Source organism: Euleptes europaea, chromosome 1, assembly GCF_029931775.1.
Source record: "Euleptes europaea isolate rEulEur1 chromosome 1, rEulEur1.hap1, whole genome shotgun sequence".
NCBI classification, from domain to species: Eukaryota; Metazoa; Chordata; class Lepidosauria; order Squamata; family Sphaerodactylidae; genus Euleptes; species Euleptes europaea.
The window spans coordinates 78022192-78082138 of NC_079312.1; the positions used below are offsets into that span (position 1 = coordinate 78022192).

The 59947-nt window shown below is 41.5% G+C and overlaps 1 protein-coding gene across 2 annotated transcripts; it reads right to left on the reverse strand.

Annotated features, from left to right (window-relative positions):
- Positions 1 to 11967: 11967 nt before the first annotated feature.
- Positions 11968 to 58287, reverse strand: KDM3B (lysine demethylase 3B). Of its 2 annotated transcripts, none has more exons than XM_056853963.1 (24): positions 58117 to 58287; positions 49929 to 50096; positions 49185 to 49298; positions 48153 to 48258; positions 46356 to 46480; positions 42857 to 42925; positions 41989 to 42564; positions 39637 to 40888; positions 35800 to 36001; positions 33637 to 33851; positions 33048 to 33200; positions 31805 to 31912; positions 31142 to 31269; positions 29402 to 29681; positions 26001 to 26257; positions 23299 to 23565; positions 21913 to 22084; positions 20713 to 20803; positions 20475 to 20605; positions 17794 to 17913; positions 16623 to 16762; positions 15719 to 15895; positions 13953 to 14087; positions 11968 to 13216 (listed from the first exon to the last, which is right to left on the reverse strand). In XM_056853963.1, the coding sequence occupies exons 1-24, from the start codon at positions 58285 to 58287 to the stop codon at positions 13136 to 13138; spliced, it is 5238 nt and encodes a 1745-aa protein (XP_056709941.1). In that variant the 3' UTR covers positions 11968 to 13135. The 2 variants fall into 2 exon arrangements, with proteins under 2 accessions (XP_056709941.1, XP_056709172.1); XM_056853194.1 differs by having other exon boundaries at positions 29402 to 29684.
- Between the last annotated feature and the right edge of the window lie 1660 nt (positions 58288 to 59947).

Consider the following 59947-nt stretch of genomic DNA (forward strand, 5'->3'; position numbering starts at 1 on the left):
CCGTGGGGGTGTGTGTGTGTCCTGAAGGAACAGTTGGTTCACGGATCAATTTAGAATCCTCCTCACAGGCCTAATAAAAATCATTAAAACCCTAACCGGACTGTGAAAACAACTCCATCCATGGCTTCCTACTGCATCCCATCCCATTTTCTCCCCAAGAAAGCCCTCTCCCCACTATTCTACTACTATAGGTGCTGTTATGGAAAGCTGAGGAGAATACATGGCTAAATGTGAGAGACATCTCAGACCTTAGAACTAACAAAACAGAATTTCCTTCCAGAACAGATGGCGAGGCAAATTTGAATGCTGGCATCTCTCATACTTTTTAAAAAACAAACACTAACCTTGTCAACACTCTGAGAATACAATCCAAAAGTTGTTTTGCAGCAAGGTTTATAACACATTGTGGTACACGCATGCCAATACTAAACCATAGGCTGGTGCTCCCAACTTAGCCACTTACTTTCACTGCTGAATCTTTCACATACTAGCAGAATATGCAAACAAAGTAGACAGACTGTGAGGCACAGTAACATCTCAGCCATTGTGTATGAAATACATGATGAAGGGCTACTAGAGTTCTGATTATCTGACTGTTTATATCTTTAATATGACCCATTTTGCTTGGATTTTTAAAGAAAAATGTCCTAATAGAAAGGTGGGCTAGGAATTCAGTACATTTACAAACAAGTTAAAACAACAACAGACCATGGGTACAAGGGTGCTTTATAAAAACCCACATCTCAACTAAGTCATTAATCTCTACAGACTGCACACAAAGCATATGACAAGGCAGCACACACCCCTTGGAACAGTCTGTTTTGTCTGCTGTCCTCATTGCTGCAGCCCAAAGGGTTTTTCTGCAGTAGAAACTCTTTGTATCTTTCAAAGATCACAAGTTTTTCCTGGACTGTTAACTTTAAACACTGATACACACACATGCTTTCAAGAATACTGGCATCCTTCCCTTCCCCATCAATCCCACACTAGCCAGCTGTCATGTGTACAGTGATGTCCTGGGATGATTTTGCCTCCCGCAGTATGCATTCTCACATTCCTCACAAAATTTACTCCAGCATAAGATTCTGTAAATCAGAGTTCACTTCATCAGATGCATGAAGTATACATCCTTTAGGAAGATACATTTCTACTAAAGAGCCACAGACAGCAGATAGGCCTGTGTGAGGGCATGTATTTTTAATGTCTGACTTGAGCCTACTAATTCTTTTGCATAGGAATTTTCTTCAAATCCACAGCCAGGGATTGAAGGCTTTACAATAGGGTTCCTGGGATTACAGTACTCATCCGAGTGAGGTAAAGAAACAAATTGACCAAGCCAAAAGGGTACCCAGAAATAGTCTACTAGAAGACAGACCCAGGGCAGACAACAGAACACCATTGCTTATCACCTACAGCTTGTAGATCAAACCAGGGCAACCATCTTAATATATTTCTTTCACAGGGCTTGGGTTAGGCCTTTCCTTTTTTGCAGCTTTAAGTATAAATGTATCTGCCTAATTTCTTTAAATTTATAGTCCACTGTTCTCAGCTAGACTCAAGAAGGACTATATAATGTAAGCCAGTGCAATTAACAGAATGAGGAGACATCAAATAAACAATGTCATAGGACTAGGACTGCAGAAATCTAAAACGAGGAATAAGTATTAATTAAACAATGACATGTCAAACCATACAAGAAATGGTATAACATAATTATGTTATATATAACATTGTTATATATACATACCGCATAACAGAATGCAATGACAGATCAAAATACAGAGCAGAGTATATTAGTAGAATAGTCCACAGTCCCATATGCTCTATTGAAGCATCATCCTGAACCATTCTGTTAATAATGCAGCTAATGGATGTACACTTCATACATTTGATGAGGTGATCTGACTTATGAAAGCTTATGCTGAAATAATGATTTTTAGTCTTTAAGGAGCCTCTAGGCAGCAATTTAATTTTGCTGCAGTATGCAACAGGCTAACACAGCTTACCCTCTGAATTTATCTGCACGAATATAGTATCTGATATCTATTCCTTCTTTTCATGCATTTCATAATCAAGTTGGCTTCTTAGTCTTCTATTGAATTAAATCAACAACACTGTTTAGATCTGAATTCTTTTATGTAGAACTCGTTTCCCAATCACCCTCCCAATGTTAATCTTCCTTGTTGAAATCTGACACTAGAACAACAAATGCCAAAGGTCATTCTTGGATACTATTATCTTCACTATTCCTATGAATCAATATTATGAAGCATAAATAATTCAAACATCATGGTTACCCTACCTTCTAAGCTTCATAATTATACACCATTATATGTAGCAGATAACAAGCACTTAGAATGGCCAGTATGGTAATTATCACTTAAGAGAACACTTTTGTTCATTGTACAAACCAGATAGGAATCAAGACTCTATTCATGCTATTTGATAATCTTGGGGGAAGGGAGGAGCATGAATGGTTCAGTCCTTGGTTTGGGCACTACCAGATTCATATCCCTGTTTAGCCATGAAGCTCACTGAGAAGCAAAGCTAGTAAAATGTGGGCTGGACACTGCTACTGTTAGGTGGATTGGTAATTGGTTGACCAACCGAACCCAAAAGGTGCTCATTAACGGCACAACTTCATCCTGGCGAGGAGTGGCCAGTGGGGTGCCACAGGGGTCTGTCCTGGGACCGGTACTATTTAATATTTTTATAAATGACTTGGATGATGGAATAGAGGACATGATAATCAAATTTGCAATGACACCAAGTTGGGAGGGGTAGTTAATACCCCAGAGGACAGGGTCAGAGTTCAGAATGACCTAGATAGACTGGAGAGCTGGGGCATAAGCAATAAAATGGATTTCAGTAGGGAGAAGTGTAAGGTACTTCACCTAGGCAGAAACAACATAAGGCACAGGTACAGGATGGGACATAGTTGGCTTGACAACAGTACGTGTGAAAGAGATCTGGGAGTCTTAGTGGACCACAAACTGAATATGAGTCAACAGCGTGATATGGCGGCTAAGAAGGCCAATGCAATTCTGGGCTGCATCAATAGGAGTATTGTGCTAGATCAAGGGAAGTAATACTACCACTGTGTTCTGCATTGATCAGACCTCACTTGGAATACTGTAACCAGCTTTGGGCTCCACAATTTAAGAAGGATGTTGACAAGTTGGAGCGTGTTCAGAGGAGAGCGACCAGAATGGTCAGAGGTCTGGAAACTATGTCCTATGAAGAGAAACTTAAGGAGCTGGGTTTGTTTAGACTGGAGAAAATTAAGGGGTGACATGATAGCCATGTTTAAATATTTGAAGGGATGCCATGTTAATGAGGGAACTAGCTTGTTCTCTGTTGCTTAGGACACGGAGTAATGGATTTAAACGAAGAGAAAAGCGATTCCACCTAAACGTTAGGAAGAACTTAAGGTAAGGGCGGTTCGAAGGTGGAATGTGCTGCCTCGGGGAGGGGGGTGGAGTCCCTGTCTTTGGAGGTCTTTAAGCAGAGATTGGATGGCCATCTGTCTGGAGCTTTTTGATTGTGGGATCCTGCATGGCAGGGGGTTGGACTGGATGGCTCTTGTGGTCTCTTCCAACCTTGTGTGATTTTGTGATTTGAGAGGACTAAGGCAAGTCACAGAACTATTTCTTCTGAGGTGAAAAGGGGACAAGAAATATATAGTCAGCGTTTATATAGTACTTTCAGTGTGCAAAGTGTTGCATGTCTATTAACTTATACCAAACATTACAGAAGCCCTCTAAGAAAGGCCAGTATTGTGGAGGGAGGGGCCAGACAGAGATGACTTACCAAAGGCCACCCCTAGTGAATTTGTAACAAAGGGGAGATTTGTGCAAGGAACCTCCCAGATTGCAGTTCACTCTCATAGCCACTATATAATGCCATCCTATTTATACTCTGAAAATTGGTATAGAAGAGATCAAAGAAACACATTATGGCTATTCCAGTATGTTGTGTACTTATTTAATATCTCTTTGCAATTGGGAACATGTTGAAACTGTGCCATTATCTCAAAGTATTTTTAAAGGGAAAGAGCCTGATGGAAGCCGAACAGTGACTATAAAGAGCTGTCCAGTTGACCTGCTATGAGGGCCGCTTCAAATGGGATTGTTTTTTACATGCATGAAGAAAAAAGATATACAGGGTTGCACATGGCTTCCCCCTTACACCTGTGCAAGAAATGTCATGAATGAAGCAGCCCTAACAAAGGAATCATGGAAGTAAAGAGAATCAGTGTAATTAATGCTCATATAGACCATTCCAACACAAATAATTCCAAATCTTATAGAAAGGAGAAAATACTAAACAATTCAACAATCTGATTTCCCTTTCTCCCCCCACCCCATTTGTCAGTGAGGCAATCATAGCACTTACACCCAGAAAACCTTTCGGTGATTTATAAATGAGTTTCTTCATGATATATAGCAAGGTTGCAGAACAGAAGGCTTGGGAACTTTATCAGACCCATTAGAGGGGCCCAGCTTTGCTCCGACATCCCTGTCACACTCCACACAACTTATTGAACCATTTGCAGGGTTAGTATATGTGTTCACTTATTTGCTTTGATGTGGGTTTTTTGTTTTCTGGAAGAAGGAGGCAGACTAGCAAGGCAAATACAGATATGTACAATATATATTGTATTCACGCTATACACTTTAACAAGCATCCCAGAGCCACAAAAAAAATTCTAATTTGTTAACTATTAGTATGTAATCAAGGTAGAATTGGCTGTTAAGTGTCATACTGTGGACTTTTGTTTTTTATGAAAAATTGTATGTGTGATTCCTTGGCATCTTCTGAGTGCAGTCCGTCCAGCTCATTTGAGCATAACACCTCAAATTTATATTTCTGAATTCTTTAAAAAACACAGATGAAACACCACATACAGAATACTGACAATCTACTAGTAGGGATCAGTTATACAAAATACCAGAAAGATTTGATGACAGTTCAGTGTTTTAGGATAATCAAATGTAACTTCATACTCAATTTCCAAGACAACAAGGAAGTTTTGTAAAATTCACAGTAATAATAACTGAAATGTATATTTCTATTAGTTTTTATAATTTTCATTAAATGTTTGATAAGTATTTTATATTTAACAATTCACTGTTCTAACACAAAAAAAGTAAGGGGGTTGTAGTTTATATAATTTCAGGAAACTCTTCTAACACTGCCAATGTAAGATTCAATCAGATATTTCTTTCAAATGTCAGCCAAATGTTTGGTTTTACTGTGAATTAGAAAGTAAAACTCAAACACTTATGCTACCAAATCAGTTCAATTCTGTCCAACTAGGTATTAAAACATGCATCTACAAAAAGACAACAAAGAGAAACAATTCATCTGAACTCTTCAAAGGATTCCAAAAGTCCAGACCTTGAAGCTAACAATTAAGCCACTGAAAAAGAATGGGGATACAAAGGGAGCACAGAAGGCCATGGTATTCTAGTGCGCTCCCTTCACAAAGTGATCAACAGTTACTCATTGCTGGTATGCTTAATGCTCCTGAATGGATTGTTCAGTAAAAACAAAATTAATTGCCTACTGATCAAGCCAAAGAATGACAGAAACTCAATAAATCCAAGAAAAATGAATGAGGGAATGCGTACTTTTAAAAGTACTGGAATAATATTCACGTTATTTGATGACTTCAAAAAAGTATGCAGCACCAAAAACTAGTGCAAGAAATTTTGTCTGTTAAGAAGACAGCCTCTGTCACTAAATTAATTAAAATTACAATTTCTGGAAAAAGGCCAAAAATTCTTTAGAGACAGAAGGGAAGATGGATTTCTAGCTCTGTCTCAGTAAAATAAATCTGTATAGCTATGAAATCTGTTGATCCATTGGAAAAAAATTATTAGTATACCATATTTGCTACAAAAACCAATATCTTCATCAAGATGAAATTTAATTCCAGCATTAAATTCCTAAAAATAATAAGACTAAACAGATAAAAAGCAGGGAGGAAATCAGTTGACAATACTTCCAAACAAGATTTCCTCCTCTCCACCATCTGTTCTTTAGTTACATGGAGAAACACGAGCTTCTTTAAATGTTAGAATGAATGGTTAGAAGGAATAAAGTCTTTCCCCCTCTATTCCCACTCCACTCTCTTATGGGAAAAAATCTACTTCCTAAGTAAACACTAGAGACAAGGAACAAAGTACAACACTGACATTGTAGTTAAAGAGACTGACTTAAGGAGGTATTATGATGATCACAGAGGCTGAGATGCAACTCTGCAATACCTCCTTTCACAGGTCACTGTCGTCAGATTTCACTAAGGAGTGCTACACGGAAACCATGCAAGCTATGAATACTTTTTTTTAGGTGCCCAGGAACAAATCTACATAGAACCTTGGCCAGGGGCTTTTATTTATACCCAAGATGTACAAAGTTAGGAATCCTGGATTCCCCATTATCATGTGCTCTGGCAGTCATTGAAAGGGTATCAAGCTGTGTGGACTCTATCCTCAGGTCCTGCTCTACCAGCACTCATTTATATATTTACCCAACAGACTTCCTAAAGAAATAACAATCCATGAGTGATATTCTGGAAAACACCACAGTGGTCACTATGGACACACAATGATCTCTGTACACCAACACTTCACCCACAAGTGGAAAACCAATCCACCACGAACACAACTGCTCATGATGCACCTGGCTGCAGCTTCATGACAGTCTTCATCCACAACTATTTCAGATTTGAGGACACCCCATATTTTCTAACCAGCAGCTCTGCCATAGGTATCTGGATAGCCTGACATTATGTCAACATAGGTATGATGGATCTAGAAAATACTTCCTTAACTTCTGCTCCAAGCACCTCTCTTTTGAGGTTCACTGATGATATCATCATCAAAACACATGTGAAGGAGGGCCCTCAAGAAACTAGATTTCAACCCACCATCAACCGGCCCAGTCAACTGAGTCTCACCATCAACTGAGTCTGGCCCAATTCATGTTACAGGTTCTGTTTGAGCACTACTATACAAATTAGCAATGAGCATACAATCACTAACCAGAAACCTATTAACCAGTACCTACATGATTACACCTGCTTAGAAAACATTCTTTATAGGAGACCCTCAGAAAAGCAACAGAATGCCACTTGTCACCTCCAGCTCCTATCTAAAACTTCTTGTAACAGTTTAAAGGTCCCTCATACCAGGTTAGACCATTAGCCTATCTAGCTGAGTACTGAACAGTTCTGGGTGGTGGCTTTCTAGAGTCTCAGGCAGAGAAAGGTCTGTCTCAGCCCCTGTGAGAGAGAAGGTATTCTGATACATAAGAGTAGAACATGGAAATACTTGCTTAGCCCACAAAGGTTTACGTTCAGTCCCTGGCATCTCCAGTTAAAATATCTCAACTGGAGATGCCAGGGACTGAACATAAACCTTTGTGGGCTAAGCAAGTATTTCCATGTTCTTTTCCCATGTTTCAGAATACCTTTTCTCTCACAGACCCTGGATGGAAAACCTGTCCTGCTTATTGACAGCTCCCTAATCTGAAGTGGTACTCATAGCAACCACAGATCATCCCAAAAGATACACACCCAGACTGGCCCTGAGATAACTGGCAATGCTATCCTCATATCTACTCAAGCACTGGTCAAAGGGCTAAACACCAACCGTACTGTTAAGGGCTCATTAACCTGTACATCCTCTAACTATAATATGTGGGATCATGTTCCAGCAATGATTCCTGCCATTTACACTGGCCAATTTAGATGCTATGCAAGATAATAAATGGGCACAAACCAAACTTTAAAAACAAATACTCAAACCAGTAGGAAACCACTTCAACCTCCCTGAACACTCAATAACAGACTTTAAACAGACTACTACTGCTGGCTCTCTGGAATGTAAATTGTTTGTCTGAAGATGCAAACTATGGACCCAGGGAATTTCCCCATCTCATTGTCCTTGAGTTACAGTGCAATTTTATGCAGCCTACCAGCCAGCAACATTATGTGCTAAAGAACATTATGGCAGCAGTGAAACCTCTGCTTCCTATTGGCTCAGTTGAGTTGATGTTTTAAGACACTCATGAACATGCTAAACGCTAATGGAACAGATTGCAGAGATTATTGATTTATTTATACCATGACTTGCTCCCTAATGGGGACCCAAAGCAGCTTAAATTATTCTCCTCCTCTCCATTTTATCCTCACAGGTTAGACTGGGTGTGACTGGCACAGGGTCACCCAGAAAGCTTCCATGGGAGAGTAAGGATTTGAACCTGGGTCCCCCAAACCCTAGTCTGATACTCTACATAATTTGTCAAGACAAGAGAGAGCACGGCCAAAGAAATGGCAGCAAAACTGAACTAAGGGCTAAACCCACATTATATGCAAACATGAGTACTTGATCCCCAAATCTATTTCAAAAAGAAAAGTCATCTTTGGGAGAGGGGAACTTAGAGAAAAGCAGTAGAGAGGGTGCACTTAATGCTTTCCCCATCCATTTTTTCTACCCAAAATCATCCCAATTTACCCCCCCCCCCCAGTATTTCCCAATACTGTGCTTGCTGTTTTTGTGAGATGAAGCAGCGGATCCTGGTGAAACTAAAACACCAAAAAATCCACCAGGAAACTTTTGAACGGCTCTCAGCCATTTCAGTGTGGCCTGTAGAGTATAATTTTTGCATAGATTCCACCATAATAACCTGCTGTTTGCAAACAATACATATTAGAAAAGATCAGTGACACAGTGATTTCTGTACTCACAGAGCAGAAATTTCCAGCAAAATGCTGCTCATGAGCACTGAATAGTAAGCTGATTTGTTAAATATTGGATTGTCTAAAAAATAATACACTCTGTGTCTTGCTATAAACCCTCAAGCTGCCTGTGGAGAAATGCAAGTTATCCTAGGTCTGACAAAAGTAACACTAAGTCTCTTTTTATGCCCCAAAGGGGCATTAGCCAATTAGGATTGTATCAAGCAGCAAAATCAGAATACAACTTCAGAAAAGCATTAGTTTGTCCTCTTGTGGGAATCATAACACCTTTTTTCTCTATCTCCTGGAGGTGTTATGAACCTTAGCCCATCACCAAATGTCAACAGCAAAAGATGGAAAACAGGATGCTGTATTATGTACGTTAGCAAATTCATCTGTGCACATTTTGCTCAGAATGAGAATTTTATTCAGTTTAATGCTGAACAGAAATCTTAGCCTCAGATCTCCATGGACTTTACTAGGTACAACTCTATTAAGGCCTATAGGATTTGTTTCATCTTTCTAAACATCTGTTGATGAATGTAGTTTATTGAAATACTCTGAGCATATCCCATCAGTACGAGCACTTAAGAATCAGAGCTATATTACAGTTCAATATTGAAGCAATATTAAATAACTGTTAAATGCTTGCTTCTTAGTGACTAAGCACACAGAATGCTGGGCAGGATCAAGTATGTGCATGCTCTCCCATATGAAAAAACTAGCATATCAGTGAAAGATCTAGGTTGGAATCTTCTTTGATTTGTTTTGTGCACGTAGGAAGCCTTTATGTGGAAGGAGCATTCAACCATCAATCTCCCACCTGCAGTCCAGGGTGGTGCAGTCCAGCAAGATTAATCACATGGAGTTGCTAAGACATGAGCTAAATATAAAGTGATGGGGTAAGCATATTCATTGGCATGTTTTTACTTTCCAAACTATAATATCAGAATATCTTGGCATCAAGAACAATGCTAATTATTGCCTTTCCCAACATCTGAAATTTGAAAAAGTGGATCTTTTAAAAATCTCCAAACTGGCTTTTGTGTGCAGCTTGACTGCCAAGGCCCAATTACTCACTGACAGCTGTTCTCAGGAGATCTTAATTTTATGGAACCCTGAGATAGGCTTTTGGAGTGATACAAGTAGCATTGTAGAAGAAAGGCTGCAGTCTTGTACCCGCTTGGGCATAAGCCTCATTTTCTACAGTGGGGCTTCATTTCAGAGAAACATGCGTAGGATTGAACTATTAGAATATTAGCTACACTACAAACTTTGTAAGTTTGTTTCTCAGACCCAAAGCAATAGCAGAGATTTCCCTTTAAAAACCAGAAGCCACTACACTGTGTCTAGAAATATTTTTAATGCTTTGTCACTGGAACACAGATGAGAAAAGCTGAAATCCAGGACAGATTGAAACGACCATAATAAAATATGGTTTACAATTCAAACTGTTGCCACTATAATTTCCTGTAGCATTTTTCCCCCTGAGGCTTAGATGCCTGACTGCTCTTGCTTAAACCACTTATTAGAAATGGCAGCTCAAGAGCAGCCAGGGGAGGTAGAACAGAATAAGGGGAGGGGAGCTGAAAGGAACTGCCGAAATGCCAAGCAAGAAGAAAAAATCATACCAAGGGAAACCAAAACAGACATGGGCAAGAATGTGAAAATGAATCATGAAACATCACAAAAGGAAAACTGGGGGAGATTCTGTATAAATACATTTCCAGAAAAACACACACACACACACATGTGTCAAACCTAATGTTGAAGTGCATGTAAACTACTCAACCTTGTGGTTCAGAATGTAAATCCAAAGTAAAGGCACTCACTACTGATTAGAAGTATAACATGCTATGCCTTCATGTGCAATAAGGCATTAAATGCAGCTTCGAAATTGTTTATCTTGCAGGAGTAAAACGGTCAGTGGAATCAACAGAAAAGAATATCTTGTAAGATCATCTTCCAAAACTAGTATTTGTAGATTAGTCATATCCATAATGATGAAGCTACATAATTTAAAAAGTCTTGAATAGGGGTTTATTGGAAGAATTTCAGCTGCTGTAGTATCACTGGTATTCAAGAAGTGGTGGATCTGAAGAATACACATGTAGAGAGGACAAGAAGAGAGCAAGTGCGTCCCCTGAGCATGCTCACTCCCCCTCCCAAGCCAGCTACCCATGTATGATTCCCAATGTAAGCAGATCTTGTCTACAGCCAAGTACAAATATACCATAGCAATGGTTCTAGTCTTGCACCAACCCAATTCCACATATATGGCAGCCTCTTTTAGGCTAGTCAGATTCAGAATCCTCAAATGAAGCCCTTATATCAGTATACCAGTTTTGTTTGTATATCACATGTAGTTAAGCAACTTGTGATTCAGCAGTTTGTACTTTTCCTGGCAATTTGCTAAAGGGCAAAAATAAATATTCAAACTAAGTACTTAAATCTTAGATTATCTAGATTCCCTGCAGACCAGGACATGAAACCAACCTTCTCAATGCAAGGAATAAATTTCCTTGAAATTACTTTAAAGCCTTATGAAGTCACAACACTAATTTACCTATTTTTAGAAATCACACACACACACACACACAAAGCAAGAAATATTACAAGACACTGGGACAATACCTGTGCATAGTTTAAATCAGGAGTAGCAGGATACTTTGCCGGTCGCTATAAGCAAAACTGAAGAAGTTTAAAGGGGCTTTGTACTCCATCCAAGTTGCACAAAGCATGCACATATTCAGTTTGTTCGAAGATCAGTGTGCTAATTGATTAAAAAGACAACTGCTGACGTTACTTTCAAATTTCTCGTCTGCCCTTTTTGCTCTATCACAGCTTGCAGTCACAAGATTTATAATGTTGCAGTCTGAGGTAGCATAGTGACAGTAATACCCTGGGGTTCTTCGTGTATTATTTGGACCACAACATATCTACTACCATGGAAATAAAAGCTTGATCATGATGGACTTATTTGCTGTGGCAGACCCTTTGCAGTTCTGACTCTTTCCTGAAAAGGTGCTGAATGGAAATAGTGCACCAAACCTTGTGACAGTCTCCCCAGGCAGTTGGAATGAGTGTAGCTCCCAGATTCATTGGGGGGTGTGTGAGAGAATACAGAAGAAGAAACACAGAGTTGATACATTCATGCCTTTTTCTTTCTGCAATCCCACCCACTATCTTGTTCTACAAGTAGAGTGTGGGTTTAAAAAAGATTCTACAGTAAATGACTTTTATTTTTAAAAAAATGAAATAACCGTGAACATATTAACAGGCCTGCAGGTGGCACTACAGTACAGCTGGATAGAAGGTAGATATAGTCCCAATGTAGAGTCAGACAATGGAATCCATCAGTTCAATGGTGACAATTCAGAATACAACTCTATCAAGCAGGAACATTTTACTGAAAATATTTCTGGACAAAGCTGATATTGAAAATTAGTTCTGGGAAGTAGAAGTCCCAAGCTAGATCTGGCAACTGGTGAACTACTGTCTAGTTTACCAGTTTAGGGAGAGATGTACAACATCTCCCAAACTAAGAATTCATTCCCCCCCTTTTCTTTTACATTTGTGGAAACTGGAGTTGGGAGTTGATTTCTCTTAGCTCTCCTCTGGCCAATTGTGCTATTCTGGATTTATTTCTAAGAATCACTTCTTGAAAGGTTTTATTGAAAGGAAGACTAAATGCAATGTGCCTTTCCTTGTAATCCAGGAACAGTTGTGGTATTTCAAATTCTAAAAATATCTACTTTCATGAAATACTGTTTCACTACAAACCTAGTTTTTCACTAAATACACAATTTTAAATCCTGGAGCCACCTGGGAAAAACAGTGGTTTATCTCTGTGTTTCTGCATTTCTACAGTGAATCGAGAACTGTTAAAGGGGAGCATGAAGACGAGTTTATCTTTTTTCCTTGGCCTGTATCAGACTCAGAAGGACTAATGTGCATGTTTCCTTAGCTGGGCTTCCTGACGGTCACACTCATTCAGAGCTAACTACTTAAGTCTGCAACTGGATGTCCGTCTTCACATCATTCTTCCTAACTTCTTGGAAAGACTAACTAGGCATGAAAAAGGTTCACACTTTCTAATCGTAATATGCAGGAACACCACATGGTTTCCATGCAATTTCAATTTGCAAAAGGCCATAGGAAAGGGACACAGCACCTTTCATTAATCAGTAATTCTATATGTTACAGTGACCTTCTATCAGATTTTCAGTGTTGAGGCAGAGTAGAAGACAGTGGCTGGAGAGTGTAATATGAGCGCCCCGGCATCTCTTTGCGAGAGCCCTCTGGCTCCTACCAAGGGAAGCATGTGCATTCCCCTTCCATACTGAGAGCAAAAAATGACTCCAGAGGGGGGTTTGGAATCACCAATTCCTAAGACCTAGCCAGTTTGGATTCATGAGCCCTCAGTGTGCCAACAGCATCTTTCACCGCATGGTAAATAATGTTCTTCACCTGAAAGCAAAAGAAAATGAACAGACTGAAAATTACAACCCTCAACCGTGCACTTTGCCAACAATGTATTAATGAAGTCAGAGTTCCTTAAATATTAATTCACTTTACTTAGGTAGAATATATACAGAAAAGAAATGTGGGAAGGTGTCAGTCACTAGTACTACTAAAACTGTAGATACCTGATGTTTAACGGTTCCTTTTAAGCGGGAAAAACTAAGTACTAGTATTTAATGGTTTAAACTAAGTCCTAGTATATAATAGTATTTAACTATTATATCACTTATAATTGTCTGTTCTGAAAATCACTTTAATTCCCACATGAACAGTAGCACGTTATATTAAAACCAAAATCTGGAGACTAAAGCCAACTGTATGTTTTAATATCTTGCTCTGCTATGATAATCTTTAACAAAAACCTCACAATAATTATTTTCAAAAGTAGCAGAAGAAGGTGTACTAAATAAAGTCTAACTACAGGTTAAACCTTTAATATGTAAGTAGTATTATGAAAAATCTGGGGGATGGCTAAAATGACAACCAGCTACTTCCCTCTGTCTAAGTATACTCGTACTGGTAACCCACATAGCAAGTAAGCTGTTTCTACAAAAAAAACCACTCAAAGAAGCAGCTTTTAAGTCACTGTCAAGCATACACGTTTTCTGCAAGTAGTATATACTCCCCCCTCACTCCCCCATCTCTGAAACCTTTTGGCTAGAAGACTGCCCATGATACTTACTTGCAGTTTATCCTCATGGTTTGTGTGAGTGTTAGACAGGTGCCTGAACTCCTGGGTCAGACGGAAGCAGTGTTTCACATGTTCTGGAGATACAAAGTCTTCTGCTACTTTGATGCAGCTATACAAATTGTGAACCTGCAAAAATAATCAGAAGAACTATGTTGGATAATCACAAAGCTGAGGATATTTAAAGGTTCTCATCCCTTATATTCCTGATCCACATGTTTGACAGAAAAAAGAGAAGATATTCTTGGAATATCTCATAAGGTTTTCCATTTTACTATGTCACAAACAGCAGCCTCTTTATCAACAGAGGACAAATTGTGTGGAAACATTGCAATTATCTTCTCTAGGACCAGTTTGTGTTTTCACAAGTAAAAAGGCTTCAGATAATTCTTTTCAAGAAGACTCAGTAGAATGACAATAAAACCGTCATCAAGAAAACTTATACAACAAGGTAGCTAGAAAGAAAAGGATTTCACAGAACTCAAAATGGTATGCTGGATAAAATAATTTGGGGGTGGGGTGGAATGGATAAGAACAGGAAGGCCTTAGAGTGCCTAATGAAAGAGAAAATGAAGTGGCAAAATAAGTCAATACTTAAATGGCAAACAAAATTTAGAAATTAAAAATGTGTTACATCAACTATGATACCTTGAAAGACTGAGAGCCTGAAAATCCAATGTCACTGCCCCCAAAACGATGATTCAAGCAAAAGGATCCATGGTTTTGCTTTCTAGCTGCAAAACCATTCCACACCATTTTTGAAAGTCCCCTGGCACTCAGGAGTGGCTTTGGATCAAAGCCAATGTGTATGCAGACAGTTATTTGCCCCATTAAAATATTCCTGTACTTTTAAGATGCCCATGACAATGTAAAAAAAATCTGCCCTGAAACTTCAATCTGAATTTAGAGGTAAGAAGTCCCCCACCCCTCAAAAAGCTACTGAATATGCAGGCAAACGTCAGAGCCTATACCTTGGGACCAGAGAGGCCAAGGCAGCTGACTTAGTCCTAAAGTCAAGTAATGGTCCTCACTAAGTGCTCCAAAAATATCTGAATCCTGGCTAATAGAGTCAAATAGTTATTTCTACCTAATTCCAGGGAGGCAGTGGAAATTCTAACTAGTTAAAGGCTAGATTAGGGTGAACAAACTTGTGCTGTAGATCGGGAGTAAAGCTGATGCAGGAATAGGTGTATCTGTTATCTGTTTTTATATTTTATGTTTTAAGTCATGTACAGCATTTTATATAAGGTTAAACAGATTTACAAATATAAAGAATCCCTGATCTTAAATTCATGCTGAAGCAAATTTTATTACTTTGCATAATTTATTCTGCTTTCAACATGCAAGTAATCAAAATACTTGGATTGTATTTTCCTTAATGGAAGGGAATGAAATGAAGGTTGAGAATCTGAATAGTAGCTGTGGGGGACAACAAACTATCAGGAATTGAAATCAGAACCTTTGATCGGTGGAGTTCTCTCAGACCTTACTTTGGTATCTGAAATTTCACTAAGTACAGGCCAAATATTTTAAGTATTCTGCACTTCCTTTTATGAAACAGATAAAGCTCTGGATATTTAGGGTGGGTTGGAAGATTTCTGGGGAGGGTTATTGCTGTAATATCTTTTACCAGTTAAGACACAAAACAGCTGAATAATTTTTTAATTTAAAAAACCATCTGGATCTTCTTCTGAAAAAGAAGTCAGCAGTTATACCCAATTTTACACACTGATTTTAGGGTACCAGCACTCCACACTCACCTGATGAGGGGCACCTGCAGGAATAAATACGGCATCTCCCAGGAACTGCACTATTGCCCAGCCTTGCACACCATACTCCTCATACAAACGCTTACGTAAGGTCTGATCTAGATACCAGCTTTGGTCATGGATTGGGTCATGATCAGGAGGATTTTCTTGCCCTTGTTCTTCTCCAACCTAATGTAAAGATATCACAGTTGAATCAGTTAAGTTTATTTCTTCCTTCAGGTATGTTTATTTTTTCCTTCAGGTATGTATCTGTATTCGACAGACAACCATCATTTCACCAAGGTTTTTAGTTTTGCTTAAGTGGAATTTGTTGTTATCACAGGTACAACACAAAGAATCCAAATCTAAATACTAGTCTTTGGATCAACTGTTCAAGCTCATCCACACAGATAAAAATGACAAATGAGATCAGCAGCAACTGTAGACTTAAAGAGCATTCCAGGGCGGGGGGGGGGGGTACGGGGCATAGGAGCCGGCATTACCCCACACCAGTGCACGTGCCTGTCTAACCCGGGATAACAGGTGCTTACGTTGTCCTGGGTGGCAAACACGCCAGTGCCTGGGTGCCCTGGTGCGTTGCAGGCCTCCACCGCAGCGCCAGGACCTAAATCCCAGAAATGGCAGGCCGCGCCGGCAGCGGGGGGCGTTCCAAGGGGTGAAGCGGATGTTAATGGGGCTGCACCACCTTTTTTGGTGGCACAGCTTCACTGTTCACTATAGGGCATTTCCCCCTTTTTCATTTTTTACTTTTAAAAAAGGCTTATTTCTTTGCAGCGGCTGGGAAAACTCTGCTGCGCTGCTCCCAGCCGCCACGGATCTACCTTCCTCCAGAAATGGGCTGCCCGTAACCATCCTAGCTGCTCCCACAGTTAAAAGATCCCACCCATCATTATACCTTCCGAAGGAGTTCCCTGATCTTTTCAGCATCCTTAGCAGCATAGATGTGCCACAGTGCCCCAGGCTTCTCTTTTGCTTCATGAATTCGCTGTTTTGTAACATCATCTGCATCTCCCTCATCAATGGTTTTCAGCACTTCTGAAAAGGCAATTCATGTAAATAAGTCGCACTGGTCTTTAACGCAGTGTAAAGTACATTTACTTGTAATCGTTCAACCAGCACAAGGTTAGTATCAAGCCAATCGCATGAAATTTAATGACAGTTAACCAACTGTTCTAATCACAGACTTCAACTGGGAATTTAAGTGCAAACTGCAATGTACCTGTGTGATACAAATGGTACAGCATTGGAGTTTTGTCCTAAGACATTATGTTTTGAACAGCAATCTTCATGAGGCCTGGACAGACATCGTAAAGGACATTACAAAATAAGCTGACAAACCTACTCAGTCACACGAGGAGGCATTCTAGATGTAGCTAGTTCATGCTGAAAACATTTGCCCCTCACTGACCCCACAATGTGTTTTCTGCAAGTGTACTTGCAGTCTTGGCCCATCTACACTGGCCCCCAATTTGTTTCCAGGTACAATTCAAAAGTGTTGGTGCTGAACTTTAAAGCCCTATATAGTTTGGGGTCCACACATCTGAAGGCCCACCCACCTATGAACCGACCCACGCCCATCCTTGGGAGATCCTGCTTTGGGTGCCCTCGCCATCTGAGATTAGGCAGGTGGTAACCCAAAAGAGGGTCTTCTCAGTAGTGGTGCCAAGATTCTGGAACTCTCTCCCCAGGGACAGAGTCTGTCACTTTCTGTTGCCATTTTCTGCCAGCAGGTGAAGACTTTTTGATTTCTGTACATTCCCTCAGTGATTCCTCACCAATATTTTAATTGCTGTTTTTATGTTTTGTATGTAATTTAAGCTCTGGTTTTAATAGCTTTAATTATTCTCTTTTTTGTGGTTTTAAATGGTTTTACAATGTGATTTTACTATGTGTTTTAATTTATTAGTCATCATGGTGTCCCTTGTGAGGGCAGAAAGGCTGTATACAGATTCTGTAAAATAAAAATAAATTGAATGCAATATAATAAGCTTATGCTAAATGTTATTTGAAATACTTAGGCAATGCTTGGATCACCTCTTATTCCATCAAAAACTTAGATAGATTACCATCGTCATGTGCACCTTCTCCAATAGGGATTCCAACATATACCATGACATTAACTGCATCTGATACATCCAGATGAAGATTGGTTGTACCAACTCTCCGGTCTTCTGCAGTTATCAGCCCTATGTGAAAACAAATAAAAGAGACCATTCGCATCAAGCATGAACAAGTCATTTCTGTATGCTTCAATGGTGTATAGAGCAGATTGTGAATTATTCAACACGTTTGTCATCACATCTGGCACTCTTATCCTTTTTCATAATAATGTCAAGAGCAGCAAAAAAAAAAAAGATATTTCTGCTCATTATACTTACCTAAAAAACCAAGAGCAAGAAAAGGTTGTAGAAGCACGATTCAGCAGAAAATCAAATATGTTAGAAGGAAAAAAAATGCGAACTTTTGGGAAGTCAGAACTTACACTGAAAAAACAATGCTTATTTTATAGTTTAGCAACAGCACTAGTTAGCTTACTCTGCCCAAATAGGTTGCCATCCTAACAAACAGAAAACTAACATGTCTCCTAAACATATGTCCCACCATGGAGATGGCACAACTCTGTACCCTAACAGCTACTTCATAGTAAAGGTGACATAGAACAGCACATTCCTATGCAAATCTAGTGGCTCCAAAGGAAATGTACTGAAAAATATGCTTCTGTAGATACACAAGCCTCAGACTATAATGGGCTTTAAAATGAAAACACAAGTAGTTTAAATTGTATACAAAGTATACAGGCACTAAGGATGAAAACAGGTATCACATGTTCCCTGTAGCCTGACCCTGTCAAGAAGAAAGTCACATCTCTGGAAAGGGACAAATGTTCCAGAATAAAGGGATTAAATCATTTAAATGTTAGAACTGGTGGAGTTGGAGAAATTAGGGAAAATGGGAGGCTTGGATGAATCATTGTGACAATGTATAAGATCTGGGAAAAATGGAAGGTTACCTTTTACTCTGATCCAGAATGTAAAATTTTATAAAACATGAAACTTTAGAATGAGATTAATATTAGAATATTAGAATATGTTAACGAAGGATAGCAACACTTTATTAAGAGGTAGATGGAGGTGATGGGGAAGTCGTTTTATTTTTATGTTTATTGGAAATCAAGACAACAATTGATGTAATTGTGATTTTGACATTATTTTTACATTGTTGTTAAAATTATGAAGAATTTATAGTTTTAAAAAATCAATAAAATTTATTAAAAAAAAAGAAGCAAGTCACATCTTTCTGTGTTAACTACCTCTAACAAATCTTCTCCAAATGCAGCCCCACACAGAGCACTGTAACACCCCTTGCCACAGTCGTCATCTGGGAATCCCAGAAAACAGTGAGATTATGCATTTTATCCTTCAGGAGGCATGTAACTGCATTCAGCACAAGTAAAACCGCCAACCCTCCAGAATAAGGAAGGTCCACCCTGTCATAACCATTGCTTTATCTGGATTAAACTTTAACTTGCTAACCCTTATTTAGCCTTTGACCTTATTTAAGTATGAATTCAGGGATTGTCCTACTGCTCCTAGATTTGATGAAATCTAAAAACAGAGCTGGAGATCAGAAGCATATAGAAGACATTGCACTTTAAACTGGTGAATACTCTCTCCCAGAAGCTGCATTTAGATATCGAAAAAATCTGGGTTCAACACAGAACCATGCAGTACAAATCTGAGGGGTATAGTGGTAATCCCCAAGTATTACACTCTGCCACTAACCCATTAGGTAGAAGCAAAACACATTAATCCTATTTATCTCAAACGCTCCAGAAGGATGGTCAATTATATCAAGAGCTGATGAAAAAAAGAATGAACAGACTTAAAATGTCCTTCTCCAGATAGTGTTAACCAGGGTAACCGATGTGGTCTCTACTCCAAATACTGACTTTAAAAACAAACAAACAAAAACACCTTGTCTCACCCAATTCCTGGAGTTGCCCTAGAACTGTCTGGTTGATCACATGGCCCCCCCAAAATAAATCTGAAATTGGTCAATTATTGTTCAGACCAACAACTTATCTTTTTTCAAAGCATTTTTAACCCAAGATGGGCAAGTGAGCAAATGGTGGGGCTTAAATCTGTAAAAATCATGTCAACTTTAAAATGAAACTTATACATGAACACTGGACAAATAGATGTTTTGATGCTCCACCCAGATCTGCACCAACAGTCCAAATCACTGGAGATGAGAAAGATTTTATTCACAAATCTCAAACTGGTCACTACAGGTCTCAGAAGGAGCTTCCCCCTCTGGAATGGGGAGATTGAACAGCCACTTTAATGCCTGGAGCTCTCTGCTGAATAACACTGTATAAACTCATCTGCTCCTTTCTATTCAACCTATACGGCAATGAACACACTTATATATATATCAAACATTTTTCAGTCTTGGAAGGTTTTCTTTCAAGTCTGACAAGACTGTTCTATTTATACGTTGGCTACCAAATATCTTCCTCCTATAGTAAAGTGGTATTTATCCTTAAAAGCTTCTGTGGAAGACCTGACACATTTGGATAATATTACACCAACTGAAGAACAGGATATTTAGCAAAAGGAAGTGAAACTACAGGCACAAAGATTAAAAATAACATAGCTGCTTATTCCACCCAACAAGCATTTTACTTTCACGTTACAGGAACTATGAAAAAAAACATCCCAAAATCATAATCTTCCATCCTACATACCATAGGCATTATACATTTTGGGACCCAAATCAGGTCGTACAAAGTAGCTTGGCAACCTAGATGCCAAATTGAGTCTTCCATCCCTCTTTGTGTATTCTGGGAGAGGGAGATTCTCCATCAAGTCATCAAATCTGAAAACAGAAAGTACCATGTTAGACACAGGAATGGGAGATAACATAATAGCACAACACCAACAATTCTCGCTAAGTCACAGAACAACTGCAACAAGCAAGTTTACCTTGTAGGCATCATGTCTCTGAAATCTTCCCCTGGAGGCCAGTCCTTTAATTTCAGTACCATAGGCTGTCCATCATCTGCTCTCAGGCGTTCTGCAAAAAAGTAGTTTCACTTGGTTCGGATGATGTTCTCCCACTAAGTTTGCCTTTCCTCCTAAATCTACAAACTAAGGGGACAACTTAATTCTATAATGGATAGCCAGAATTATGTAGCCAGCCAGGGAGAGTTCAAATCCCAAGTTAGCCATGACGTTCACAGGGAAGCTGCTGGCAAATTAATATTTTAAGCTGACTTATATCACAGGACTATTGTGAGAAAAGATTAAACCTTAATATACACAGAGGGCAAAAACAGGGTGGATGTGAAAAAACAACCAATTCACACTGTCCTGGAATAGGCTCTAATAATGATATTTGTATTAACAAAAAATAAAGCCTGGTATTAGAACCTATGGGGGATAGTAAAAGCAGATGTTATGGTTCCAGGAAAAATAACAGAAAGCAAAAGAAATGCTTAAGCACAAATGTGTTCAACTTAGAATTTCTTGCCTCCGCAACTATAAAAATTGTTAGGAGTGAAATACCAGAAGGTGTTACACACTAAGACAGAAAGGCAGAAGAGTTGATCTTACTGCCTTTAACAAGGCAATTAAAATACTAAGTATGTGTGTATCAGAGCCAGGGCCTTTTCAATAGTAGTGACTATACTCTGGCTCTCCCTTAATGAGGCTTACCTGGGGTTCAATTCCATTTCTTTAGGTGCTAGACAAGATGTTTTTACTACCCCACTGTTTTTACTACACCATTGTTTTATTTATTTATTTAATGTATTTATAGTCCACCTTTCTTACTGGCTTTAGGATGTATTTTTAAAGGGTGTTGGTGTTTTATTAGGATATTTATTATCCTATCCTTTATAATGTATGTTCTACTGCTACTGTTTTAGCATTGTGCTTTTTCTGACTTTTTAAGAAACACAGTTTTATAGTTCAGTGTAAACTGCCCTTAGTAGTCACTGGGATGCGGAACAAATATCTACAACAAAAAATCCCTAATATTAAAAATAAACCCTGGCCTAGTTTGGGAGAGTATCAATGCTTCAACTGCAGTTAAGAGTTTAAGAAAACATTTTCACACTGAGTATTAACTGAGAAGGAAAAAAAGATTAATACCTTTACATTCAAGCATTTGAGATCACTTACTAGAAATGACTTCAAAACCATCCCAGAAGTCACGTACTTTCACATCTGAGATTATAGCACAATTCCTACAATTAACCAGATCTACATCTTGATCTCCAAATTCCTGGCTAAATGCCTCTGGTTTCCAGAGTTCAGGCTTCAGCTTCTTATGGACACCAGAAACTAGAACAGGCTGTGGAAAGATATACAAGATTATTCCAGTACAACAATCAAAAGCCATCTAACTACCTTTTCTAGAAAAACCCTGGCCTTGTGTACTGCATAACTAAGCAAACTACATGAAATGGAAATGACAAAGGACAAATGAAACCACAAAGTGACTGCAAGGGCAAGAATAAATATAGGTATATTAAGCATGCTTGCTTTTACTCTTACACCACACAGCACTACTTTTAAAAAATTATGTGCCAACAAAAGCTGGTTGTATCAGTATATGCAAATTAAATGTGCATATATTTACTTATATATAATTCTATTTGTGTTAGTCATGGAGGTAAGCAATTATATCGGGGACAGAATCCACACCTCCTGAATGTTAGTAATCCTGCTGAGTCAATCCTGATTATGGAGTGCTTCAAGCATTGTGGAGCACACCAAGCAACGCAAGCATTTTCTACAGAAGTTGCTGCAGCCATACTTGACCAAAATCAAAACCCTAAAACAAATTACAATCCACATAATAGGGGCCAGTTAAAATGACACCAAACAGTTTACAAGCTTGAGAGAGTTCCCCAGAACTCTTCCTTAGAAAAAGATTCCAGGCCATGATTTTAAAGGCCTCTTCTCACTGGCATCTCTGTGCTGAATGCCAAGGCACACTGGTACCTTTGATGCAAGGTTGCACTACAGTTCCTCTGGGCAACAGAGCAAACAAATGGTGTTCCTCCATGGGAGTTACAAAGGCTGTCTGTCTTCCTTTTTCTAGCTTAACATCTTAACCTTGAATGTTAGAAATGTAACAGAGATTCTAAGTGCCACAAGTGGTGTTGTGCTAGTGAAATACAACTTTTTCTCCTTGCCTTGTGCTCCCCAAACTACAGCTCCTGGGTGGTAAGTGGACCCTTGAGGACATTTTTTTTGGGGGGGGGGACAGAGGCCTTCAGTGGAGGAGGGAAATCAACAGAAATCTTGCACATGTGGATGCACCCTTCTGCATATGTAAGGAAAATTTGGGATCCAATTTCTACTGAGTTTTCAGTATACTAAGTTCTACTTCCAATACCATTTCCTAAACTTGCATCACATGTATGAACACACAATTTTTCTTGTACTTCATAGAACTTAAACCTGCATATTATTAGGTAATTTGTACAAAGAAGCTAGCTGACTTGAAAACCTCATTGTCACAAAAATCCAGAATACTATCAAGTTAACACTTTGATTTACCTGGCCCTGTTTCCAGCATTCCCTGAAGATCTTCCAGTTGTTTTTGTTGCTGGGGTCATGAAGACACAGAAGCCTTCCATCGCAGAGCCAAGAATGGGAAGTGTGTGGGTCCAGTACATTTAATCCCATTACCATTTCTTTCACTTCCTTCTGAGTGTCAGGCAAATTGCTTGTTCTTTTAGTGGCATCAGACACCTTTTTGTTTTCCACCACTGAAGCAATGATATGATCAAGGAAGTTGGGCAAACTGGCTTTGCTCTTGGTGCCCTACAAATAAAAATCGACAGAGCAACTAAAGCTTAGACGCCAAGACCCGCAAACATAGAGAGCAGATTTTTGCCAGCTTTCCCTTTCCACTGCATGACCCTGGCGAGCAGAGGACTTTTGTGAACAAAATGGGATAAAATGTGGGTAGCTTCAGTGGGAACAAATAGAAATCTGCTCCTTTATGCAAATGCAACAAGAGGGGGCTCTCTTGAACCTACTGAAGTCTCCCATATGCCATGCCCAAGGTCCTACAACCATCAGGAAGGGCTTCAGGGCGTGGCACGGGGGGATTACCAGAGATTAATTCTGCAAAATCAACTCCATTCATGGTACTTCATATTTAAGACATGGTCTTGAGAAAAATTATTTAGTTGCTTTATTTTAAGTCCCCCCTTGTTCTTTTTTCCTGTTGTTTGTTTTTGAAAGAAAAAAAAAAGAACACAAGTACGGGACCTGTGAAGATTCACTAGGCCAGAGGGGAATCTCATTTTCTGCCAAAGGTTCTACTTTCATGTACTGTCTCCTCTTCTTCCTGTTTCCCATTTCCCATTTGCTCTCATTATGGCTTCCCACGTGGCTGGCCCATTTCCATTTCTCTACTTCAGACACCCCCCAGCCTGTCCACCACTTTTGCCTTCTGCTCTCTCTTAACCCCCCACCCCAAACCCCTGTGCCATCTTCCTGCTTTCTTCTCACCTAAGCAGGCTGTCCAGCTACTGCTAGCCAGATATGGAAGGCTTAAAAAGATTAAAGTACAAGTTGCCCCAAGCTTCCCCCAATCAGTTGGCCAAAAGGGCTAGGGGAGGGGGGAACACCCACCCACTGCCAGTCATCTAGTGGGGGCAGGGGGCCTCAGAGGGGCTGTGCACCTTCACAGCTCTGTAGCTGCGGTCACATTGCTGCCTCCAAACTTCCTGTGGTAGGAGCTTTTTGTTGGGGACTGGGATACTCCCTGTGACCTACCACATGAGCTGGTCAGCCACCATTCTGGGTTGCTACAGCAACTAAATATTCTACCTAAATCTTCTGTGTGGATTTTAAATCCACATGCTGGGGCCAAGTTGGAAAACAGAAATATAATAAGGAGGTTAAACAAGTATAGCATGGTTAACAAGTAATGGGAGAACAAAATCAAGGACAAAGCTCAACATACATTCTGCTACTACAGAGAACAGCTTTCGTACACAGATGTTATTGTTCTATGCAAGAAAGGTTTGAAATACCCAGTACCTACTACTTTACAATGCAATACGTTCATACTGCTGTTTGTCAAACTCAAATATCCACAATTTTATATCTTTAAAAAGATGAAAATATCATCCCCATTATTTCATGGCAATTATACTACTTTGATTTAGTTACTCTTTCCCCCACTTCTTCAGCATTTCATGGTTTCTTTTGTGTACTATGACACCTAATTCCCAGAGTGGGTTAAAGTTTCTTCTTTTTTACACTGATGAAGGAATCCATCTTTACCACATTTGAGAATACAGAATGTGAAATATGAGAAAATGAAACTTAAGGGGAAAAAACATATTTCTCAGTTCCATCTTAAGCCAAGCTGCTCACAGCAAGATTAAATGACAATGGACATTCATGCCACCAGCAGTTGTGATTCGGGGTTTATACGCCTCTCTGTGGAACAGGATAGCTCAGCAATCTAATTTTTTTAAAAAGCTTCCTAGGGCTGATGAAAAGGAAGACTCTAGAATTCTTACTCTGATACAGGAACCCATCTTTACCATTACTTGACATGTGTGAAGCACTTCAGTAACTCTCACTGCCTCAGGAAGAGTTCTCCAGTTCCAAAGATTCTTGACATGTGATTAAGAAGGAAATCTTTGTTATTCCATCTATTTAAACTGGAGAGCCTCATTTATTAATTACTGCTTGCAGTTTCACTAGAAAAAATGGGAAACAACTTCTTGTCAATTTTGCTAATTTAAAAACATTGGTTCTCGGTTTATTTCAGAGTTCAATTCAAGGTGCTGGTTATAACCTTTAGAGGCCTTCACAGCCTGGGGCCCATATATCTGAACAACCATCTCATCCTATATGTCCCCGTGCACCAATTACGGTCTTCAGGCTGCCACTTGCTGGCTCTTCCCTCACTTGGGATGGCCCTCTTGGTATTGACCACAGCCTGAGCCGTTTCCATTGCAGTCCCAAGTGAGGGAAGATCACTGCAGAAAATCAGACCTCATTCTGAGAGATGGGCTGTGTTTATGGGAAATGGGGGTGGGATTATACCAATGACAACTGAGTGCATTTTAACAACAATGTTATACTAGGCTGTACGTCAGTGCCATATTTTACATTTTTAACAAATGTATCATACGTCCAGAGAAAATGCACTGGCAAGGCCAATAATCTGTCTAACTGAACAAAAAGGAGGATACTGTTACTGAACATATATGAGAAAAAATATAACTTACTGTGGAAGCACCAGAAAATACAGGAGGAAAGGGGATCCCTGTATCAAGTGGTGCCTGAGGCAGCTTTCCAGGTCCAGAATTAAGCAAATCACGAAGACTAGAACCTTCTGTTTTGTTGCTTGAGGCAACTGGACCCAGTAAGAGACTATTAAACAGCTTTGGAGTTAAAGGAGAGGCCTTTGCACTGGAGTTGAAGGAATCCAATCCAAAAGGTGACTGAGATTCTTTACTGAGCACTGACCTTAGCGATCCTGCGTCTGTAAAACAAAATGGAATCCACAGAGGGGAACGACATTGTTTAAAGTATATCACCGTGACAGCACTTAAATACTTGTACCAAAAGGCTTTTATATTAATCAGATCTTTTACATCAGCAGAACATCTATGTTAAAGAAATGACTGTCACAAAACTTTAACAGACATAAATTACTACTGCTAATTTGGCTTATCTGATTAGAAAGGCAAGCTTGAGACAAAGAAAGGTGAAAGAAAATATTTCAGAAGTCATATATATCTTTGATTATTGTTTTTTACAACAGCTATTCCAACCAGTTTGGAAAGGAATGCCTGAATGTCAAAGGACCACAGCCTTCTATGTGACCTTCAAGGGCTTAGTTACGCTCCAGCTCCCATCAGTTAAATTGATTGGGACACAAGGCTTCCAGAATTCATAGGCAATTTCTATCGCACTCCCAGATATGATTCACTCACATGGCAGCTCACTGAACACATTAAGAAAAGACAGCCACAAGAATGTATCAATGTGCAATCCAAGCAGTTGTCATCAAACCAATTCTCACCTTCCACACAAGTGCCAAGCCTGTTTAAATCTTACTTGTCTGGTTTAGAAAAGTCTTTAAACTACAGTAAAGCTACATCATATGTTGTCAGTCTAACAGAGGCAAAAATGAGTTCAATACCCCAATGCTGTCCATGTGAAGTATGCTACCAAATTTTCAACCAACCACAGCAATTACTACCTCCCCCAACCCTTGACCACGTTACCTAATATTAGCAGCATTGTTTCATTTTTGTTAAGTACTGCAGCCTTTTAACAATACCTGGAACTCTTCAATTCCCAGGGATAACTAATCCCTAAGCAAGGCTGCAGGCAGTTTCACAGAGCAATTAGGGAAGCAATCATAATTTATCTTGGCTTTGAAGTGTACTTAAAAAATAGTATTCAAGAATGTGTATGTGGCAGATTACACTGGAAATCCAGCCGGCTTTAAAGGTAGCATTAAAGACTTGTACTATGTATTCACTTCATGGAGAAATGCTTGGGCGAACTGCTTCACACAGTATCATCTGTGTTAGACAAAATGGACTGAACTGAGATGGCCCTTTCCACCACACTGGCAAATGCCAACTAGAGGAAGGGCTTTTGCAACACAATCACTCTTTTGGATACTGACTGGATACTCCATACTGACTGGGTTAGCTCCCCTCGTCGACTGGGTTAGCAAGGGTCAGGCAGGATACTGATGTGGCTTATGGCAAACAGGAACACTGAATCAACATGAACACCAACCTCTGGAAGTGCCCTTGATCTAGTCCAGGGGTTGGCAAAACGCGGCTCACGAGCCGCATGCGGCTCTTTGGCCCCTTGAGTGCGGCTCTCGAGGAGGAGGCAGCACGCTGCGGCTCCTCCCTGCAGGTGAAGGCGGCGAGCGGCCGGCAAGCGGAAGGGCGGCTGTCGCCTCGCCTCTGCTCCCCCCTGGCTCGCGGCCCTCCGCCAGGGGGCGGAGGTGCGGGGTCCCAGCCCAGGCAGGCCAGGCCGGCTGGCTGAAGAGCTGGGGAAGCACGCCCCCTGGAGCTGGAGGACGAGGAGCCGCAGGGAGTCGGCTGCGGCTGAGGTAGGTGCGGGGCAGGCCGGGGACGCAGGGAAGAGCAGGCCGGGGACGCTGCCTTCTGCCCCGCCCTCCGCTTCGGAGTCTCCGAAGCGAGTGAGCAGCACCCGGAGCGGCTGGGGAGGCGGCCTGGAGGGAGCATGGCGGTGGGCAGACCACCGTTGAGTGCAGCGGCCCAGCGACACCCGGGCCGGGCAGGGACCGCTTGTTGCAGCCCAGCATCCCCCGGTGCTTCCCTTCCAAGGCGCTGGCCTCTCCATTCATTCCAGGAAGGGTGGGACGCATTCACACATTACGCCGGGTGTGGGGGTCTGCCTGCTCTGCGCTTGGCCGTCGCCCCGGGGGTTCCTCTCGGGCCGAGGCGGGAGGGTTTTGCAAGGGGGATGGCGGGCTGTGCCGAAGGGCTGGTGAGGCGAGCGGCTGCCTCCCTCTCGCTGCGCCGGGACCGGGGATGGTGGAGGACACGTGTCTGGAATCGGGGAGCGCCATCTGGAGCACTCCGGTGGAGGAAGCCCGGCGGCGAACCTCCGCCGGGGATGGTGTGGAGGAAAAGAACAATGAGAGTCGTCTTGCTTGTGGGCTTCCTAGAGGCACCTGGTTGGCCACTGTGTGAACAGACTGCTGGACTAGATGGGCCTGGGTTTGATCCAGCAGGGCCTTTATGATCTAAAATGAATACTAGTCCCGATGCATACCTATTCTCTCTACTGTCAGAGGAGCATGCCTATTATACTAGGTGCCGTGGAACACAGAGGCAGGACAATGCTGCTGCAGTCAGTCTTGTTTGTGGGCTTCCTAGAGGCACCTGGTTGGCCACTGTGTGAACAGACTGCTGGACTTGATGGGCCTTGGTCTGATCCAGCAGGGCTTTTCTTATGTTCTCCCTCGTTGTGGCTGGGCTGGCACTTCACACACACACACACACACACACACAGATGCACATTTCCCCCCATCCAAATTCTCAAAACTCTGCAGGGGGGCTTAATTTTGAGTTTGGAGGACGCGCATGGGGGAAGATGAGCATCTACGGAGCGGTAAAGCCAAGGCAAAACCTCCCGTGCACTCGGTGAATTATTTTTGGGGCTGAAACTTGTCAAAGTGTTACAGGGTGTGGGAACGGAAACGATCCATGAACACATAAAGGTGCCTTCTACTGAATCAGAAGTCAGTATTGTCTACTCAGACTGGAAGGATCTCAGGCTGAGGTCTTTCGCATCACCTACTTGCCTAATCCCTTTAACTGGGGATGCCGGGGATTGAACCTGGGACCTTCTTCATGCCAAGCAGTTGCTCTACTGCTGAGCCATGGCCCCTCCCCTAAAAGGTCAGTGTTCAATGTTGAACATATAAGCAGTGTACCTATCTATATAGTTTAAGTTTAAGAAATTTGGCTCTCAAAAGAAATCTCAATCATTGTACTGTTGATATTTGGCTCTGTTGACTAATGAGTTTGCCGACCACTGATCTAATCCATCTTCCATATTCTCAGTCTCAAAGTACCTTTTCTCTCAGGGGTGATAATCAAAGATTTCAAACATCCTTGCAGCTTACCTTTTGTTTCCTCTTTTGCCTTTTGTGTTGCTAAATCTGCAAGCCAGTGCAATGCTGAAGAGGGACTTGTTTCTGGACACAGTGATTTATTAGGTTTTGTTTCACTACTGCTGCTGGTTGCTGGAGCATCCGTCTTTACAGGCTCAACAGCTTTGCCCTCCGTAGATTCACACTTAGGAACTTCACTTGTTTCCAGCTGCCCTCCCTCTGCTGTCCCCGTCCCACTAGAAAATGTGCTTTCGTTTCCAGAAACTGTTGCACCTGGGTTAATACTGGGCAGCTGCTGAAACAGTTACACAAAATAGAAGTTAAAATGTGATTTTCAAGCATTTTTTAAAACAACTAGACCAATGAAAGGTTAAAGGAGGCATATGACGCCAATACTGGTCATAACCAGGAGGCAACCTTCAAACAATACTGTTTCATTAGCCTCTTATACATAAAGATCTCTAAATCAGTCTGATCACATAACCGATAAGCCAGATCCTTACTTCAGTAGTGTTATTGCTTTGTCTTCAATGATTTACAGATCTAGAAAACCCCAGGATTCTGCTCCTGGGAATCAGCAGACCCTCAGGGACAGCACAGGAGGCAAAGTGGGAATGGGAACTGGCAAAAAATCACAGCCCCTTCTCCTGAAGGCTTAAGTGCCAGGATACATAAAAATATTTAAAAGTGTATTTAATATCGATTCTTAACATTTGTGTGACCATTAAACAGCTGAAATGAAAATCATACAAATGAATACATAATGACAATTAAAATAGCTGTCATAAAAATTGCAAAACTCAATTATTACAGCACCCAGGTAACTGGGTGATTTTTACCTCGCTTATGAATGAGAACAGCATCAGAATACACACAGAATTACAATTTTTGGTGAGGACAAGATAGCAGATAAGAAGGGGACAAATCTGGGAGAGGGGAGGGCCTACCAATGAATGAGATCTTGGAGGCAGGGATACAGAAAGAGGAGTGATGGTGAATCAAGTAAAGTAACTTATTTTTATCACTGCGCCCCCCACCCCAGTCCTGTGGCAGATTTTGCTTGTATGGTTCTCCATTTCCTCAGAGGAGATTTGGAACAAACGGCAGGCTGCTTTAGGACGGGGCACCCTTATGGTGATCCAACCCTCTGTATGTGTATGATGCAGCTACAGTTTTACCCCACCCTCAAGTATGTTCTTATCCAAGTTGTGAGGGAGGAACAGAGCTTATTGAATTAATTTATTGTATGAAATACTGAAAAGGATCTAGTTCCCAAGTATAAATTGCCAGCTGTAGCTCTACAGTGTTAGAAGAATCAGCAAAAATAAAGGTATTAACACAGCTTTTGGCTGGGATGCAAGGTTTGGGAAATGAGACTGCTGCAATTTAATATATGGGCTAAGATGCCAAGGAGTGCTGCCTCAAATATCAGAGGTTTTACTCTTTGTACTTTGTGTACTATCCTCCTGGCAAGCACACTGGCAGAGGCCTTCTTAAAAGTCAACCCAAATATTAAAAGGCATGGGCTAATTAGCAAATAATATATTTATCCTGCTCTTAAGTATCCTGAAGGTAACAAAGAAAATCAAATTGCACAAAGCAATTACTACACAACGAATAATAACTACTTTGATATACATAGAATCCTCATAGTTCCTTTAAAGCCACCAATCTGGGCAACAATGCACTTAGTGCACAGGTTTTACCAGGATCACAAGCATATATTCCCAGCCAGATTCCAAATGTACATACCTGTGAAATTCCATTAGTGACAGCAGGTCGCAGCACAGATTTGTTTTGCCGGTTAATGCATGGGCAGTTAGCTTTAATTCCCCATTTACCACGTGCTGCATGGACCAGGTCTCCAATAATATACAGTGCTGGAAAGTTAGAAAGTTTGGTTATCAAACTCCGTAACAAAATCTGAAAGTTTTAAAATGAAAATTATTAAGGCTGAGTCCCATGAAGTGTGAGCATGTGGCCTGGGGCAGCTGCTCTTGCGCAGAATCACTTTTTGTTCATGAACTCCACAGCTAGCTGTCTGGAGGCAAGATCTGCATCCACAGTGCAATGGTGCTTGTGCTTCATAAGAGCCTGCCCTTAAGTATTTTTCAACTTGCAGCAAAAATTGGGAAGATTGTGGTCTTCCACAAGAGACATGTACTTTCCCCAGCGCATTGACAGACTGTATTCCTACAGCTGAATTTTAGATCAGGCAGGGAGACAGTAGTTTTACCACAGTAGTCATTATCCAGTGTTAACTGAGATGGCTGCCTTAATGTTAGAAGCTTAATAAAGATCACAGTGAGACTGAAGCTGCAAATACATTTCACTTCCATAGGAAAGTATTCAAAGCTGAACAAAAAGAGATCAGAAATTAAGAGACAGTATATGAAACAGTGAAACAAATATCACCTGTGCCAGGAATTATCTGTGTTGGCATGAGATTTTCTGGCTCATGGGATTGCCCTTTTGCACACTTCAGCCACGAGAAAACCTCTTCATCACCAATCTCCTCTGTCTCTGAAAGTTGAAAGAACCAGACCTTTCACCTTTCTAAACACTTATTCACATATTGCACTATTACAGTGACAGTACAAATGCAAAAATGCCAACCCTTGGCTGGGTGAGCACAATTTTTTAAACAGCAAAACTTTGCATAAAATCTACAACTGTTGTGATACTAAACATGCTATAGGAATGTCCTCCAATATGCCAATCTAGCACTGATATTCTTCCCCTTTTCCATACTGGAAAGGTCTCTCTCAAACTTCAAATGAAATTATGCATTATACCATTTTTGTTATACAATTTCTCCCTTGTGATGGTCCACTATTCATAATAATATTTGTATATCCATATTTGCTTTTCACCAAGCTTTCCACATTATTCCTTAACATTATTCCTTAACCCTGCCCCAAACACCAACAATACATTCACGGTCCTCTTGACTAAAGAGATAGAGGATTGGAATATTCACAGGAAACAAACCAGCCAGATGGAAGCCCCTGCTCCCCAAGTGAAAGACTTTTCTATTTTATCTTCCCAGCACTGAAATGACCTGTGTCCACTAAGAAAAGAAACCCAAAGGGATCATCATTACTGGTGATGAAAGAACAGTTTAGGTCATGCAAAACTATGAATAAGTATTGCTGTACTACAGGGGTCCCCATTGTGGTAACCATGGGTGCCTGCCAAGAACTTTCCTGGCACTCAAAAGTGCTTATAGAAATGGGCAGAGCCATGTCATTTTTTTTTCCAGCCAGCGTTTTTTTAAAAAAATGTGCTTTGGCAGCAGCTGACGCCACAGTGTGAATGAATGTAAGCGGTGACATTGTGTGGCTGGTTCTGCCTCCTATGGCAGCCATTTTGTGAAAGCACCCACCATGCTGCATCAGACTTCCAATGGTGCCTGCAAACTCAAAAAGGCTTGGGACCCATTAGATCTTCTGAGGTTCTGGTTGGAAACTACTTCTCACAGGATTGTCTTCTCAGACACTCTCAGCATTCAAAAACCCCTTCCTGTACCATAAGGAAAAGTCAATAACCAAACAGGAGATCCCAGTTACTAGAAGCCTGGATCTCCTTGCTCCTGACTAATGCCTCTAAAGCTGTAAACCATTCTAAGCTTTTACAGCATTCTTGGACAAGTACTTACCACTCCGTGGACGTTTTTTCCTGAGACGGTAACAGTCCAGACACACCCCAAAGCCACATTTGCGACAAACCCAGTGAATATTGAACATTGTTGTTTCACATACGTCACACATCTCCCTCACACCACGAACAGCTCTTTTCCAAGCCACTTTCTCTACAAAAACAGAAAGAAACCTTCAAATACATATATGCTGTAATTAATTATATGTCATATATTTTAAACTTGCAAACGTTTAGAAATGTCTGTCTGGATGATAATGGAAGAGACTACAGTTTGGCTCAGTGACAGAGCACATGCTTTGCAAGCAGAAGATCCCAGGTTCAATGCCTGGCATTCTCAAGAAAGAAGTTTTGGGAGAAAATCTCTCTGCCTATGACCCAAGAGAACAGCTGCCATCATAACAGATTATACTGTGTTAGGTGGACTGATAGTCTGAGTTCACATAAAACAATGTGTTCTAGTTAAGATATACAAGGAAAATAGAGCAAACCATTAGAGAAATTAAACCCAATAGTTTAGTAAACTATTCCTTCAGTAATCATTTCATACACACATATATGCATAAAGGGTTTAAAGAACAGCAGCTTACGGTGTGGCTCAACCATCATCATTGCTTCCTTCTCAGACATAACCAATTGACAAAACTGGTCCCCAACATTGGCCAGGATATATTTAGAGGTCTCGAGGTCAATGCCCTCTGCAGGGGAAGAAGATGGAATCCACAAGTTCATAGCAACAGAATCACTTTGTTGGGGATTCAGGAATCCCTCCACTCGTAGTATACCCTTCCGAGTAAATATCAGTCTGAAACATAAGAGAAAGAGTTACTTAGTCCATAGTATCTATCATCTATGTATCTATCATCTAAGTATCTTGGCTGCTAGCATTTGTGTTAGTGATGCCTGAGTTAATGAGAAGATCTACACTGTGTGCTTCAATTTCTGAATTGACACAAAAAAGTCATCCTATGTAAATTTTGCTGGCTCCTTTCATACCCTTTAGATAGTCTTGCAAGACTGCAAGCAGGGAACTACTGCCTTCCAGTAAAAATCTGTGCTATCTCTCAAACTAATTAGTTAGAATCAGAGTTGGAAAGGACCACCAGGGTCATCTAGTTCAACCCCCTGCACAATGCAGGAAATTCAAAACTACCTCCCCCCCACCCCCAGTGACCCCCTACTCCATGCCCAAAAGATGGCCAAGATGCCCTCCCTCTCATCATCTGCTTAAGGTCATAGAATCAGCATTGCTGACAGATGGCCATCTAGCCTCTGCTTAAAAACCTCCAGGGAAGGAGAGCTTACCACCTCTCGAGGAAGTCTGTTCCACTGAGGAAACGCTCTGTTAGAAAATTCTTCCTAATGTCTAGACGGAAACGCTTTTGATTTAATTTCAACCTGTTGGTTCTGGTCTGACCATCTGGGGCAACAGAAAACAACTCAGCACCATCCTCCATGTGACAGCCCTTCAAGTACTTGAAGATGGTTATCATATTCCCTCTCAGTCTTCTCCTCTTCAGGCTAAACATACCCAGTTCCTTCAACCTTTCCTCATAGGACTTGGTCTCCAGACCCTTCACCATCTTTGTTGCCCTCCTCTAGACACGTTCCAGCTTGTCTATATCCTTCTTAAATTGTGGTGCCCAAAACTGAACACAATACTCTGAGGACTAACCAGAGCAGAGTAAAGCGATACCATCACTTTGTGTGATCTGAACACTATACTTCTGTTCCTGCAGCCCAAGATAGCATTTGCTTTTTAGCTACAGCATCACACTGCTGACTCATGTTTGGTCTACTAAGACCCCAAGCTCCTTTTCACACACATTACTGCTAAGACAAGTCTCCCTATCCTATAATTATGCATTTGATTTTTCCTACCTAAATGCAGAACTTTACATTTATCTCTGTTGAAATGCATTTTATTGGTTTTAGCCCAATTCTCCAGCCTGTCAAGATCATCCTGTATCCTGGCTCTGTCTTCTACCACATTTGCTACCCCTCCCAATTTAGTATCATCTGCAAATTTAATAAGCATCTGCTCACAGAATGGAACTTTCAACCATCTTGCAGCCACGCACTGCTCCACCTAAGGCTCCAGAACCAGCACTAACTAGGTGTGATGTCGGGTTGGCAATGAAGGGGAGAATCTGGAAAAATCTTCTTCCAACCAGTGGAAAACAAGAATTGGCTATAACCCATATAACACTGGCTCTTAATTCTTCTAAAATAAGTTGAAACAACACGAAACATAAGGAGAGGTATGGTTTAAGACATCAGACAGGTATGTCCATTAGCCTGGTTTTTATTAAAATCCCTGACACTCTAACCGACCTGGTTCCAGGCCTGTGTGACCACATTTCCTGCAGCATTAACTCCCTGATGAGTTACTTAAGCTTTTAATATTCTAACTCTCCATATTTCTCATGAATATCTCTCAGTGCTTGAGAGGACAACAGTCAGATAAGGAGCTTTTCTACCAACAAAAAAGATCATCAAGTTTCCAATATGCTGGCATATAACCACCCCCTTGTGGAAAAAAGGTGTCATTCTGCTGCCATAAGTTCATAGGTCAGATTCATCATAATGCATGAAGAAGCTCATAGAAGCTCTAACAAGAATTGCAGCTGTCATTAAAGTATGTATGTGCACAAAGATATGAAATTACATATTTCTGTCAGAAATAATGGGAAAGACCCTTTAGCAAAGAAGCCAGGGTCCGCACATGAGACAAGCTCAGAAAGCTTGGTTACCTGCGGAAGTGAAAGAACCGACAGGACACAGTGGAGTCATCTTGTTCCTGCTCCTTAAACTTGCGGTAGCGCTCTAACCGGCACTCTCGACACTTGTGTAGATGAGGGGCTACATTGATGCACGATCCATCTTGGAGAAATGGTTCTCCTGACTGCTTCAGCTTCCTCACTTTACTCACATCTTTCAGTATAGACTGGCCAACTATGGAACAAAACAATAAAAGCATTTCAAATAAACTAGAGGGCAAAATCAGCCGGCATAGAGGACAGGCTCCTAAAACAAATGTAGGCTTAGACTCCATGGAGGATTTCCATCAATGGAAGGGGTATGATTTTCATGGATTCCCCATTATGCTGTTCCCAGGGGCCTTGGGGGTATTTTTGGGAATGTCACAATCCACAGATGGAAATTCCATAGAAATATCTGCCATATCAAAGCTACAATGTCCAACATGTGATCATCAAACAAGAGTGGTGACGGAGATTATCCCATTCAGGTTGTCTCCAAACATGTCTTCACAGGGTCCGAGTATCTTTATTAGATAACTCTTCTAAGGCTAATGCCCTGAAAGCATCATGGAGACAGTGGCTAGTACCCAGACATGCAGTTCCAAAGATTTAAGGGCACTTTCATCAGAAGAGAGGCTAGCGATTTTTGCATATTCCCTAATTCCACTTCAGACCCCCATTTTGGCAATCAGGCTTTTCCTTAAAGTCTGCTGACCCCAAGAACAAAATTTTGGGAGACTCACTGGGCTGCGGCAGGGAAAGTTCCATTCCACAACAAGTGGGTCACAGTGGACACAAGCCAGTACCTTTGAGGCCTACTTGACTGGGTGCCTTTGTCTTCTGTGGCTGTGACCCTGATCCCATCTTTCCCTACAGATCAGGTATGATTGCTAGGTAAAGAATACTTAGGAGTGCGGCAATTGAGTGTTTCAAGCAATCACTGAAGTTCCATTAAATTCATACATTAAAGTTTCTTCTGCCAAGCAATCACCAACTCATTATTTATTGAGGCCTTAAAGACAAACCACAATCCACATATACTTTTTATCAAGACCAATCAAAATGACAAAGCAGTATGCAAGCATTCAAGTTCCCCAAGTCTTCCTCAGTTTGGATGTGAAACTGTTAATACCATGTGCGTATATGTGTGCCATCAAGTGATACCTGACTTATGGCGATCATGTAGGGTTTTCAAGGCAAGAGACGTTCAGAGGTGGTTTGCCACTGCCTGCCCGTGTGGGCCGAGAGTATTCTAAGAGAACTGTGACTGGCCCAAGGCCACCCAGCAGGCTTCATGTGGAGGAGTGGGGAATTGAACACGGTTCTCCAGATTAGAGTCCACTGCTCAACCACTACACCACGCAGGCTCTGTTAATACAATGACTATCAAGTAATTCCTTTGCTCTGGCCCCACAAAAGATCTTTGACTCTTGCTTGGCTTCAGAGTGACACAAGGAAGACTGCTGGCCTTTATAATTCCAGTGGATACCATTTGTATTTTTATTACCCAGAGTGCAACCAGACACCAAAGGCACTACTGTGTATCTGCTTGATTGCCTGCACTGAGCACAGGGATGCTGGCTAGAAGAGGGCTTTAAAAATATGACCTGGAACATCTTTCTTCCACCACCTCTCTCTCAATCTCTTTTTGTAACATCCAGCCTGAGGAAGAATTCTGGAGAACCTGAAAGTTTGCATACTTTTTTTGACTGGTCCTAATAAAAGGTATTGGGGGGGGGGGTTTGTTTTGGATTTTGGACTAGCACAGCCGTAAACAACTTTTTGCCTACTTAAAAAGACAGCCAATGTTGTTTTTAATGTGAAGAAAACACATACATTTGTGCATTCCTCTGAAACCAAAACTAGACCTTAATGATACAAATCAGGGGCCTAAATCTGCCAAAAAATGAATGCGAATGCTAATGGGCAATCACACACAAGCAACATATGTAACAAGAACAGTGCAAAATTATACATAGTAGCCGTTCTTACCCTCTTCAATAGGTACTGGGTATATGAACTTTACGTTCAGTTTTTAGCCCAGACAAAATAACTTGTTATTGAGGGTAGATATCACAACGCACAGAATATTGTGCTCAGATAATTTATCGCTATTCTGGCTTTCCCAAAGTAACTGCCACTATTTTATAGCTTTAGATTTGAAGAGCCACTTAAGCTGGAGGAAGACTTCAAACTCAGCAGAGTGGGAGGATACTGCAAGAAGTTCTGCAACAAGCAGTTGGGAGTTTTCTTCCTACAGTTCGATACCGATTGACTACTGATGCTCCCACATGGCTTTGGGACCTGGAGCCATCAGTAAACATTGCAGCATAACTATTACAGAATGAATTATATCCATTACACAATTTGCTGGTGCTGTTTAAGGTGTGTCACACTCTGTGGAAGCTGGACAAATAAAAGGCAAATCCCATGTGACTGGGATCCAAAGAAGTTTATCTTGGGTAACCACTTTAAATTTCTTTTCACTTAATATTACAGAGAGGACCATTTTTGGAATTTCCAAGTTAAAAGAAGTTTGGCAAGTAGGTGCAAGCATTTTAAAAAGCCTAATAGCTTATTATTTTGCACAAACTCCATTTTGAAAAGCTCTCATGTCTTATACAGTTTTTCTCCTGCTTGAATTGGACGTTAAAGAACAAACTCTGGCTGCCTTCTGTTAAATTCAAAATTCTACAGCCACTGAAAACACCTCACAACTAACATGCTATCATAATCACACCACGCACAACCCCATGAACACAATTCACTCAGTCACAAGCCTGTTATGCATAGTTCTGTGATACAGTATGAATTGGTTCCATGCATAATAATGTACCTTTCCTAAAGAGCTAACAGATATGTGAAGTGGACCTAAAAGTCAGGCATTTATTGGTCCTCATTATTACTTTTATAGGCCTTTAGAAAAATGCCACAGTTTACACAGTAGTTTAATTTATTCTTCCGGGGAGCACAATGGGACTTTTCTGGGCACAGAATTTTCAATGCACTCTCTTCTAACAACTGACCCTGAACATAAATGTAAGAATCTCAGTTTTTACACAAGCAAGCATATATCTAGCATGCTTGGTTAAAGAGGAATGTTTGGGGGGGGGGGGGTGGAGAATGTAAAATATGGCAATACTGCCAAGTTCTAAGAGAGCACCTCACTAAAGAAACTCTTAAGTCAATTCAAAAACACCTTCCTTACTAGTTTTGTTTCTGAACTGGTATGAAGCTAAAATACTCCAGAGATAGTCTAAAGAGTTTCATACAATTAGGTGGGTTTTTCCCTGCACTTTACCAACCTCCCTGGCATTCACAATCTACCTTTTCATATCCCTACACATTTGCCTTTCCCACAAGTCTTTCCTTCTTTAGGAGCTAAATTCCTGCTGTTTCAGTTTCTGTAATTAAAATGCAAAAAGGGTAGACAAAAGATTCTGTAACTTATTTTGAGCAACTGGGTTTCCTGATCACAGAATTTAGTCTTATTAAAGCAGAGATCAAGACATTCACGCATGACAACAGGTGGCATCATTTTTCTTTTCCAGAACAGCAAGTCGCTATTGGTCGTAACGAACTAACCTTGCGCTGTAAATTTATCTTTGTACAAACTGCTGTTATTCAGACAGTATTTTAAGAATTTAATTGTTTGAGATCTCTACATTTTTGTTCCTGATGTCTTGGCTGGCTAGCTATATAGAAGACAGATCAATGCAAGGCTACACATCCCACGGATGAGCATCCTGATGATGTGCAAATACAGAATCAGGTATCTCAGCTTCAGCTGTCCCTATATAATTAATCTCTTGCATTTAAAGCCTTCACCTTTCTGGGGGGTTGTGCGATGCCTGCCCTTCAGAGTTTGCTTCCCTTTCCCCTTGCCCATCAGTAGTTCAGCATTCCGCTCGCCATTGGGACCCAGTTTCCCCATCAGATGCTCTGGGATTCCCTTCAGACAAGCTCTGGTGTGCAGCTGCTCCTCAGAATCACTCATATCTGAGAGGTCGCTATTGGTGCTAGAATCAGAATCCTGCTTAGAGGGCAAGCTCCGTTCATCTAGAGAGAACCTTTTCACAGTTTCAAAAGGGGCTTTGTTCTCCAGTGATAACTCTGCCTGTGAAGAGAAAAAGCCAGCCGGATGCCTGCCAAACACATTAGAGAAAGTTTTCAGAAGAGGATTGTCCTGCTGCCCTGGCCCAACAGACGGCTTTTCTTCTGTTGGACTGGAGGAGAGTGTGGGCATTTCAATAGGTTGCGTCAGGCTACTGATAGGCGAGCTGGAACGGCCATTCCCCAGAGCAGATGAGCTCTGTACACTAGCAAAGAGCGTTGAACTAGCAGCACTGGGCATTATCTTGGAGGAATCGGTCGTTATAAACAGGCTTTTCTTTTTAGCTACAGAGTCTGCTGAGGTGTGCAAATCTGGCCAGCCAGAAGCAGCCTTGGAACCAAGACCTGAAGAAGTAGTAGTAGTAGCAGATGCTCCTGGCTGAGATGAAGATGCAAAGCTACTGAAAGGACTGAGTTCTGATTTTTCTGCAAATGCCAAGAAAGGGTTTGAGGGTTCCTCTCGTGACAGTTTTGGGGGTTGCAAAAAAAGATTCTCATGATTATCCGGAGGTCGAGTACTCAAGAGGTTTCGTGGAAAAGCTGGAGTAAGTGTGGGCATAGATTCCACTGGCAGCTTCCGGTCCACAGAACTGCTTGGCTGAGTCCCAGGTTTAGGTTCTCCTGCAAGAATTTTACTTTTGCAGACACCTAAACTCAGGCTCTCTGGACATTTTTTTAACGAGTCCTGACTAGCGGGCTCTTCAGCCAGATTCTCTGACAAGGCAGTGAAGTAGTTGCTGGAAGGAATATTCTGGGACATGCATTGAAAAAACAAGTTCTTTGACAAATCAGACTCTTTCTCAATCTCATTGGTAGTACTGCTACCAAATGGAAATCCAACAGGCTTGTTTTCTGGAGCCAGTACTCCATTGGATTGGTTTCGTCCACTGTCGAACACCAAAGGCTGGGAAGTGCTTGAGTGTGCCACTCCGAATCCTGGAGAAGCCAACATCGAATTTCGAGAATTCTGTAACAAAATAATATGTTATATTCTGAGGCAAACCTTATTTCCCCATCCCTGTTAAATTTTACACAAGATACCAACATCTCCTGAGCAGATGTTAAGTTTATTCCATACACTGAAATACATTTTCTTGCTCAACAAGCACTATGGTTGGTTGAGAGCCTATTCTATATAAGCAACTACCACTCCACTCTCAAAGGAACAGCATCAGGAGCACAGCAGCACCTGGCTCCTCTCTACTTGGCTCTCAAAATGTCAAATACCTCTAGTCCTGTGAAGAGGGGGCTGGGCCATGCACCACCCAAGCAATTGCCATCCAAAACTCACCACAGGGTTTAATACTTTGGGAATAGGCAGAGAGATGAAAGAAATCAATACCATATTTCTAAAATGCTGCAAGCCACTATGAGAACCTTTGACATGAAAAGCAGGATATCAAACAACCAACAACTTGGTAGGATGTCTTTTAGGCTGACTTATTTTCAAAATACATTTACGGTTTATTATATTTTGCAAATCTAAACCTTACAATTCTAACAAGGATGAACAAAATGTAAAAAGCATTTGAATTTCAGTAATTTGTCTCATTTCTAAAGTGCTACACTGAAATGTTAATCTGTGTATTGAAGTAAGCATTCTGAATTCAATGTTCTCAATATATAAAAAGCAAGGTTCTCTTCATATTGCTTCAAATCTTTCTAGTTAGTTTTATGTGCACAATGGTGGGAAAACCAAGTTGTCAGAAAAAAATGTAAATAAGACACTTTGAACCAGGGTCTCAGAATTCCAATTTTCTATAAAAGCCAACATCACCCTCTAAGGTGTGTGATGTTGGCTTTTATAGAAAATTGGAATTCTGAGACCCTCTAAGGTGTGCAGAGAGAAAGGTATTGCACATTAAGCAGAACACACACACACACACAAGACCTGCAATCCACAAGGATTCAGTACCCAAGTGGATGCATCTGCTATACACTGGGAGGGGGGGGGGAGTTATCTTCATTACAGGGTATGGTAATAACAAAATATTGTACAGGAAGGGCTTTGAATACTCTATAGTAGTATATACATGGTAGATATTACTCTGGCTGCAGACAACTTACTTCTCCTTGGCTCTGCAAATGACCCACTTTCTGTTTTTCTTGTCCAGTGACAGCTGACAGGCCAGTATCAGAAATTCGTACAGTAGTTGGTGTCAGTCCAGCTGTGGTAATTACCGCTGGGGCAGCCACCAGGGCTTGGCTGGTCTGCTCTAAGGATTTTGCTGCTTCTTGACTTCCAGCTCCACTCAGAAGAACTGGGGAAGCTGAAGAAAAAGGAGTGAAGGGCATCTGAGTATCACCACTCACTGGCTCATCTTGCACCACAAGAGTTCGGCCATTCTCCTTGGTGTACGTTGCAAAGCGAATATTGCGGTTAATTTGAGGAACAAACTGAGGCAGCTGCTTGGCCCTTGGATCCAGAGTTGCATCGCCACTAACGTTTCCTTTCCAAGCTCCCCTGTTCGTTTCAGCTCCATCACTCCCGTTGCTATCCACTTCGCCCCTCTCCTTTAGTTTCTTTGTTGCATGATCACAACCAGCATCAGAAGCATTTTTCCTCCTTCGTCCATCTTTCCCTTCCATATTTTCTTTCTTCTTTTTCCCTTTTGAGGATTTGCCTAGCTTTAGGGGCCCTCCCTATAATAAATAAAAATAATGTATCACTACACGGACTAGCCAAGCAAAGTAAAAATTTCAGAAAACTAGTCCCTCAATGAATGTCTTAAACCCCTGGAACACATATTTAAACCTTCTGCATTCAGGCTGCCCAGAACTAAAAGACACATTAATTTAATTCTCAAATTAAGCTAAAACAAAGTGCATTTCAAAATTATATAAAGTTGTATAAGAGTTCGTTACAGGGAAACACTATTGTCAGATTTTACAAAAAACCCACAGGAGTATATCATGGCCTGGTGTAACACAGTACCTCATTCAGAGCAGAATTGTCCATCACTACATGAATCAGACGAGGGTCCACAGACTTGATCTCACCAGTCTGTTTCATTATGTGGTGGAAAAACAAAAACAAGCGGAAGTCAGTATTAAAGAGTGGTAATGTACACTGGTCATAAAACAGTTTTAGCTCCCCCAATGGCCCTCCACTTGTCATCTTATTCTAAGCCACTTCTCCTTTTGCCTTTACATCTCATACTTCACTACCAATTCTTCATCATGTCAAATCATATTTTTGGTCTAACTTATGCCTCTGTCACACTGATTTTCTAAAACTAAGAAAGTGAGAATGACTGAAAACACTGCAAAGAAGAGACCATGAAGGAGTACTCATTGATGCTATTCTACAAACCCTTGGGCAGTATCTTGTACAAATGTTTGCCGAGAATGCTAAGGCTGCTTCCATGTGGATGTTTTGCTCCCCCTTGGCTTTCCTACAGCAGATCTGTTCTCAGAAACATCCACACAACTTCATCCTCTATTTTTACTGCTTCTTTGTCCTCCCCCACCTGCCCCTTGCGGGGATCTTTCCCAAACCGATTTTTGTACTTTTAAATGTTAAAGAGCCTTTGGATACCAGGTGGGCACTTTGTGTGGACTGTGACATCTAACACAACTGTATTAGCCTCTGCAGAAATCTGACAGTCTCATTGTCTTATAGAAAATTTCTAGCCTTTATATCGGTAAGCAAAAACCTGAACATCTTTAATTTTGTTTCTATTAAAGCCATAGAAAAATTGGGAACTAGAAGACTGAGGCAACAGCACTGGCATGCAGAAGGTCCCAGGTTCATTCCCCGGCATCTCCAGTTAAAGGGACTAGGCAGGTAGGTGACGTGAAAGACCTCTGCCTGAGACCCTGGGCAGCCACTGCCGGTCTGAGTAAACAATACTGACTTTGATGGACCAAGGGTCTAATTCAGTATAAGGCAGCTTCATGTGTTCATAATTGTACAACATTACAGTGATCTAGAAATTCCTGATATAACAAAAACCTTCTAAGTGAAGGGGTAGAAATTGCGGTGGAGAGAGCTAAGGCAAGGAAAGTGCAGGAAAATTGTTGTGTAGGTGTGATGTTGCCCTCTGCATCAACAAGAGCAACACAGAAAGCTGTCTCTATGTAAAAGGAGCCAGGGACGTAGGTGCAACAGCAGTTCTCAAGTTTCCGTTTGCACAAGTGAAGTGTCATCTTTTGAGTCAGTTTCACTTCTCATACAACAAGAGGTGTAAAACGCATCTAGCACAAGATTTAAACAGTCCTTCCATAAGGATGGAGAGACACTCCACATGCTGATGGCTACTTCTGGATCCAACCCACTACTCATGGATCTGAAATAATGAGTTCAAAATTATGCAAATAGGAGCAAATGCCCATAGCACATTTAATGGCCATATTTGGGTATCTAGAAAGTTTAGAAAAAATGGAGAAAACAGATGCAGACAGAAAAATAAGTAGATGCAAAGAGTACTCTATCCCATTTGTGTGTGTGTGTAAAGTGCCGTCAAGTCGCAGCCGACTTATGGCGACCCCTTTTGGGGTTTTCATGGCAGGAGACTAACAGAGGTGGTTTGCCAGTGCCTTCCTCTGCACAGCAACCCTGGGATTCCTTGGTGGTCTCCCATCCAAATACTAACCAGGGCTGACCCTGCTTAGCTTCTGAGATCTGACAAGATCAGGCTAGCCTGGGCCATCCAGGTCAGGGCATCCCACTTGTACACTTGGATAATCTGTTCTAGGTCCCTTTAGGTTCTAAAGTATCAGGAAAAACCAGGAGAATTTTAGCTTTTTCATTAAATGTCTAGCTAGATGTTACCTTTTTAAAAAAAAATGGGATGCAGGACTTGTAAGAAAGCCAAATTCTGTGCTGAGTAGCAAATACCATGCACATACACCTTGACTACCCTCTATCTGAACCACTTTTCTTGGGACATCTAGGAACAGGATAAGCAGAGATCATGACAAACCAGTGAAAGTTAACAGCATGTCACAGACAGAACAAGTCATGGACTGTTTGATTACTGGCATCATTTCCTTCCTTTTCTTAATATGCTGCCTAAATCTCACCCAAAAATCTCCCGTATGCTCATTTCTTTCTGATACCTAAAATCAATACATGCCAATATAGCTCATAACTCACACTACTGAACTATTCCAGATATGTACACACAATCTATAGACCACCACAATTTGGATTTAATGGAGTTAATAGGGGTTTATAAAAATCTGTCTTAAAACGCCATATTCTATTTGAGTTTTTCATAATTTACTTACCGTATTTTTCGCTCCATAGGACGCACCTTTCCATAAGACACACCTAGTTTTTAGAGGAGGAAAACAAGAAAAAATCTTGTTTTCCTCCTCTAAAAACTTGTCCTATGGAGTGAATGCCCTGGGAGGCGGGTGGGCGCACAGAGCAGGCTGGGAGGCGGGCGGGCGCGCCAAGCCGGCTCTGTGCTCCCCACCCGCTTCCCAGCTGGGAGGAGGGCGGGCGCACAGAGCGGGCTGGGAGGCGGGCGGGCGCACAGAGCGGGCTGGGAGGCGGGCGGGCGCACAGAGCGGGCTGGGAGGCGGGCGGGCGCACAGAGCGGGCTGGGAGGCGGGCGGGCGCACAGAGCGGGCTGGGAGGCGGGCGGGCGGGCGCACAGAGCGGGCTGGGAGGCGGGCGGGCGCACAGAGCGGGCTGGGAGGCGGGCGGGCGGGCGCACAGAGCGGGCTGGGAGGCGGGCGGGCGCACAGAGCGGGCTGGGAGGGGGGCGGGCGGGCGCACAAAGCGGGCTGGGAGGGGGGCGGGCACACAGGCGGGCGCACAAAGCGGGCTGGGAGGGGGGCGGGCACACAGGTGGGCGGGTGCACAGAGCGGGCTGGGAGGCGGGCGGGAGCACAGAGCGGGCTGGGAGGCGGGCGGGCGCACAGAGCGGGCTGGGCGCGCTGGAACGGCGCGAGGGGGCTTTCCCTGGCTGCCTCCCAGCACGCCCAGCCGGCTCTGTGCGCACATTTGGTCTATAAGACACACAGACATTTCCCCTCACTTTTGAGGAGGAAAAAAGTGCGTCTTATGGAGCGAAAAATACGGTAATTTTCATTCTATAGACAATGTGCATGACTGTAAAAATAATTTATGAGAAAACATGTGAAAGTGCATTATTTTAAATGGGTATTTTGAAAATAAGCTGAATGGTAGATGGTAATATTTTTTGCTCTTAAAATGCCACATTCTCCCAACCATTAGCAGTTTCCACACTGGGTCCATTTTCTTCTATGGCTTTAATAGAAACAAAATAAAAGATGTTCAGGTTTTTGCTTACAAATATAAGGGCTACAAATCTGCTATAAGACAACGAGACTATCAGGGTTCTGCAGAGGCTAATACAGTCCGCACTAGATGTCACAGTCCACACAATTATCAGAGCCTTTGTTTGGAGAAATTAGGAAGCCACACCAAAAAAAAAAACCAAGAGAAAAATGCTTCACACCTCAGTCAAAACCACCTCCATCAGACGGGAGATAGGATCTTGACAGCTCACAATGGCGGAGACCCAACTGTTTTCCTCTTCTGGCTGGAACACCTTCACTCTTTGACTCTGGATACTGTAAGGACCTGGGAAAAAGATCCACATAAGCATAACTTCAGCCAAAAATGTACCACTGCCTCAAGGGTTTTCACAGACAAAAAATGGAGCTTGGATTAAAATCATTAATCTCTGATCAAGCGATATACAAGAGATGTACAATGACAAGAAAGTACTTCTGCCAGCAGAATATGATTTTGTGCCTTCCCACCCTGCAGCAGCCCACTGAATTCCCTAGAAGGCTGCTTCTGATTGATAGGAGGTTGTTAGGAAATTGGGCCACTAGCAGAAAATGTCCCTTGAATTCAATCCACTGAAGCTGTGGGGCAATTTTTTTCCAGAACAACAATAACTTTGGCAGAGTTTGAAATATATCCAATACTCACTTTAAGAATATGAAAGTTATCATGGACATAATACAAAATGTAGAAGCAGAAACGCTTTTCTTTTATTTAAACAATAGCTGCAAATACATCCAGCATTAGAGAGGGAGCTGCAAGCTACAAGCATATTGAAATGCATTTTAACTCCATTCAGTTGAGATAAATTGAAAAACATCAATACTACATCAAATAGAGGAAAGTTTTATCACCTAGAAGCAGAATTAACTCTTTGAGAAAAAACATGATGCAATTAAGAAACAGCAATACATTTGGATCGTCTGTTGACTATAAAAAGTATCATTATAAACAGTAAACAGTGTGTAGGGCTAGCTGTGAAACTTGCTTCTATGCATGCCTACGAACAGGCTACAAGTTTGGTTGAGAAGATGAAGGAATCTGAATGAAGTGATAAGCAAGACGAGTCAGGGGCTGCATTGGAGGGACCCAGCGCTCCTTTGAATATTTAGGGGCGGGAGACTGTGAAGACAACAAGGGACAGCAGCCCCCATGTCTGCACTTTTGTTTTTCCCTCCAGTTTTTTATAAGCCCCTCCTGCACATCCTTAACAACCTTATTAGTGATCAAGGAGCAAATATTGGGGTGTAGGAATGCTCCATCAAAGATCCTTGGAGTGGAGGATAAAGGGGAGACAGACCTTTGGGAGCATTGCATCTCCCTGTGGTTCCTTTGTGTGAGAAGTCGTGTTACAGCCAATGACTATGAGCTCTGAAGCTTCTGAGTTTTTCCGTACCACCTGAATTGCCCTGGAGGGTTTGGCATTTCAGAATCAAAGAGTTGCCCATTTGCTCCAATGAGTTTCCTCTAAACCTGCTATTGTGGTAGTGGCGGAAGTATGAAAGGCTCTTATCCCAGGCCAGGTCTTGGTAAGAGAGGGGGAGTAAGAGTGTCAGCTATTCACTCAATCTAGAGAGCCTGTGCAAGCATGATACCTGTTCTAGAAGTGGTTATTCTTTTAGCCATGTACACAACTGAGATCTCCCGGCTGTAATGGTGATCTTCAAGAGGTGCCAGGTCAGGCAGCTGCCATGACTGAGGACTTTTGGGAATGTTGTAACATATGGTCATTCTTTGCTCCTTCCTTCACCTAGATTTTTTTTTAGTCCTGGGGAACTTTGTTCGATGTGGACTGAGGCAGAGCATGAACTGAGGCTTGCCCCCTAGCTGGATGTGGAAGGATTGTAAAGATGATCTGCAAAGCCCTGCCTGCAGAGCAAGTAGGAGGCTTAACCCATTTCAGCATACCTTCCTCTACTGGTGAACTAAGAATGCTTTAAAAATTAGAGACAGCTGGTCTTACCTCTGCTAAATATGTCCTGAAGCTTCTGTTCACTGATCAGTGCATTGACAGCTTCCCTCAATATAGGCTCTTCTTGGAGAATCTGGTTGTGACTTTCTGTTGCCATCTGCCAAGAAACGTTTTGAATATGAGAACACCTGTTCCCTTCCAGAAACACACTGAAGTGAGTTTATACTGCTTAGAAAGGATGGCTCTGCCCCTTTTTTGTTGTTCCTCTATGCAGCAAATTTCAAGACTGTTTCTCAAGTTTTCAGTTACTCTGGTACTACTATTCTTTCATTCATGAATCTCCAGTTGCTTCACATGTACTTTCTTATCACACAAAAGAACAGCAGGTACTCCAAGAAGCATTTATTTCATTATATTTGTATTATATTTACAGTCTTGCATCAGAAAATTGCCTGCAAGGACACAGAGTGCACTAGGAAAAGATGCAATACCTGCAATACAAGATGGAAACCTTGCACCCAAAAGCCAAAGCAACTCCAGATCAACATTATAGTATTTTTATTTCCATACTGAAATATGTCAAAACCCATGTAGCACAAACATTTTCCAGCATAACAGAACACTGGAAGAAGTCTCACATATGTTATTAGATTGTAAGTCATTAAGTTTTACAGATACGCTATGTGCATTCTTTCTCAAGTAACCCCAAGTACTTTAACAAATTAGATACAATAGTGGCAATCTTTGGCATGGCAAGAACAATTCTGAATTGTTTTCTTTGAACAGCAGATCCTCGTGCCTCATTACAAATGTATTCTGAAAATCCCCTCAGTTTCAAAAATAATTTGTCATGTAGCATGGCAGCTACCATTTAAAAAAGACAAGGTGAAGTGCATTTCTTTGGCATCCCACCAATAACTATTATACACAACTATTAAGGAAGGGCCCTAGTTCTTTTCTACCAAATTAAGATGAAAATCAAAGAGGGAGAACATTCAAATACCAGGACCATACTGCTCTCCGAATTACCACTGAACGGGTGACAAATTAAATCTGTACCTGCAGTTTCAGAGCTCTAAATACCTGGAAAGGATGTAATCCACTGGCATCAGACAAGAATCTCAAGTCTCGGTCCACTAGAAATTCTACTGGAACCACAGGACCCAAACCCAGCTTATCTACTAGAGGTGTGAAAGTCTGTGGGTAAGAACAGAACTAAAATGAAGACCTGAGAACAGATGACAATACATTTATTTGACATGAGAAGCTCTCAATGGTTTTCAGACTCCTCAGTTAGCCTTCTGTGTTTTAAAAGTGCTTGGCATAATATTTCCTCTCCTCTCCAGAATCTTCCTGGTGGATGAATGACTAACAAAAAACATACAAAATCATCTATTGAAGGCAGTTCAAGTCAACTTACTGGCAAATAAAATATCTTGTACCAGACAAATTCTAAACATCTACTCTGCCATGACCCACCTTAAGCTTTTCTGTAATGTGAAACCAATACAGCTACACTCCATGTAACTCTTCCCTTTATGAAGTACTTAACATTTTATGCAGCCTAATAAAAACTTATTTCCTTTCAACTGTGGTTTAGTTGTATTGGTTTTAATTCCTTAGGATTAGCTTAGATCCAGAAACAACAAATATTTAGGTTTCCTAAAGTGCAATCCTAACCAGTCGCACCCTTCTAAGTCTACTGGGCTTAGAAGGGTATAGCTCTGCTTAGGACGACACTGCTAATTAGACAGCAGAACCAATATAGCATCCAGACTTGTCATGACAAGCTTATTTTGATTAAAAGTAAGAAGTGCAGATACTCACCAGTGCAGGCCAATGTGCAACTGACACTCTAGTTCCTTGAAGCAGAACTGCGTCATTTCGAGGAACCCAAACCAGTGACCCTTCTAGCATCAATACTTTCACTTCTTCTGCATGAACCTTTACCCAAGCATGCTGCTTCCAGTTACACCGATCAAATTCCACAAATATCTGCAAGAAATTTCAGAACAGCCTCTTCAAATACAGATACAAAGTCACAAATGTATGCTTTGAAATAATAGCAGATAAACATTTGTATGTAACCAAGAATCACAGATCAGTCTCCATTGATTTAATTTCCAGATCAGGCATGCTGTCCATGTTTTTTTAATATTTACCCAATGTCTCATTAGTCAACAATTCTGTACATCTCATTTCTCTATACATAACATTGCGCAACTTAGGTATATAATGTTATAGTCCTTACATGAAAATAGATGTGTGCCAGCTCTCTCTCCTCAAAATACATGCGTGAAAATAGATTAAATGGGTTTCTTGTCAAACTAAAAGTTTCCCATTGTCTTGAAAGTTACAACTTTCCACAAAAGACTTCTCAGCATATACCGGTACTTTTTTATTTTACCAAATGACAACAATGAAAACTCCAAAGAAACTATAACCTTTCAGCTCTAGAGGGCATTCCATACTCTGCATGAAGACCTATAGAGCCATGAGTACACTGCCTTTCTCTAAGACTAGCTAATTTTCTAATGCTTAAAAGAAAGGATGCCCATGCAGCCCCCATTACTTATTGGGTTAGATCCAATCAACTGCAAATGGAGCTCTGCTTGCAGACCAGAACTTTACCATCTCCCCCCTCTTGTTGTAGGCCACTGCACCATCTGCAATTACTCCCTGGCTCCGGGAGACCCTCCCAAACAGCATAGGGCACAACAGGGGAGAAAGAGGAATACAGTGAGAAAGAGGTAGTATGTATATTGTTAAATAGGGAAATTAATTGCTTCACATCCCATGATAGTCAGGCCCTCAATATGTAGACAGTGCTATCTCTGCGTGCCCCTCAAAAAAAGGTTTTTAGAGAGGAAATATATCCAAGAATGCACCAATCTCTGTGTCTACATAGCAAAGGTTTGGAAAACTCAACAGGTACAAAATATGGCCCTGAGACAGATGACTGGCTCAAGCCATAAGGAAGTATCTCACCAGTTTCAAAAGAGCTATACTGATCCAATTCCAGGTCCAATTCCAAGTGCTGGTCATTACTCTTAAAACCCCAGCCTACATGATCATGGACCAATGTATCTACAGGACCACCTATTGCAATATGAGGCTATCCAGTAGTCAAGGTCATTTTCAGCATTTCTGCCATATTTATGGCTTCCTTCTGAAGTAAAGTTGGGAGAAGACAGAACCTTCTGTTGGGGATACAGATGTACCATTTCCTAAAATTTTGAAGCCATGGGGGAAAATGTTGTTTTTCTGGGTCTTTCAGGGAAGGGAAAGTAAGTTTTGAGAAACACTGAAATATATACTATACTTACAGCCCATTTCTGAGCTGGCGGTGTAGGGGAATGGCAGGGAAGAGGCTTTTTTTCGTTCAAGCGGGGCTTTTTGCCCCATAGGGAACAGTGAGGCTGCGCCTGCTCAAAGGCAGGCGCAGCCACATATTTCCAGGTGCCAGCGTACCAGGCTGAAAGGAGATAGGGAGCTGCTTAACTGGCGGCTCCTCCCCCTGCACCTGGAACGCCCCCCTGCGCCAGCGCGGCTTCTCTGCGCCTTGGCCTGCGCCATGGAGAGGCCATGCTAGTGGAGGGGCAAGGCGCGGCCCTGAGCAGCCCTGGCCTCCCCACCGGTGTAAGTGTGTGTAATTGCGTGATTACACGCACTTACGCCGGCGGCAGGGTCAGGCCACCTCTTAAGAGGTTTCACCCCCCCCCTCAGGAATGGGCTGTTACTGTCCTATCTAACCTAAACCCATTTTGCTGTTTTAACAACATAAAATGCATAATTTATAGCGTAAGTAGCATATAAAATTGTATTAATTGGCATATTTATGGAAGGTAAAAGTATAAATGCCTAGTTTACTACTGACAAAATTGGCAAAAAATCTACCCAATGTTAGAGAGCTACAAATGACTACACCCTATGCAATCTTAGCACATTCCATTAATTCTGAGACAGAGAGAGAAAGATACACAGAGACATTTCAAAGTAGTTTTTTTTAGAATGCTCCCCAAAATGTCCCAAATGTTTCCACTGGAATAACTGAATGCTATTCACTAAAATCTTTCCTTTAAAAGGATTTTCCTGATTCCAAAAGAACAACTCTTCATACTCCCCCCCCCCGAGTGCTTCACTAAATTCAAACAGGAAAGACTGAGAAAAGTCCTTACACTTTCATGTTATATATTTTGAATAAGTAAAACTTAAGTTTTTAAAAGTATTTAACTAATTTCAAATAAAGTAACTCATACAAGGTTTCCATTTTCCCCCCAGGCCTTCATAGCTCTAATTGGGGCACCTCCGTTTTCAAACCCCCTCCACACCTCTATTTCCCTGGCACTGCCTTTTAAACTTTTGACACCAGAAAAAGCAATTTCTTTTTATCCAGGGTTTGTGTTAAGGTTGAAGGGTGTTTCCGGGGGGGGGGGGGAGATTGGGGACACCTACCTTTTAAACTTGCTTTCAACATTAATCCCTTGTCACTAATGGCCTTAATGATTTTGTGCTGTTTTATTGTTAATATGCTGCTACTATTCACTATTGTTGCCAATAAAGGTAAAGGTGCAAGCACCGAGTCATTCCTGACCCATAGGGTGACGTCACATCCCGACGTCTACTAGGCAGACTACGTTTACAGGGTAGTTTGCCAGTGCCTTCCCCAGACATCTACACTTTACCCCCAGCAAGCTGGGTACTCATTTTATCAACCTCGGAAGGATGGAAGGCTGAGTCAACCTTGAGCTGGCTACCTGAAACTGATTCCCGTCGAGATCGAACTCAGGTTGTGAGCAGAGCTTTTGACTGCAGTACTGCAGCTTACCACACTGTGCCGCAGGGCTCTATTGTTGCCAATAGTCACTATCAATAACTAATATGTTGTCCAAGACCACAAACACAGAAATGTATTAACAGTGTAAAAAATGTGTAGAAATTGTTTAAAATTTTGTTAACGGGTAGGATAGCTTCTCCATTCCTAATATAGAAGATGTAAATACATAGATCTCTATCTGGTTATCATTAATATTAAACACTTAAACTTCGCATAATGTTATAACACAAAAACAAAAACCCAGCATTCAGTGGAAAACTCTAATAAAGACACATGCTTTTTTTTACCTTAAAAACTCTAAACAGTTTGGGACCAGCTGGCTCAAGGCTGACTCAGCCTTCCATTTTTCTGAGGTCGGTAAAATGAGTACCCAGCTTGCTGGAGGTAAAGTGTATACAACCAGGGAAGGCAATGGCAAACCACTTTGTAAACATAGTCTGCCTAGTAAATGTTGCGATGAGACGTCACTCCATGGGTCAGTAATGACCCAATGCTTGCACAGGGGACTACCTTTACCTTTCACTATCTGAAGAACTGAATATTTATTAAGATCTTCAACAGAGGACCTGCTCTAAGTGACCCCATTTGCGGATGTGTGAGGCAAAGGACACGGTCAACCTAGTTGTGATGCCCAGGGTGCAGAAATGGGTGGGGGGAGGAGGAGAAAGATTTACTAGCCTGTCCTGGTGAATCAAGCCTGGCAGAGCTTGAAGGAGAAAGTGGCATGGGAAAGCCAGCATTGGGATATAAGGGCCAATACAAAGTCACAAACATCTCGCCCCAAGATGTGTTTTCACCTAGGAATTTGGAGTCAGTAGCTACAGCCCATTATTTAGCTGGGACCCCGAGCACATCCACCAGCTCCCACCATTACTATCTCTCAGGTGCTGTCTAAAAACTTTTCTTTAGCTTTTGAGGGCATTTAAGTTTATGACCCATGGCATGATATGCACTGCTATTTTATTCTGTCATTTAATGGCTGTGTTTATTTTAGGATATATACCGGTAGTATTTTATATATTGTCATAAAACACACTGGTAACCAATCTTTGATTGAAAGATGAAATATAAATATTTTAAAATAAATAAAACTATTAAGCCATGAATGAGCAAGGTGACATAAAATCTAAACACAGCAAAAAAGGATCCTAGCAGTTGCAGAAACTTTTATTGCAGTAAAGATAAAGTAGTGAAATATTCTTTATATATCCACCAGCTTTTTCTTTCATCCTAACAAAAGATTTTGCCTTTTTTCTTAGGCTGGTAGATTTTAGGACTCCTCATTGATCATGTCTTGTGTCCTTTTGCTAGTAAACTATGGAGAAATTAGAGTGTAAACTTTCTCCTCAGGTAAATTACACTTGGGGTGAACCAGCTTACCCAGCTGTGTTTTTTTTTTTGGCAGAACGCAGAGAAAAGAGGCTCTAGAAATTTTTAAATTTTAGGACATTGTCACATGAACAGTAGTAGAGATGTTCCTAAAGTACAGACAAAATACTTATAGATCACTTTTTTAAAGATACCACAAGGTACAAAAATGTTAGAAATTAATTTTAACTGTTTTCCTTTAAAATTCATATTAGCTGTCCAATATCTTAGGTATGAAATAGGTTTTGTTCTTTTAATTAAAAAAAGTATAGCTTTGCAAAAGGAACCATACTAGTGTAAGTTGTTAAATACACAAAAAGGAGGGATTAATCAACACAAACGATGCATTCTGCCCTACGTCAAACTGTTTTCAAGCTCTGGATATTTTAGTATTGTGAAACACAATGACCTCTGACACCAAACAAAAAACCCCTGCAGGACATTTTTTACCTCCAGATACATGTGGAACAAGGCTTGGGGTACAAATATATCCCAAATGCAATTTGTGCAAGTTTTCTTATTGGTGGTTTGAGGGTTTTAACTGTGCATGCAGGGGAATATAACTTTCACCAATTCTACCTCCATCATGGAAGCCCTTAATCTAACCCTCTTGCTGCTCCTGGGGATCCTCAATCCCCAATGATCAGCATTTCAAGGTGCAGCATGGGGGGCAACCATGAAAAATGTGAAAAACTCTATGGCTTTGCCAAAGTCATTTAAAACACCTTTAGAAAATCAACCAGAAAACCTGAAGCATGATCTTGCCAAAGTCTAAGACAAAGTTGTATGCATACTCATATATTCAACAATGAGATACACAGACATGAAATAAATTAGTGTTCAACAAAGCTGGGGTGAGGCCAGCATCTACACTAGCACTACTCTTAATTTATTCAATGAAATGCAACACCCTGAAATCGATTTTAGACCATAATCAGTTATGGTAAGATGGCACTCACTACAGAGCTCTTAAAGACTTCAAATATTAAACAGCAGAACTAGAGACTAGCACAATATCTCTCACTAAAAAGTCGCTATAGACACCAAAAGGTATCTTTTGCCAATTCCTCCTTCTACTCATTCACACTGAAAAGCAGTTCTGCAGATAAAGGAGACCTGGGAATACCACAGAATGAAGGGCAGGGACTGTGCTGGTAAAGGGGATTTAAACCAGGTTTTCCCAGGCCCTTGTCCAACACCTTAACCACTACATCATGCTGCAATCTTACAGATCACCATAAGACTCAACTAACAATTGGTCTGAGTACTGATAGCTTTCACACTTGTTTTTCAACAAAGTGTTACTTCAACAATACGTAAGAATTTCTACTGGTTTGTTACTTCTTTTCAAAAGTTACACAGAGGTTTAAAAAAACAAAAAGAAAATAAATGTATCCATTTTAGTTGCATGACCAATGGAGAGAACAGACTGTACATTCCCACTGCAAATTATCAAAAACTGAACTGGAAGTGATATCTATTATCCTGGTTCAGAACAAAACATAATAAAATGTGGAAGAAAACTAGCTAGGTACATGTAAATGTATTTATTTATTGGTTACCCAATACTCGCTACAACCCTCATGGCTGTTTGTCTACACGCATCCTTCAACCCCAAGGATCAGCTGTCCAGGGGTTGGAAGGATTACAGGGGGGGACTTATCATGAAACCCTGTATATTTCAAAGCCTTCTGCTGAAATATTGCTACATTCAGCTAATTAACAAGTCAGGTACATTAATGGCTAACCACATTCTGTCTTCTGGCAGTAGAAGGCCGAAGTCTAGAAGCAGTCCACCAACAGGGCAAAATAAGTAGTATTTTATTTAAATCTGCGACCTATCAATTTCAGTGAGTTACCTAATGACAGTATTTTTTTTCTTATTTGTATCTTCATACATCATGTAGACCTCTATCATATCCCATTTCAATAGCCCTTTTTCTAAGTTAGAAATTTATAGCTGTTTAATTTTTTTCTCCCTGTAATAATCTACCTACCTTATTTTGGCAAAAAAAATTCTGACCCTTATCAAGCTCTGCTATATACTAAAGACTTCTTTAAAGGATGCTTGCTGTTTCCTAATCATTCTCAACACTGTTTACATTCATGGGAAGGATACCATAGCAAAAGAGTGTTCAGGTGATTCCTTTTCCCATCGCTGATATAGTACTGCACAATTAAGCCAAAACTGGCAAAGGAAAAGACATCTCCCAGTCGAAAGGCACCAGTTAGCAAAAGAGTTTCCTATAGCACCAGGCAGGTTTAGATGGTACAAGCTGTATGGATGCTACTTGATATTTTAGACTAATGACAGTCAGCATGGACATCAGGACAACACAACCCCATGTAGACAGCTCACCAGGCTTTGCAGATTGTTTATGTATATTAGGAAGAACCTGCCCATATACGCCACTTGTTTTTCAAGCCAGCCCTGACCGTATAATAATTTTCAGTGGTATTCCAACCATGCTTCCATTCTACAGAAGTCTCACCAGCAGAGCACAATTTGCCACTTACCTGGGCATAAAATCAGCAGCTCTTTGATGAGCAATTAAGTAACAAGTTGTATTGGTCATTGTGTTCCTCACCCACTATAATGGTATTCATCCAACTATCGGCCCTTTAAAGTTAAGATAGAACAGTTCCGTGGGAAGCTATGCCAGCTACAACTAGCAACCTAGAAATTACTATGAGGGCAACAGGTATGGAAAGGCATTTCAGCAAGTATGGCAAATAAAGTAAATCAGTAGCCACTGATTATCTGCAAGATAGTTTTATATCAGATTTATACCAGATACACAGTGCAGTTACTAAAGAGCGTTACTCTAGTCTAAACCCATTCATTTCAATGGTTTTAGACTGGAATAACTCTGCATAGGATTGCGCTGACATGGTTTCCTTTGGTCGCCCACTACTGCTATGCCTAAAACAGTTAGAGAATTCATGAATTGTCTTGGAAAGCAAGAGCTCAGTGTTATACACACACACACACACAGGGCTTTCACATATGCCACAATGATTGTTATGTAGACAACTGTGTGATTACAATAAAAGGAGACTGAACAACCACCAGATAAGCTAAAACCAGCTCAACTTTGCAATATAGCATAGATCCCATGAAAAAGTTGTACTTCAGGAAGCTACGTTCCCACCTTCGTGAATATAAAACACATCTGGAGCCCTCTAGCAAAACGCCTGTTAAAACACTTGTAAAAATTAGATTACCCCTTATTTCTCTAACTACTGGAGATTTTGTTACTCCGTTTCTGAAAAGGGACAACATTAATAAGCAACAGCCTAATAATGAAACAACTCTAAGCACGGGATCCAAGCTAGAAAATACCAATCATATAGAAGTTTTACACACTTAACGCACTGCAATTAGACAAGGATTACGACTGTAAAGAGAACTGGTAGCCGTCCCGGCTGAACTGCCGTAACCGTTCGTTAGCTACAGCTCATACTTCCCTTTTCTCCCTTTAACTCCCCCACCCCGCACGTACACCGAGATAAACAGACTCGTGTACACAGCGCTTTATTCAACGCAAAGGAAAACAAGGCCCGCCACAGACGCTGTACCCGAAACCCGAGATCAAGCGCAGAAAGCTATCTCGCAGCCAACAGCAGCCCTGCTGGCCACCAGATAAGGAGAAGGAGGGAGGGCAACGAGGCTGAGTTATCTCGGCCAAAGAAGGAAAGAAGACAACCCCTCCCCCCTCCCAGAGGCCAAGCGGCAGAAAGCTCAACAACAACACGCGCACGCACTGGGGCAAGCACGCAAAGCCTCCCAAAACCATCCGTGGGCCTCACCGCCAAGTCCTGGGGGACGGCCCCACTCATAGCCCGCACGGTTCCGCTCCGCCAGGCCCGGGAGGGCAGCGCAGGCCCAGGCTCCGGCCCCACCGCCTCACTCTCGCCCGGGCCCGCCACCAGCAACAGCAGGAGTCGCTTCCCCACGGGGGAGGCCGCCGCGTCCGCCATCCCCGCCGGGCAGGAGCCGTCTCCGCCGCCGCCGCGTCTTCGAGCCCAACGGCAGCCTCCAGAAACCCCGAGCGAGCCAGCCAGCAACAGCCCTGAGCAGGGGCCCCCCCGAACACAGCCCGCTTGGTCCCGGCGTGCCCCGCGCCAGACGCTTCTCTCCTATCCCGGCGTGCCTCACGTAAGCCAGACCCTCCCTTGTCCCTATCTCCCGGCGTGCCTTGCGCCGAGCCTTATTTATTTACTTCTCCGCTCCCGGCATGCACTGGGGTCACTGGCCTTTTTCCTCGAGGGTGGAAGCTTTCCCTAGTGGGGAAACCTGCCTTCTGCGTCCATGACGATTAAAGGCTGAGTGCAGAAGTCTCACCGCTGCCGGTCATCTCGCTCTGGTCCGCGGCCTGCCCACCAAAACGCTTTTGATGCCCAAGTGCTGCGCCTGTTAGGAAAAGGTTCAACTTCAGGACGGCTAAACTAGTACTTAAAGTAGAGGAGCTGCGGCTAACTTTCCGTCATAGAAAGCACAAACACTGTAAATTAAAGGTTGTTTTTTAAGTGGCTGTAATGCTCCACTAATCGACAGCAGAAATCGTAGAGGGGAAAAGGATCGCCCTGTTCATCCTTTGGACTTGTCTCATAAAACTGGCATTTACGGGAGAGACTTGATCCAGGTTCTACTACAAATCATTTATTACTTCAGCATAAAAGTTCCCAAGATAATGTAAATTTATTAACTACTTTCTTTACTTTCACTATTCAGCATTTTTAGGACAACATTTTTAAAGTGTACACAAAAAATTGAGAGCATGGTGTAGTGGTTAAGAGCGATGGAATCTAATGTGAAGAACCTGGTTTGATTCCCCACTTGGGGGCCAGTCACAGTTCTCTCAGAACTCTCTCAGCCCATGCAGAGGCAGGCAATGGCAAACCACCTCCGAATGTCTCTTGCCTTGAAAACCCTATGGGGTTGCCATATGTCAGCCGTGACTTGACAGCATACACACACACAAGAAATAGGATATTCATTCGTATTTTATTCTAAAAATATTTTAAATATTCAGAACTAGTTATGAACCTGTCTATAACCAATTATGTTGTTGAGTGGCACGCTATCTGTTTTACATGCAGAAGATTCAAGCCCCAGTGTGGTGTAGTTTGAGTGTCCTACTAGAGACAGAGAGAGGTTTAAATCCCCACTCTGCCATAGAAGCTTGATGGGTGACCTTGGGCTAATCACACATTATTAGCCTAACCTACCTCACAGGGTTATTATGAAGATAAAAAACAAGAAAAGCAAATGATGTATGCTGCTTTGGATCCCCATTAGGGAGAAAAGCAAGGTATAAATGAAGTAGGTAAAACATTAAAAGGACTAGATACTAGATTATATGAGAAGGAGAAGGATACTAGATTATACTAGATTACAGCCTGGTGCAGTGATTAAGAGTGGCAGACTCGAATCTGGAGACTTGGGTTTGATTCTCCCCTCCGCCACATGAAGACTGCTGGGCGACCTTGGCCAGTCACAGTTCTCTCAGAACTCTCTCAGCCCCACCTACCTCACAAGGTACCTGTTGTGGGGAGATTGTAAACCATTTTGAGATTCCTTAAGGGACTCCTAAAGGAGTCTCTACTCCTTAAGGTAGAGAAAAGTGGGGTATAAAAC

Bases quoted from the DNA above. Each gene is read 5' to 3' on its own strand.
- KDM3B (XM_056853194.1), bottom strand. From the start codon at position 58,287: ATGGCGGACGCGGCGGCCTCCCCCGTGGGGAAGCGACTCCTGCTGTTG. The intron at 33,852-35,799 runs GTAACCAAGCTT...CTTATGTTTCAG, and splicing joins CGGTTCTTTCACTTCCGCAG to ACTGATATTTACTCGGAAGG. The intron at 13,217-13,952 runs GTAAGTATCATG...TTTTGCTTTCAG, and splicing joins ACCATGAGGATAAACTGCAA to GTGAAGAACATTATTTACCA.